Raw genomic sequence first — 72089 nt, 5'->3', positions numbered from 1 at the left:
TCGAAGCGATCAAGGAGGCCGATCCCCTCGAAGCGATCATTATCATCCTCATTTCTCTCCTTTCTTCCACGATAAGACTTTAGGGTCTTATCAATGACAAAGGAAGAGAAATATGACAAATTAATGACAACTTGATATTTTGAATATTTGAAATAATGTGTAAAATATATTGTATCGTAAATGCTTGAATGTTATGTGAATGCTTAAAATATGATTGGTATCATCAAATACAAATACTTCAAAAATATCAAATATTTGCTTGAAACGTACCGTAATGTGGCATGATTACTTGTAAATGTTTTATTCCTAGTATCATACTTGATTTCGTCTATCATTATGATAAGGTACCGAACTTATCATGCTTAATTTCCTATTTACAATTGATATCATGCCTCAAAATGATGAATTGTCATCTTTTATCAAGAATTGTCATTTTGTTAAATTTTATATTTGAAATTCATATCATACTTAAAAATGATGATTGTCTATTATCTCTATATTGTATTTGAAAATAGATGTTATGCTTTAACATCATTTTTATTGATAAATACGTGATATCATATTTTGAATTAGTAAATCATGATAAGTATCATGATATGCATGTTGATAAGTTTAAATGAATGTACCTTATCAGTTTGATGCTTGAATTCAAAGGCCTTGAATTCAAATATATTTTTCCTTAAGTATGATATATAGATAGGGGGAGTTAATATTTACTCCGTCAGAAATTGATTGTCATCATCAAAAAGGGGAAGATTATTGAATCTTGGATTTGTTGAATCTTGAATTTTGATGATGAAATCAATTGATAAATTATTTGATCTAATCTATATATTAAGATAAGTGTGTAGGATTAACTATGATATCGGTAAGGCATAAAGTAGATGTTGGGCCAGAGTCAAAGATCGGATGATACGTCGGAGATTCAGACGATGTAATTGAAGTTTGCCGGAAGCTCGCTAAGAGTTCATCGGGAGCTCGCCGAGAGTTCGTCGGAAGTTCACCGAGAGTTCGCTAAGAGTTCATTGGGAGTTCATAGGAAGTTCACCGAGATGTTCACCGGAGGTTCGCTGAGAGAACAATCGACATATCAAACAGATATTGCTTGCTTTAATCGTAGTTAGACCATAAGTTGAGTTAAGATTGGGAGGTAATCCCACTAACTTAGTTAGGGGCCGAATTGGGTCGGTTAAACAACCCATTCAACACCCGAAGTCACGGCCAGTGGTGACACTACCAGGACCAGCAGTGGCACCGCTTGAGACTTAGTATCCCAGGTGCTTTGGGCGGTGGTACCGTCGATAGTTAATTCTATCAAGTGGTGGTACTGCCAAAGCTCAGTTTCTGAAGCTCTATCAGGTAGTGGTACCACCTAGACTGAGTGATGGTACCGCCCAGTGTTAGTTTGCAGATGGTAGTACCGCCCAATAATGGTGGTGGTACCGTCAGTATCCCGAAATCCAGGGATGTGACACTTTTTGGCTTCAATTCTAAAGTCATTGGGGCCTATAAATATCCCATCCTTTTCTACATGGAAGAGTACGAAAGTGTAAATAATATCTTGAAATCTTGGGGTGTTAAAAGTGTTGTAAAAGTGCAAAGAGTCCTCCTCTTTCCTTTCTAGTATTGTGAACATTCAAAAGAGGTGTGAGGCTTATAAGGATTATTTCCTAAACCCGTGAAAGGAGAAAGAGCTGTAAAGAGGTGGTTGGTCTTCGCCTATTGAAGGAAGACCATTAGTGGACGCCGGTAACCTCGACGGAGGAGGAATCAAAAGTTGATGTAAGTTACTATGATCGAACCACTATAAATTCTGGTTTGCATTTCTATTATTGTCATTTACTTACTTTGCAATTGCCTCACTTCCTCCTTACTTGGCTTTCACTACCATACGAACAAACAAGCTTTCAAGTTATCTTCCGAGATCGATTTTCTAAAGTACAAAAAATTTTAAATCGACATTTTTTATCCACTGTACTAATTCACCCTCCCCCCCCTCTCAGTGCCGATTCGATCCTAATAGGATTTTGATGATGAAATCAATTGGTAAATTATTTGATCAAATCTATATGTTGAGAAAAGTGTGCAGGATTAACTATGATAGCAATTAAGGCATAAAGCAAAACGAAGTGCCGGAGTTAAGATCCAGATTTCGTTGGGAGTTCAAGAGTTCGTCGGAAGTTCTGCTGAAATTAACCAAGAAGTCCAGGAGCTTGCCAAAGAATCTCATCAGAACTCATCAAGAAGATCACCATGAAGTCCAGGAGCTTGCCGGAAGTCCACTAGAACATTGCCGAGAGATCGTCAAAAGTTTGCCGGAAGATCGCTGGAAGCTCGCTGGAAGAAACCTAGACTAACTAGACTTGATTTGCTTAGTGTATACCTTAAGAATCGTAGTTAACATGTAATTATCATTAGATTTGGGAGGTGATCCTACTAACTCTATTAGGAGCCAACTAGGCCCGTAATTAGATTAGTTTGGGTTAGATTCAAGGCCCAATCGGGTTGCTGGACCTTATTTGGCGGTAGCATCGCCAGACTGGGGAGGTGGCACCGCTTTAGACTCAATCTCTAGGAAACTCGAGATGAGACCTAGAAGATTGTCGTCAAAAGTCGTTAAGATATAGTTCGCCACCTCGCCTTTGTTGGTTTTTTCTTCATCTTTGGATGGACTTGATTTAAGAATTTTTTAAGCTTTATTACAAAGATTCAAGGTCATCATCATTATCACTTGAGTCATCACTCAAGTGGTATTATATTATTTGAAGTGTCAAATCCTTCCTGTTCTTTAGAAGGTTGTTCTTAAGTTCGTCAAGTGCCATATAAGTTATTTCATATGTCATCAAAGACCTGATAAGTTCTTCAAGTGAAAATTTATTTAAATCCTTGGTCTCTTGTATTGCCGTTACTTTCAATTCCCAATTTTTAGGAAGAGATCTTAGTATCTTGTTAACGAGTTCAAAATTAAAAAAACTTTTACCAATACTTTTTAAACCATTGACGATATCGGTAAAACATGTGTATATGTCTCCAATGGTTTCGTATGGTTTCATATGAAATAACTCAAAATCATGCATCAAAATATTAACTTTAGAATCTTTTACCTTACTTGTGCCTTCATGTGTGATTTCGTGAGTGTGCCAAATATCGAAAGTTATTTCGTAAATAGTAACTCAATCAAATTCGGTTTTATCTAAAGCGTAAAATAGAGCGTTCATAGCCCTAGCATTTAAAGAAAATATTTTTTTCTCCAAATCATTCCATTCGTTCATTGGAGTAGAAGACTTTCGAAAGCTGTTTTCAATAATATTCCATAAATTTAAATCTAGGAAAAGCAAAAAAACTCTCATCCGAGTTTTCCAATAAGTATAGTTCGTCCCATTGAACATGGGAGGACGAACGATAGAAAAGCCTTCTTGAAAGTCGAAAAGAGTCATTTCTCTTAAGTGTTAAACTAAGCAAGAAATAATGTGGCTCTGATACCAACTGTTAGGATCGAGTCGACACTAAGAGGGGGGGTGAATTAGTGCAACATATAAAATTACATCGGTTCAAAAATCTTTCGTTTAATTTTAAACCGATCTCGGAAAGATGTTAACTTGAAACACATTCGTAAAAGTGTGCAGCTAAAGTAATGAGGAAGTATGGTAGTTTGAAATAAATATAAATAGTCAAGCATAAATGCAAATCGGATTTTAAAGTGGTTCGGTCGTCGTGACCTACATCCACTCCACCGATCCCTCTTTCATCGAGGCTACTGACATTCACTAACGATCTTTCTTCAATGGGCGAAGATTAACTACCCTTACCACTCGATTCTCCTTTTGACAGGTTCAGGAGAGAATCTTTATAACCCCCACTTACTCCTCCCTAAACAGAATTCTAAACACTTAAGCTAGAGGAGGAGAACTCTCAAGATTACAATAGCATTTTTCATAATTTGTATACTCAGTTGTTGTATCTGTTAACAAGGGATAAGAGGGGTATTTATAGGCCTCAAGTGGATTCAAACTTGGAGCCTAAAAGAGTCTTAACCCTGGTTTTTAAGGTACTAGCAGTACCATTACTAGTACTTTCTGACACTGAGCGGTACCACCGCCTGATAGTCTCGGAGACTAGGCTTTGGTGGTACCACCGCCTAACAAGTGGTACCACCACTAACAGGTAATAACTGCCAATGGTACTACCGCCCAGACCACCTGGGAGGCTACTCCCTAGGTGGTTCCATCGCCCCAATCTGGTGGTGCCACCGCCATACAGGGTCCTGTAACCTGGTTGAGCCTTGAATCCGACCCAAAACAGTCCAATTATGGGCCTAGTTAGCCCCTAATAGAGTTAGTGGGATTACCTCTAAATCTAACCCTAATTATGTATTAACTATGATTCTTAAGGCATACACTAAATAAATCAAGTTTGGTTAGTCTAGGTTTCTTCCGACGAGCTTCCAACGATCTTCCGACGAACTTCCAATGATCTCTTGGCAATGTTCCAGCAGACTTCTGGCAAGCTCCTAGACTTCATAATAATCTATTTGGTGAGTTCCAATGAGCTTCTTTGGCAAGCTCCTAGACTTCTCGGTTAATTCTGGCAGAACTTCTAACGAACGTTCGGACTTCCGATGAACTCTCAAACTCCCAACGAAATCTCATTCTTGACTCCGGGACTTCATTTTGCTTTATTCCTTGATCGCTATCATAGTTAATCCTACACACTTAAAACCTACTTTGATCTAGACAATTATTACAAAGCTTGAATCAAATGTTGTTCGGCATGTCATTGGTTCAACGATGCTTCGTCTGATTCTTCAATGCATCATCCTCTCTTGCGGCCTATTACCCAATTGACTAGTTGACCTCCACAACTCTAATTTCTTTAGCATAATTTCTGCTCTTCTTGGCCTGATGCCTGATCCCATGGCCTGAAGCCTTTTACCGATACGTCGATCGATCCTCCGGCTCGACTTCCAATCTTCTATATGTTCCACTCTGGCCCAACATGATTCTTCCTGCTTTAATTGTCTCTCCCTAATCGAAGCTTCCTAAATGTAGATTAAATCATAAACACTATCAATTGGTTTCATAATCAAAATCTGATATTCAATAATTTTATGATCTCTTTCTAAAAATTAGGATTCGAAAGTAACGGCAAGAAAAGAATAAAAGAACTTAAACCATTTTCCGATTGAAGAATTTATTAGGTCTTTGATGACCTTGTGTCGAATCTCATATTTTGATGATGAAACCAATTGATAAGTATTTATGATTTGATCTATGTTTTGAGTGACGCAGGATGCTTCGATCAGGGAGAGATAATTAAAGCAGGAAGAATCATGTTGAGTCAAAGGAAAACATGTCAAAAGATTGAACGTCGGACCGGAGGATCGGTCGACTTATCGATAGAAGGCTTCGGGCCATGGATTCGGGCATCGGGCTAAGAAGAGCAGATATTGTGCCAAGGTTATCGGAGTTGTGGAAATTAACTGGCCGATTGGGCAATAGGTCGCAAGAGAGGACGATGCACCGAAGAATCAGAAGAAGCGTCGATGGACCAATGACATCCCGAACAACATGATTCATGCTTAGTAATAATTATCTAAATCGAAGTGTATTTTTATATGTGCAGGATTAACTTCGATAGCAAGGCATAAAGCAAAATGAAGTCCCGAAGTTAAGAATGTGATTTCGTTGGGAGTTTGAGAGTTCGTCGGAAGTCCAAACATTCATCAGAAGTTCTATCAGAATTGACCTAGAAGTCCTAGAGCTTGCCAAAAAAGCTTGTCAGAACTTGCTAAGAAGATCATCATGAAGTCCAGGAGCTTGTCGGGAGTCTGCTGGAACATTGCCAAGAGATCGTCGGAAGTTTGCCCGAAGATCACCAGAAGAAACCTAGACTTACGAACTTTGTTTATCATAGTAAATATCTTAAAATTCATAGTTAGCACATAATAGGGATTTGAATTGGGCCAACCTAATTAAGGGATAATTGGGCTAAGTTTAGGCTGTGTTGGGCTAAGAGAAAGGCTCAAACAGTGACCAAACATGTGAAATCATCATGGCACAATCTCCAAGACCGTGTTAGGCGTGGTACCGTCAGTCTAGGTAGTGGTACCACCTAGACTCAGTCTTCGAGACTATCTAGGCCGTGGTACCGCTAGTCTGGGTGGTGGTACAGCCCAATGTCAAGCTGCAGGCGGTGGTACCGCCCGTACCCTAACATTTCGGGGGTTTGAATTTTAGGCTCCAAATTTGAATCCATTTGGGGCCTATAAATACCTCAGCTATACCTACATGGATAAGTAAGAAATATTTAGTAAAACCTTTTAATTCTAAAATTGTAAATCTTAGAAAGTTGAGTTCTCTCCTCCCAAAGCTTAGAGAGAGTTCTAAGGGAGGTGTGAGAGGGATACCTTGTAAAAGAAGGTTTTAAAAGATTATCTCCAAAACCTGTGAAAAGGAGAAGAGGGGTGTAAAAGGATAGTTAGTCTCCGTCCATTAAAAGAAGACCGATAGTGGATGTCGGTGGCCTCGATTGAAGAGGAATCGGCGAAGTGGATGTAGGTCATGACGACCGAACCACTATAAAAATTTGGTTTACGTTTCTCTTGTGCAATTTACTTACTGCAAACCACTTTACTTGCTTTACATCTACTATGCTCTTCCGTACGCTTTCAAAGTTAATACCTTTACGAAATGATTTTTCGTCGGAAACAAATTTAATCGTAATGAATTTTGAACCGACATAATTTTTACCACTGTACTAATTCACCCCCCCCCCCCTCTTAGTGCCAACTCTTTTCCTAATAATTAGTATCAGAGCCTCATGATTTCTCATTTGGTTTAACACCCAAGAGAAATAGCTCTTTTCGGTTTTCAAGAGGGTCACTCTCTCATTCGTCCTCCCTTGTTCAATGGGACAGACTACACATATTGAAAAACTCAAATAAGAGTTTTCTTGCTTTCTTTGGATTTGAACTTATGAAGTATTATCGAAAGTGGTTTTCAAAGGTCTTCTCTTCCAATAAACCATTGGAATGATTTGGAGAAGAAGACTTTTTCCTTAAATGCTAGAGCTATGAACGCTCTATTTTGTGCTTTGAATAAAACTAAGTTTAATCGGGTTTTTACTTGCGAAACAACTTTCGATATATGGCACACTCTCAAAATCACACATGAAGGCACTAGCAAAGTTAAAGATTTGAAAATCAACCTTTTAATACATGATTTTAAACTTTTTCTAATGAAACCAAGTGAAATCGTTGTTGACATGTACACCCGTTTTACGGAGGTCGTCAATGGTTTAAAAGCACTTGGTAGAAGTTTTTTAGATTTTGAACTTATAAATAAGATTTTATGTTCTCTTAATAAGAGTTGGGATTCAAAAGTAACGACTATTCAAGAATAAAAAAACTTAAACCATTTACCAATTGAAGAACTTATAGGGTCTTTAATGACCTATAAAATGACATACAATGCACGTAAAGAACTTGAGAACCACTTTCCAAAGAACATGAAGGATTTCGGACTTAGAACAATTGAAGACCACTCGAGCATAAGCTCAAGTGATAGCGAACTTGAACTCCTCATGAAATTTTTAAAACAATAATCAAAAATCAAAAATGAACTTAAAAAGAAGAAGAAGGCGACTTTGGATGAATTGAGATCATCCGAAGACAAGAAGAAAATCAACAAAGGCGAGGTGGCAAACTACGCCTTAACGACTTTCTATAATGAGGTAACCAAAACCCCTTTGCCTTATTTTAAAATTATATAATTCTTTTTATGAGTTATTTTGTTTAGAAAAGTTATTTTTCTTGAAAATTACATGTTTAATAATATAATGAAAATACTAAAAAATTGGGATCATACTTATCTTTCTAGTAATTTAGAAAATGATCATGAAAATTACATATTTTATGATAAACAAACAAATATGTTAGACTTAAATCTATTGATAACCCTATGTATGTTTTTATGAAGCATTAATATGTATTATGTCGATTAATCATATTGTTTCTCAATTTTGATTGACGATGATCTACGATTCATGAAATCATGTTTGATTTAAAGTAATGATTTGATATCATGCTTAATGAATTTATTTTTGGGTGATTTATGGATTATCGATCTTTGCTGTTATGAAAGTTTTTTTTCAGCTTTAAATGTTGATACATATTTTTGTTTGGCATAAAAAGACAAAGGCATGCTTGTATGAAATCAAATCACTTAGTTTAAAACAAAAAGGGGAAAAGCATATTTTTCTTGAAAATACCTCTAAAGCTTTTTGTGTTTTCAACAAGTGATTCTTAGTGATGAATCCATCTTATATAATCTCTTAAAAATGATCTTGATTTGATGATTTGAATTTAAATAAGCTTTATCTTGATTTTTTAAAATTTATAACTTGAGATTTCTTATGCACAAATCAAGATCTCCTATGTTTCTTTTATCCACTTATAAAAGAAGAGATTTGTTGAAATAAATCATGTCTTATGACATTATGCATGAATCGAGTTCTCATGAGAATCTATTTACGTTGTCTTCATTAAACTTTCTTGAAAAGATTTTGATTATTTTGATTATTTGAATTTGAATGAGTTTTTACCTATATCATGATTTTGATTCCTTGGAATTACTTGAGATATTTTTTTAGTCAATATCTCTTCTTTGTACTCCTATGATTTTTCTTGGTATTTTACGAAAGAAGAGATTTTCTATATGAATCATAATATTTTATATGCATGAATTGAGGTCTTGTTCTCCTACAAGATTAAATAAATTTTATCTATATCATGATCTCCTAAGAGTTCTTTTTGTTAATTATTTAAGAGGAGATTTGTTAAAATGGATCATGGTTTCTCTTGATTTCTCGAATTTTAGACTTGATCTTTCATTTTTGATGATTGAAATAATGATAGAAACATTGATGATATGAATGCATGAAATACTCATGATATTATTTTGATGCTCTAAAATGATATAAATTTGCTAGCTTATGAGTATCATGTATGATATGATGATTGATTTATTTTTAGTATCATGCATAGAGTAAGGATGATATGTAAAGTTTTAAAATTATGCATGTTGTAAATTGAAACTATAATGATATACAAACATATTGAAATAATGATTGAAATATTGATATAATTATGAATAATGATTTGGAATCATATATTTTATATTTTGGAAATATACATGATGATTTGGTATTATGTATGCTATACTTCAACTTATGATAATGACGTATGCAATGATGAAATATTCATGATGAAAAATTCTTTTGACATTCATAACTTGATTTTTCATCTTTGTTATTTATCCTTTGTTATGATTTGAAAATTATTATAAAGGAAAAAAGAGATAAAATTGTATTCTTCCCTTCTTTTTGATAATGACATAGGGGGAGATAGCTAGCTTGCTAGCTAGCTTGCACAAATAAAAAAGATGCACAAATCTTGCCAACTTTCATATGTGTAAAATTTGCTAGCTCACAAATTGTAAGGTGAAAAACTTGCTTGCTTGCTAGCACATCTAAAGAGAAGATGCAAACGTACTTCATGTAGCTTGCTTAATGTAAAACATTGTATCTTGTTAGCTTGTTATCTTGCATTATTTTTCAAAAACTTGCTAGCCTTCATACTTTAAAGAGAAGTAACACTTGCCAAATTACTAGCTTGATTGTTGTAAAATAATGTAAAATTTTGATAGCTTGCACTTTGCAAAGGAAGCAAAAATGATACTTCTTAAAAGAGAAGAAAGAGCTTGCTATCTTGAACATCACTACCTTGCCAATCTCAAGAAGAAAAACTTGTAACTTGCACATTGCAATAGGAAGCAAGAATCGCTAGCTTACACACTTCAACAAGAAAGCTATCTTGCATTTGCTTTCGAAATGTTTACTAGCTTGTATAAACTTGCTATCTTACTATCTTGCATATCTAAAACTTGATAGCTTACATAATGTAGCACTTGCTAAATTTTCAAAGCTTACAAATTGCATGATGATAAATGCAATGTTTGACATTATATCTCAAACACTTGATAGTTGGAACTTCTCCTTTTTGTTGATGACAAAGGAGGAGAAGTATGATGATGTTATGCATAAGTTTATGATAACATGTTGCTTAGATTTTTGAATCTAAGAGTTCTATCAATATGGCATATTGATATGGGGAGTTTGTTTAAACTCCAAGAGTTAAGGTTAACTCCGTCATCAAAAAGTGAGAGATTGTTGAATATCATATTTTGATAATGAAACCAATTGATAAGTATTTATGATTTGATCTATATTTTGAGTGATGTAGGATGCTTCGATCAGGGAGAGACAATTAAAGCAGGAAGAATCATGTTGGGCCAGAGGAAAACGTGTCAGAAGATTGGACGTCGGGTCGAAGGATCGGTCAACGTATCGACAAAAGGATTCGGGCCATGGATTTGGACATCGGGCTAAGAAGAGTGGATATTATGCCAAGGATATCAGAGTTGCGGAGATCAACTAGCCGATTGAGCAATAGGCCGCAAGAGAGAACGTTGCACCAAAGAATCGGACAAAGCATCAATTGATTAATGATATGCCGGACAACATGATTCATGCTTAGTAATAATTATCTAGATCAAAGTATATTTTTACATATATAAGATTAACTACGATAGCAAGGAATAAAGCAAAACGAAGTCCTGAAGTCAAAAATGCGATTTCGTTGGGAGTTCGAGAGTTCATCGGAAGTCCAAACGTTCATCAGAAGTTCTGTCGGAATTGACCTAGAAGTCCCAAAGCTTACCAAAGAAGATCGTCAGAACTTGCCAAGAAGATCATCATGAAGTCCTGGAGCTTGTCGGGAGTCCGTTGGAACATTGCCGAGAGATCATCGGAAGTTTGCCCGAAGATCGCTAGAAGAAACCTAGACTTACGGACTTTGTTTAGCTTAGTAAATATCTTAAAATTCATAGTTAGCACATAATAGGGATTTGAATTGGGCCAACCCAATTAGGGGACAGTTGGGCCAAGTTTGGGTTGTGTTGGGCCAAGAGAAAAGCCAAAACTATGACTAAACATGTAAAACCATTGTGGCACAGTCTCCGAGACTATGTCAGGCAGTGATACTGCCCAGACTCAGTCTCCGAGACTATTTAGATAGTGGTACCACTAGTCTGGGCAGTGGTACTACTAGTTTTGGTGGTGGTACCGTCCAGTGTCAAGTTGCAGGTGGTGGTACTGCCCATACCCTAAAATTTTGGGGGTTTAAAATTTGGGCTCCAAAATTTAAATCCATTTGGGGCATATAAATACCCTAGCTATTCCTACATAGATAAGTAAGAAATATTGAGCAAAACTTTGTGATTCTAAAGTTATAAATCTTAGAAAATTTAGTTCCCTCATCCCAAGACTTAAAGAGAGTTCTAAGGGAGGTGTGAGAGGGATACATTATAAAAGAGGGTTATAAAATGTTGTCTTCTAAACCTGTGAAAAGGAGAAGATGGGTGTAAAAGGATAGTAAATCTTTGCCCATTAAAAGAAGACTGATAGTGGATGCCGGTGGCCTCAACGGAAGAGGAATTGACGAAGTGGATGTAGGTCATGACGATTGAACCACTATAAAAATTTGGTTTGCGTTTCTCTTGTGCAATTTACTTTACTGTAAACCACTTTACTTACTTTACATCCACTATGCTCTTCCGTATGCTTTCAAAGTTAATACATTTATGAAATAGTTTTTTATCGGAAATGAATTTAATCGCAATGAAGTTTTGAACCGACATAATTTTTACCGCTGCACTAATTCACCCCCCCCCCCCCCCCCCCCTTCTTAGTGCCGACTCTTCTCCTAACACTATGAAATGATGTGCAAGGCACATAATGAACTTGATAAACATGAGAACAATCTTCCAAAGAACATGAAGGATTTGACACTTAGAACTCAAGAAGACCACTCGAGTGAAAGCTTAAGTGATGATGACTTTAAACTCTTAACAATAAAACTTAAAAAGTACATAAAATAAGAATCAAAGAATAAAAATAAATTTAAAAAGAATACAACTACTTACTATGAATGTAAGAAGCTGAGATACTCCAAAGATGAGTATATAAAACTGAAGAATAAGTTATCAAAGAAGAAGGAAGCACTCAAGGACGAATCAAGCATATCCGAAGACGAGGAGCAAACCAACAAAGACGAGGTAGCCTTTCACAATGAGGTATGTAACTCACCCAAAATGTTTTTACTTTACTATGAAATTACTTAGTGCTTTCATGCTTTGATGAATTAGTTTTAAAAATATATATATCATGACAATTACATGTTTTATGATAAAGGAATAAAAATGTTAAAATTAAATGTAATTCTTATACACCAAATAAGATTAATTCTATATATGTTTTAAGAAGCAATAATATGTATCTTGATGATTTCCATATTACTTTTTTATTATAAGTGATGATGCATGGCTTTTGTAGGGAAGACTAAGTTTGAAGAGTTAGATTCACTTAATCATTTTGATTGAAAATGCATTACTACAAAAAAAAAAAATTTGATTAAAATTTTTTATGATTAATGAAATCATATTTGATGATTTAATTATGCTTGATGATTTGAAGTAATAATGATTTTTGTGATTTATGGTTTATTGATCTTGATGATTTCTATAATGAAATTTGCTCTTATGGTTTTAAATGATTATGCATGTTTTGATTTGGCATAAAAAACTTGGACATGCTTATGTGAAATCAAATCATTTAAATTAAAACAAAAAGGGAAGAATGCATGTTTCTTGTAAATATCTCTAAAGCTTTTCAATTTTTCAATAAGTAATTCTTAGTGATGAATATATTTTATGTTATCTCTTGAATTAAGAAAAGTGATTTTGATAATCAATTTGGAGTTGACAAATTGAATTTAAATGAAAATTTTCCAATCGAATCATAAACTTTATTTTGATTTCTCTACTTGAGCTATCTTTTATGAGAATCAAAATATTTTTGATCTTTGACAATTCCTTCTTACCATTTACTAAAGAAGAGACTTATGCAAGCAAACTACAACCTTGATAATGGTTTGTAATGGTTTGAAATTGTGTATGTTATATGTTGAAGACTTGAAACCATATTTTGATATCATGCATACCCAAGTAATGTTAATTTGAAAATTTATTGATTTGGTATCATGCCCAAAGTGATAACATTGATGACTTGGCATTTCTTACAAAAAAAATTTATCGATTGAGGTTTATTTTTTTATCCAAATCATGATCTTGATTTCTTGATATTTGACACTTGAGATCTTTCTATGAATCAAGATCTTATTTTCGAACTTCCATAGTTCTTTTTACTATTTACTAAAAAGGAGAATTATTTAAATGAATCATAATTTTTCTTGTGAATTCTTGGAATTATAACACGAGATTTTTTATGAATCAAGATCACTTACCATGGTTCTTTTCACTATTTGAGTTATCTAAAAAGAATCATAATTTTTCTCTTGATTTTTTGATATTCATAATTTAAAATTTGGTTCATGACTCCTTGTATTTATGATGTGTATATCTTTTGTTAAGAGCAGAACATTAATATAAAAGAAAGATTTTGTACTATTATATTCTTCCCTTCTTTTTGACAATGACAAAGGAGGGAAAAAGTATCGCTAGCTTGCACATTTCGAAGAGAAAAACTTGCTATGAAGCAAAATTGCTAGCTTGCACTTCTCAAAAGAGAAGAAAGAACTCGCTATCGTGAACATCATCAAGAATTGCTAGCTTGTAATATCTAGAGAAGCAAAAGTGCTATATTATGTATCTCAAGAAGCAAAACTTGTAAACTTGCATATCTAAAAAAAGAAGCTAAATTTATAAACTTGCACAACTTAAAATTATTGCTAGCTTATATATTGTAAAACTTGCATATCTCAAAAACTTGCTAGATACACTTCTCCTTTTTATTGATGACAAAGGGGGAGAAGTAACGATGATGATTTAAATCATGTGTAGTATGATATATTTTTATATTGTGAAACATTACATGATTTTCTGAATTTAAATGTTATATCAATATGGCATATTGATAGGGGGAGTTAACTCCGTCATCAATTGGTTGTCATCATAAAAAAGGGAACGATTATTAAATCTTGAATTTTGATGATGAAACCAATTTATAATGTTATGATCTAATATATGTTTTGAGTGATGCTGTACTAGCTTCGATCAGGAAAAAAAATTAAAGCATGAAGAATCAATGTTTGGCCGGAGTGAAACATGTCAGAAGATCGGACGTCGAGCTAGAGGATCGGTTGACGTGTCGGCAAAAGGCTTCATCCCATGAGTTCAGGCATCGAGCCTAGAAGAGCGAATATTGCACCAAGGAGATTGAAGTTGTGGAGGTTAACATGTCGATTGGGCAAAAGATCGCAAAAGAGGATGATGCGTCGAAGGATTGGATGAAGCGCTGATGAATCAATGACATGCTAAACAACATGCGATTAATACTTTATAATAATTATCTAGATCGAAGTAGTTTTAGTTGTAATTGAGTTAGTTTATAATATAATTAGACCAATTCAATTAGAGGCCAACTCGGCCTAAAGTGGGACTGTTTTGGGCAAAGAAAAAGGCCCATTCAGCAACCTAAAAGTTAGGTCAGGCAGTGGCACCGCTAGTGACTCAGTCTCCGAGACATAATCTCCAAGATTGTGACAAGCGATAGTACCACTAGACTGGGCAGTGGTACCGCCCAGTGTCAGTGCTGCAGGCGATGGTACCACTAGGACTTGGGAAACTTGGGATTAGACCTTTTTTTGCTCTATTTTTAAAGCTATTTGGGGTCTATAAATACTCCGGCTATTCTTGCATAGATAAGCATAAATTAGAGCAGAAATGGGTTATTATTATGGGTTGTAAAATTACTAAATGTCCTCTCCTTGCTTTCTAGTTTTGAGATCATTCAAAAGAGGTGTGAGGCTTGTAAGGGTTGTCCTCTAAACACATGAAAAGGAGAAAGAGTGTAAAAAAGTTCTTTTTGGCTAGAGGTTCTTTTTTGTTGTCTCCTCCTATTCTCCTCTCTCCCTCTCCTTCTCATACTACAACCCCTATTTAGGGCATATGGACAGCAAGAAAGGGTAGTCCCTTCTTGATTACATGGTGCATACGAGGAAGAGATTTGGACAATGATTTGAGGAGCATCTTCATAGCCCCTACCATGTGGATCACTGTTAGAGAGTAGGACAATTGACCTTCTTCATCCACTCCCACAAATCTATAGGTTTTCAGTGATATACGATCTCCCTAGGTAATTCTCTTATATGCAGTTTTTTCGGTTTCGCAAGTTTTTACACACTAACTTTTGTACGACAATAAAACCTTCTTTTCTACAAGAATTCTGAGATTTTATTTTTTTGTTCTTCCATTATGCATGTGATGTTACCCTAGATTTTCCAACAATGATATCGGAGCCAGGTTGCTCATGTAAAAGATTGGCTTTTATACTACGTGTGTTATGTTCAATCGTGTTGAAATTGTTTTGCACGATTGCTGCGATTATTTGTTATAGTTTTCAAATCTGTGTTATACGTTTTCTTGCTATTAAGAGGTGTTTTAGATAGGGCTTTTGATGTCAAATTTATTGATACAAAAGGGGAAGAAAGGGCAGCAATTGTTGCTGCCCCTTGGATTAGCCAAATGCTGCTTGCAGCCTTGGTCGGGAGCTCCAATTTACTACTCTCGGCCTGACCAAAAACAGCAGGAACGAGAATAGCATGGCTGCCCACAACCTGTTGCATAGTAGCCCTTGCAGCTAGGAGTTTTGGCCGCATGGGGCACCTACAGCCCATGACAGCCTTGCAACCATAGTTTCCTGGCTGCAAGGGACTCCTTGGTAACTAGGGTTTCTAAGCCATACACAGTAGTCCAGTGGTCTAGGATTCCTGGTTTTCGAAGAGTCTCTATATGGTAAGATTTTCGTGCTTAAGAAGGAACTACATGCCATGTGGGGAACCTACAATATGGGGCACCCTATGGTAGGGTTCCCAAAATACTGCATATAATTAACTAAAATAGTTTAATTAATTATTATTATCTAATAGTCCTACATGGTGATGTGTACATGTGATGTATGATGTGGATGGATGATCATGGACCGTGTGATGTATATGTATGTGTGATGTGATTATTATTATTATTGGAGTCTGCGAGCCTCCAATTTATTTCTCATTTATTGTCAGGCCTACATGCCTATGATTAAGTTATAATTACATCAGGAGGTGCAACGAGAGTGTAGAAGCGATAGTGGAACCCACAAAGCCGAGACAGACGATCGCAACATATGAAGATGCATCAAGATGTCGATGGAACCGACGATAATGAGATGGACAATCATAGGGCATGGAGATGCACTATTGCACACATAGATCTTGATGTGAGTGATCAAGCTCACTGGCTCGGGCTTGATCACATTAGGATATGGTCCATGATTATTTGATGTGATTGCTCATATGATGTGTGATTGATTATATACATACTAGATATGTATATATATTTACATGCAATGTACATATGTTTAAATATGTATGTGTGTGACACATTATATTAGGAGACCAAATAAAAATCCACTCTTTCGATAATATTAAGTCGGTAAATGTGAGGCAATTAGATTGACCTACATGACATTCCATCATTATAGGTAGGGACCAATTCCCGATGTAGGTTGAGTTGGTCGAGTCCCTCGAGGTTCACCTATTTCATGATTCGCTATCTTACCTACGACATAGATATGTCATCAGTGACCTGAGGACATGGTATGTTTCGTCGAGTCCCTCAAGGGTATATCATCGAATTAGACTCATCTTGTAACGAAGATGTTGACTTAACCGAATATCATGGTTGGTTGAGTCCCTCGAGGTCATGATGGTTCGGAGGCCAAACAGGACGGGAATCATAAGAAGTTATGATCGGCAAGAGTTGCCTACCTTTTGGGCTTAGTGTGATTGGTCGAGTCCCTCGAGGTTACACTAAGACGCTGATTGGATTCCGATCCCCATTAGAAGTCTGTCGGAGACTTCCGTTTCATGTGCTGAGAGTGTCACGTGACTCGCAAGAAAAATAATGGGAGTAGATTAAAAAGTCAATATCTTATTTGTTTATTTTTCTATAAAATTTACATGTTATTTATTTTTGCTACATCTTTATTTTTAAAAAAATATCATTTTCAAATCCCTTATGTGACATACTTGATGTCAATTGCCTCACTTGTCCAAATTATATGGATTGGCTCCGCAACTTGAGAACTATTCTCACGACGGAGAAAATCGTGTACGTCATTGATACAATGATGCCTATGCCCGAGGAAGGGGCAAGTGAGGATGAGATTGCTTACTACGTGAAGTATATAGATGACTCTACTTTAGCTTAGTGTTACATATTGGGCTCTATGACTCTTGAGTTATAGAGACAACATGAAAAGATGGATGTCAGATCCATTCTCCTACATGTCCATAAATTGTTTGAGAAACAATGAAGGATTCAGCGATATGAGATATCCAATAGTCTCTTCCATGCTAGGATGACTGAGGAGACACCGATTCAGAATCATGTCCTAAAAATGATTGAGTGGATAGAGAAACTCATAGGTCTAAGAATGATCCTATATGATAACTTATAGGTGGATCTTGTGCTTCAGTCCTTACCAGATTCCTTTTCATACTTCATAATGAATTTTAATATGAACAAGCTTGAGGTGACTCTCCCTAAGCTCCTCAATTTGTTGAGAGAGGTAAAGAGCACAATCAAGAAAGAGAAGCCAGTTCTCTATACTGGTGAGATCAGAAAGAAAAAGAAGACAGAAATATCCCTTAAGAAGGACAAGGGCAGACTAGGTAACACAAAGGTTGCTAATAAAGATATGACAAAGGATAAATGTTACTGCTTCCAGTGTTGTAAAGATGGGCACTAGAAGAGGAACTACAAAGAGTACCTTATAGAGAGGGCGAAATAGAAGCTTGGAGAAGCTTAAGGTACATTCATGATCAATCTCTAATTGTCAGACTCTTATGATAATACATGGATATTAGATACCGATAGTACTTATCATATTTGTAATTCATTGTATGTTCTTTTGTTCTTTATTAAGGTACAAAGACAAAATAAAATTTCAAAATCAAGAACGAGATTTCGTTAAGAGTTCGTCGAAAGTCCAAATGTTCGTCCATTATGTTATATGAAAAGTGATATGGCTTTAACACCGTGTTGTCGATACCTCGACATTGTGGACGACATGTTGGCACCGACAACAGATGGCTGGCACATCGGCTATTGGTGATCATCACATGACAAGCATGCGGACACTCCATGGCTCTTTCATGTCCCACCAATCAATCATCCTCCATCGTCCGTTCTACAGCACGTGTTACCACGTTACATCTTCGGTGCATGCAACCAAAATTGTCATACCACGTTTTAACGAGCGATGTTCCATCCAAATGTAACTGTTTTGGAAATCCACTACAAAATCAGTTCCACAAGGTATGTCAGAAGAGACAATTCGAATTCGGAATCCGTCCGACCTCTTCGATCAACTACTAACAAGGGTTTGAATTGGATTAACCAAGTTCGACTCGTGAGTGACTCGTAGCTTCTTCATACAATATATTAGGACTCTTCTGTAGCAAATGTTCCGACATGCATGACTCGGTTTGCACAATGTACCAAAATTTTCTTGCTGACATGCATTAGAAAAAGAAAAGAATAAACAACCTCCATTTGCTTCAGAATGTAGTACGACAGCATCGTACTCCGTGCAAAGCTTCCCGTCCAAGTTAGCTGCGTGATCTCCCTCGCCTTCCCTAAGCCATTGTTGCGCGCTCTTTCACCCTTTATCTCGATTTCCAATGCTGCCGCTGCCTCAGACGTGCACCTTCACCGTCTCCGCCACCGCCATTACCCCACGCTTGTCTTAGACTGGCCATCCATTTCTCGAGCCCCTTTCCCCTCATTTGAAGCTACTCAGAGCATCGGTTGCCTTCTCCGATGGCAAATAAGCGGAAACGGCAGCGGAAGCGCCTCCGCCGCGTCCCGGCGGCCCTCAGGAGGGTATACGGCGACCTCGTGCAAACCCTGGAAGCGGCGATCCTTTCCTTGTTGCCCCCTCCGCCGTCCTCTCCTACCGAGTGCCGCTGCCGCGGACGCCTCTGCCTCGGCTGCGGGACGCCCGCTTATCTTCTCCGCCAAGACGATCCTCCGGACTACCGGATCCTACTGACCCGCGGCTTGTGCGTCCTCTCCTGCGACGCACCGCCTCCACCCAGGGTGTTTCACGGTGACGACGCTCCTCAGCGCGTGGTGAGCTGTAACCCTTTTCCTAATGGTGATTCGTCCCGAACGTTAGAGTTGTATCTCGTCTTAGGAGTTCGTTTCGGCTGGCTTCATCAGATAGCTTACGTGAATTGTGATGCATGAGAGTTTAGAGGGTAGCGACACGAGGGAATCATGCTTTAGTTGATGAAGGGTGTTAGCCCTTTTGTTTAACCTGTTGTTCTCCACGTTATTTAAATATCTCAAACTGGATTGTATGGTCGTATTTCATTGTTGGGGACGGAGGAGAATTTCAAAACCAAAAGAAATCACGGATATTAATAATAAAACAATCAGAAAGTTGATGATTTAACAACTCTTGTCCACCTCCACTGAGAAAAATCAAAATTTTCATTATATGAGATCAATTATAAAACCCTTGATTTATCCATTTCTTTACTATCCTCTTAAATAAACACTTGGATTTACATTTTTTCTCTCCCCGTCTCTAGAAATCCTAGAGAGCACTTTCTATAGGCACCCTAAAGAGAAACTCCAGAGTACTATAAGTAGTCCTCATGTCTTGTTTTTTTTATAAAAATCTAGAGATACATGAGATTCTTAGATAGAAACTAAATCCTATTTGTCTGAGTTTTCTTTTTCCATCAGGATTTCTTCTCGTACTAGGATTCCTTGTTCTCATGGGACATTGGCTTTAGGAATCCCAAAATATTTGTTAATTCCAATCATTTTTCCTTACTGGATATGAATTTTAAGGTTTCTGGCCTTTTATGTACCATTTAATCTACTATTTTAATGCGTATCGGTACCTCTTGATGTATGTTCAGTTGTTGTTTGGTATCGCCATATAATTTCCTTTTTCAGTTTTGCAAGAAATTAGTGTTTGCAGGCATATCTTTTAATCATTATTGTCTTGGAATCTTGATTTGATTCTCACCTTGAATATTGTATTCTATGTTCTGACTATCACCTTAAGATGCTTTATATACTTTGTTTTTAATTTTTATGGATCAGATGTCTGCAACTAGACTTGAACACACTGCTTTAACCAAAGTGCTTGTTATTTCTGTTCTTCTGCCCATGGATGGGGCTCAGTGTGGTGGTCCAAGGTGGAAGCCCTCTCTCTTCCAGTTATGTGACATGTGACACTGTTGATGATCTCCAGTTATGTGATAAGACGTGCTGTACTCTGTGGACAAGAAACTGAAGGAAGAACGAGAGATGAGTATTTAAAAAAGAAATTGTTTGGTTTTATGCCTGAAAGATCAGCTATATGAGTTATTTATATATATATATAAAAAGCTAATGGAAAAATATAGAGAGAATGCTGATTTCTTTATGATGTACATTGTCTTAGAGAAGTCTATGACACAGTTCTTAGTATTTTTGGGGTGGGTTTTAGAGGTGAAAGTAGTATTTAATAATTGTGGTGTAGTCAAAGCTATGTATTCTGAAGTAGTTACTAGGATATAAAAGCTTGCCTAAATAGTTTCTTATTTACTTGGTAAAGATGAACTCAATAGCCATTTACAAGAAATGCCTCTATAATGTATGCAATTTTCAGTTATATTATTTTGATTGATGAGAGTTAAATTGCAATTAATTCTACAAACAATAGAAACTAAAGTATTTATGCTTGGTTAAACTAAGATAAAAAATATGAAATGAAATATTAGATATACTAAGATAAGAAATGTGGGTGTAGTTTAAATGGATGGACAAGAAGTTCATGCAAGTTTTAGTTTCCTTGGAGTTTGGATCTTTTATTCAAGACGAAAGAGATTGGTTTCACACCGTATTTATAGGAAAAGCTAGGTGATTAAAATGGATAGGGTTGTTGGTTTTTTTGTGTGATTATTTGTGCACCTTAGATAAAAGGAAGGATTTCTAAGATAGTGTAACCATGGATTATAGTTATAGCCTTTTAGGCAATTAAGGAGTTATGCGTTCAAAATATTAGTGTTCTTGGGTTGAGGATGCCTAGATGGATATATAGGGTTCCCAAAACAAGAATCAAAATTTTTTTATGAATAATTCAAAATTATTTAAGATGTCGTGAACATGCCTGAATGAGACTTATGAATTCCATGGTTAGAATGGGTGAATAGATTACGATTAGTACTCTAAGGAGATGTAAAGAGAGTTCTAATAAAACTTTACTAACGGCAATGAAAAGAGACTGGAACCCTTTCAGTACAAGTAGGATTAATGACCTATACAGAGGTCATCCATGTAGGCTACCCCAAATAGTTGATACATTACAACTTGTTGTCTTGGTCGTTTCCTTAGTGGTGACTTCTTCGAAGACTCCTTTCTCCTTCTAAAGCGAATCCTTTTCAATGGTTCAACATTATGATGCCATCATTTTAATAGGCTTTCCTCTATGAATGAAGTCCCTTTGTGAATGATAGGGATGCAACAAATCATTAGAGTTCTTGATCTTCCTCTCGAAGATCATTGGTAGTAAATGGATGAGCTTGGAGGTGGCTAGCCATTTGGTTGCTAGTGATGCTAACCTTGACATGGAGATGCCAATATGACAGGTTATAAATGGAAGGTTCTAGGAGCATGATCATTTAAATAGTTATCCGATGGTCAGAATTGTAACCTAGAATTGCAGGTAGGGTTATCAAAGGAAACAAGGGATAATTTTAGGATCACATTGGATTTCACATATAGTCTATGTAAGTTTTGCTAACTTATGTTGGTGTAAGCGTAAGGGGAGATCAAATCTTAGGGTGATGTCACTTGGCAATTTTGTCTTACTCATGGTAAATGGAGAGGTATTTTAATAAATTAGAGGGATGACTCTAGTATAATGGATTTCCTTTCCATGTCCTATCTGATGAAATAATATCTTTCCTTATACTTTTTATATTTTTATCAATTATTTCTTTAATAGAATGATGTCTCTTTGTTAAGCTATCTTTGATTACCTGTGGAAATTTGTAGGTGTGACAATTAAGATGTTTTATTGTAATCATTGATAAGTTCTCTCTTAACATAAATTAATTACTATAAATAATATATTATTTTATTTAGATAATTAATTTCTTTGTTTGTGTACTATGGTTCAGGAAATGATTAAAATTGATTTCCTTAATCATATGGATATGTCAGGAATTTTGCCAATCAATTAAATTATTAATTGATTTATTTCCTAACGAGTGATGTGATTTTTAGGAAGTAAATAGTTTATATTCCATTTTTGTGTGTGTGCCATAAGAAATAAATATGATATTTCTATCTTTATGTGTGAAAGCAAATTAAAAATAAATTAAAAATAAAAATTAAATTACTACTTACCTTTCGAGGATATTTTATCTTCTCTTATATAAAGGGGCTCCTTCTCCCTCAGTTCTCATCGAGCCTCACAATGGGAGGGTTGAGAAAATGATTTTTTGAGGAGATGATCTTGAGAAAAGGATAGCTGAGGAGAGGTAGGATCCTCTATTCTTTTTTAATCAACTTTAATTCATGTTTTAAAATCTTGATATTAAGATTTTATGATGCATAATAATATTTTAATTTTAAAATTTTATAATTAATAAATAATTATAATTGATTTGTGATGTTAGAATGATTATTTGATTTATATTGATATCTAAGCTTAAGTGAATTTTAATATTGATTTAATTATTAAAATTCTTATTTTTGGATTAACATAATAGTTCTAATTTATTTAATTAGATATATTTGTGTTTCAAGAATTATGTGTGAATTTTTATGATTTAATTAGTTTTAAATTTAAGATTATGAATTTAAATTATTTAATTTATGGATTTTAGTTACTCTTTAATAATTTAAAATATTGAAATCTAATTTGATAAGAGGAGTCTAATTGGGGTCTGACTTGAGTTAGGTTGATATGCTAGAACGAGTCGACCCAGCCTTTATGACTAGGTACGATCCAGCTTATGTGACCAAGTACGGCTCAGCCTTTGTGGTAAGGTACAATCCAACTTATGTGGCCAGACACGACCGAGCCCATGTGACCAGGTATTACCCAGCCCATGTGGTAAGGTACGACCCAACCTATGTGACTAGGCATGACCCAACCCATGTGGCAAGGTATGACCCAACCCATGTAGCCAGACATGGTCCAACTCATGTGGCCAAGTACAACTTAATCCATGTGGTCATATACGACCCAACATGCGAGCTAGGCGTGACCTAGTTCAGTGGTAAGGCTCAGCCCAACTTGTGAGTGAGGCTCAGCCCGGTCCGCGAAGTTAGACGCACCTAGCTATGCGATTGGCACTAGACACATTATCACTCCTCTATCTAGCCTGTTATACCTCAACCTAACCTATTACTTGGAACAAGCATGTATGGCGCAAGTGACTCGTCTAAGACTCGGGTGGGTTGGTTCAGTTTGGGCTAGCATTATACGTCATAGTCCAATTTTCTCATCCTTTATTGGTTTAAGCTCATTAATTGACTGAATCAGACATGTTTGATCAGTTCAAGTCGGTTTCGGGTGATTCCAGACCAACTTGACTAATTTAAACCTACTTGACCTAATTGAAATCAATCAAATCTAAATTAGACCAATCTAGGGTGATTCCAGACCGGTTCTATAAGGATATGAGGTTGGTTCCATTATGTCCTTATTGAATTGAGTTTGGTTTAAGTCAATTGGGCTATTCCAATTAGGGTTTGGTTGATTGAGGACTACTGAGAGATTGATATATCATAATTTTATGATTTGATGAACTTAAAAGCAAGGTATGTAATTTCGAATGGTATCGCCCGGTATGGACAGTACATACCGGTCCGATGGCATACCGGTACGCGGACCGCCCACTACCGGGCGGAACGTTTAAAAGCGTCCCGTATTGGATGATATGAGGTAATATCGGGCGGTAACGATCAAAATTTCAACCGTTACCGCCCGACACAACGGTTTAACGATCGATTTCAACCGTTACCGCATTGTAACAGTGCTACAGTGCTCCAACGATCAAATTGATCGTTGGAGCCCTTTCTCATGGTATTTAAACCCTCTTCTCCCCTATTTCACTCCATTACATTCTCATACTCTCTTAAACTATCTCAAACTCTTTTTTTCTCACATTTGTGCTCTTCTAAACTCTACAAAACAACGATTTATGACGAATATGATTCATGACGATCAGCCTACGATCAGCACCACATTGATGCATCAATGGCATACGGTGTATCAATACACTATGTCATGAGATCAATTCCCTGATTGGGTCCAACAAACATATCATATTGATATGCAGATGTATAGGATCGAGGACCCCGATCCACCACCCGTGGAGGCCCGTCGTTCGTTTTGGTGGTAAAATCAGCAATCAGGTATATCTACATATGTGATTATTTAATTAATTTGAATTTTAGCGTTTATATTGTAACAAAATAGTCGAACAATTTAAATGATTTTTCTGTAGATATTTTAATATTTACACAAGGACAATCTGAAATGGACTGAAATACGAATCTTGCACAAGATATTCTTCAAAGCCCGAAAAAGATATGTGATAGTATTCTTACCTAATTTACATTGATTTTTCTAAACTTATGTTATTACTATATTTATTTCTAACTTAAAAAACTCTATCCTAACTTTTTTTTTATTTTCAAGTATTTTCGGAGGGTTTTACACCTAAATTAGGTGTACCGCTTGGTATGCCCTAGCGTACCGCTCGGTACACGGTACCGTACCGAGCCAACCTCGAAACACCGGTACGGTACGGTATTGCATACCTTGCTTAAAAGTTTTATCTGAAGGTGTCGTTTAGAAATGATTATTGATTTCCTACTTTTTAAGTTTATGATATTGATACGATTGTTACCTTGTAGTATATGTGATTATGATAGTGGTCCACATTGGAAGTACAACCTATGAAAGGAGCTACGAGCCTATCACAGTGCGGATTCACCAATGGACATAGTCTAACATATCATACATCAAGTATGGTCCTTCATAATATTTTATAATATTATTTCTTGGATGCATGCGTGAATAAATGGATGAATATAAATGAACGATCATGGTTTTTTATATATCCCTATCGAGGGCAGGTAGAGCGATTCTCTTCAGGGATTAATGAGCCATCAGACGTGACGGTTAGACGGTTTCTCCATCAACTATTGGGAGGAATATGTCTCTATTTGGGCGAGTGAGAGATACCACTCCATCCGCTGTTAGGAGTGCGATATGGGTTCTCTTTATCTGCTGTTGGGAGGAATCTATCCCGTGGAATATGTTTCTCCATCTGCTATTGGGAGAGTGTACCATCGGGTGTGATGTACACCTTTGTTATCTGACTGTTATGTATGTGTTGCATGTGACTGATGCATGATTTTATTTATTGCATAATAATTATCATTGTCTTTTTGATGCATAAGTTTTATGATGAATCAATATATTATCATTTCATATTAAATTATTGATATTTGTATATGTTTCATAGATATTGAAGATTATTTTTATGATTTTTCAAAGATTCCTACCAGCATGTGTGGTTGTTGATATGTTTTTATCTTATATTTATTTTTAGAATAATTCACTATCTTATAATAGATCTGAGACTTGGGTGGAAGAAACTTATCATCACTTGTGGTTGTACCAAGAAGATGTGGTACTGTTTCTTGTTAATAAAATATTTACTATTGTAAAGATGAAGATTTGAATTCAAGGATGAAAAAAAAAAAGTGTCTTTTGTAAATTATGAACAATAAAATAGTGATTTATTATTTTTTTTAAATTTGAGATGTGACAATTATCACTTATATTGTTGTAGTTTTATGATTTAAGTATATGATGTACAATTTAAATAACATCTGATCATAACATGCACACTTCAAAACTCTATAAACGGTGTCGAGGAGATTATTATATCATGTCAAAGTCCAAAAGACTTGCATATTGCCGATACTACACATATCTAAGAGTTCTATTAGATATATAAGCATCCTACATGTATATCATAAGTACATGAGTGCATTCAATCCTCATGTCTTAAATCTTAATTTGTTTGGAACTACGATTAGTGTTGGAATTTGAATTCAATGTGATAAACATTGTAGAGTTTTGTGCTTCATATCTTACTACTGATGTTCTATCATATTTATGCCATCTTTTCAAGAATTGCTTGACACAAGAACATGACTACTCTGTATTTAGGAGTTTTGTATTTTGTTTATTCTTTCTTTCTTGAGTCTTACCCGTTGGTTTAATATTTCATTAAATAATTAATATATGTCCAGCTTGTTAGGAATGCAAGGGAATTGATACTAGATAACATGCTTGAAACCATGAACGTGTTATGCAATGGTCACGATAAGGTACACATTACTTTATGTCATGCTGCAAAATATATTTCTCATTTATTTGTTTAAAATTGTGTTATACTTGCACTATTAACTAGTTGGTTTAGTAATTGGCATTTTCAAACTCATGTGTAAGCAAAATTTTTGAGATGAGAAATGTTATATGCCAACACATATATTGGCTCACATTAGTTTGTGAAACATGCAATGGTCACAATAAGGTACACATTACTTTATGTCATGCTGCAAAATATACTTCTTATTTATTTGTTTAAAATTGTGTTATACTTGCACTATTACCTAGTTGGTTTAGTAATTGGCATTTTCAAACTCATGTGTGAGTAAATTTTTTGAGATGAGAAATGTTATATGCCAACACATATTGGCTCACAGTAGTTTGTGAAACATGCACTAATGACTTTTGTGCCACGTGATGCATGTAAAGACAGCAACCACACCATCATCTGGTGTTGGAAATTTAGTATGCCTTGATGTATTGGTGCATACTACTTGTTATGTAACCTTCCTAATTTTTGTTTTCTAAATAAGAATTCCATCTCATATAAAAATAGGTAAGTTGGTTAGAGTAGAATAATAATTTGATAGTTTCAACTTTCAATTTATTTGATAAACAATAAAGAAGTGCTATATTAGTATTTATACCAAATGCATCCAATATAGTTGAGACAAAGTAGCTGTGTTGTAAGAAGCATAAAATGTCTCTCTTTTCCATGTATGCAAATCCTAGCCTTAAGTGCTCTAAGCCTCAATGTTTGAGCAGTTTGGCATGCTAGAAATTTTGAGTTATTTGTTAAATTCAACAACAACCACAACAACAAGAAGCTGTAATGTCCCAACTATTTGGGGGTAAGTTGCATGAATCTTCTCACATAAACTAATTTTCATCATGTCTATGGTAAGTTAGTTTTGCTGCCTACTATCCTTGTGGTGAGCAGCATCTATAAATAGGAAGTGAAGGTTTGGCATATTCATAGTGAATATGGGATCTCATTCAAAGAACAAGTAGTACGAAGAACCAGAAGTGTTTTTTTTTTTGAAGTTGTATGGCTAATGCAATGAAATGTCATTGATAAGCAGTGTTGACGTTTTAAGAGGTTGGTGGGCAGGCTATAAATGAATAATCTTGAACTGTACAAGGGGCATTTGTGTCAGATCTGGTTACTGATTTAATTGGATCATATCCCATTGGATTTGTTCTAAGATAATCCATATTCCATTTGGTTAGTATTGGGATCCTTTATATGGTCTAGAGTCTCTAGACCAAGGTTTGTAAATTTGTACTGTATCAGAGTATTGAGCTCAGCTTGGTACGGTACGGTACGGTACGGTATACCGAGCGGTATGTTCTGGTGTATCGCTTGGCATATATATATATATATATATATATATATATATATATATATATATATATATATATATATATGTTTAAAATAAAAAGGTGATGTCGCCTCGTTTTTTTGCCTGCGTGAGGAGAAGAAACCGAGGTTTCCTTCTCCTCGCGCAAAAAAGGGCGATGAGGCGACGTCGCCTTGTTTCTTCTGCCCGCGTGGGGAGAAGAAACGTCGCCTCAACAACGCTCAGTTTCTTCTCCCCATGACGTCGTCGAGGTTTCTCCCCACGCGAATGAGAAGTCGCCGACAACGACACCGAGGCCTTGTCGTCTCAAACGAGGAGGAGGTGACATCTCATCTACAGCCGGCAAGGGAGGGTGGCGACGAATCGGGATCGTCGAGGGAGAGCGACGATAGATCTCCAAGTTCTCCCTTTTCTTCTCCCTCTTTTTTCTTCTCCCTTGGCTAATACCACCCGGTAGCGGGCGACGATGGTTGAAATCGATCGTCACCGACCGATTTAGGGTGGTAACGAGGCGGAAACAACCTCAATCGACGGTACCGCCTGATAGCGAACGGTCTGTTGGTGAACCGGTACATATCGCCCGGTACGAGCAATATTATTAGAAATTAAAATCCTTGCTCTAGACCATATACAAACCTTAGTTGAGAGGACGAGAGGAGAAAGAGAGAGAGGTAGGGTGAGAGATTGAGGACCAAGGGAGGGAGAGAGACGAGTTGCAAGATAGGTTATAGTTTTTGGATTGGTTAAGGACAAGAAGATCATTATCAACTTGAATTGTTGGATTAGATTGATGTGATTTGGATCGCTTGAATGTATAAAAATTAAAATGTTCTATGCTAAAAGTTTTCTTTACCTTCATATTTCATAAGTTATTTATCTGTTTTTCAAAAGCATATATGAAAGATCGTAAACTTATTTGCTTGTAGCTTCTAAGATAGTGATGGATTTTGCTCTGGCCTTAGTACTTCAGTGATTACATACAAATGCGATAGATGGTAATATAAAGATAAAAACAAAAAAGAAAAACTTCACTTGATGAGAGTGCCTATGGATTTGAGATGAATTCCAAAATCCCATGAGATCTCCCTGATTGAATGAAGAATGAAATCGTGAAGGCAAAGAAATCACACTTCAATTAGTGTCATATGGTGTCTATTTATACATGGTGAAAGAGAGGATTTTTCTCAACTGAGCAATGAGATTTCCTCGTCAATTGGGGAAGTCTCATCTGCTATGCAGTTAAGAAAATCTCTCTGTTATCATGCCCCCGCAAGATTGAGCTCCTGTCAAGGATGTCGATCTTGGACCGATGCAACAAAAATAGTTTGCGGGTTAGAGACTTCGTGAGTGAGTCTGCTAGTTGATCAGCCGTATGTACATGAGAGACACGAAGTTGATGTCTGACAACTTGATCTCGCACGAATTGAAGTCGATGACAATGTGTTTCATGCGTGAGTGGAACACTGGATTAACACATAAGCAGGTAGCTCCAACATTGTCACAATATATTGTAGGAGTAAGGGTAGAGCTAATGTTGAGTTCCTTGAGGAGATTTGTAACCCAATTGAGTTCAGCAGCAACGGTATCGATGACACGATATTCAGCTTCAATTGTAGGTCGGACGATTGTCTTTTGCTTTTTAGAACTCCAACTGATTGGATTAGACCCAAGAAAGACAACATACCCTGACGTGGAGGTTCTATCATCAAAGTTTCCTGCCCAATCAGCATCAGCAAAGGCATGAAGATGAAGTGGGGTGTGTTTGCGGAGAAAGAGGCCATGATTGAGGGTCCCTTTGAGATATCGCAAAATTCGTTTAACCGTAGACCAATGCATAGTAGAAGGCTGGTGCATGTATTGAGATAATTTATTGACTACAAATGAGATATCTGGATGGGTGAGAGCCAAGTATTGTAAGGAGCCAAGTACTTGTCGGTATTGAGTTGAGTCCGTAGTATGACTGCTATCACATAATTTGAGTGATTCACTAGTAGAGAGAGGAGTTGTAATCTCTTTTGCATCTTGTATATTTGTCTTTGATAATAAGCCTTGAATATACTTTCTTTGTGATAGGAGGAGACCTGAGGATGTAAATGTTGCTTCCACTCCCAAAAAGTAGCTCAAGAGTCCTAAATCTTTGAGGGAGAATCGATCAGTCAATTGCTTTAGAAATGCCTGAATCTCCAAAGGATCATTGCATATGCCAATAATATCATCTACATACACTAGAAGATATATTGTATTTCCATTTTGTTGTCGTAGGAATAAAAAGGTATCAGGCTTGGAGTTGATGAAGCTAGTTGATATCAGAAACGATCCAAGTTCAGTAAACCAAGCTCTTGGAGCTTGAAGGAGTCCATAAATGACTTTTTGTAGTTTGCAAACATGTCTCGGATACTGGTGATGAACGAAGCCAGAGGGTTGCTACATAAAGACATCTTCAGTTAGAGTCCCCTGTAAAAAGGCATTATTAATGTCCAGTTGTCGTAAGTGCCAGCTTTTAGAGATGGCCAAACTTAGAATAAGCCGAATTGTTGTAGGTTTAACTACGGGACTGAAAGTCTTTGTGAAGTCAACTCCAGGTCGTTGATGAAACCCTTTGGCTATTAAACGTGCTTTATATCTAGCAACGGACCCGTTTGGGTTTTGCTTAATTCGAAAGACCCATTTACACCCGATGATGTTTTATGAAGGATGAAAAGGTACAAGAGTCCATATAGAGTTATGGAGTAGAGTATCATATTCTTCACATATGACTTTACACCAGTGTGGAGATTTTTGGGCTTGAGTAATTGTGGTAGGTTTACTAGTCTCAGGAGAGGATTTTATGATAGCATGTAGGTCGAGAACCTGACGTGGTTTAAAGATACCACTTTTTGAGCGTGTTGTCATTGGATGTCTAGGAGCTGTAGGTTGTGTTATTGGTATGGGTGGTGGAGAGGCATTGACACGGGTCGGGGTAGGCTGAGATACATCAGTGGCACTAGGTAAAGAAGGTTGTTGTGTTTATAAGGATATTACTTCATTAGTAGGTGAGGCTTATGAAGAAGGAAGAGAAGTAATAGAGGGAGTGAGGAGCTGTTGAACCGGAAGAACAAAAGTGTGGATCGTTAAAAAAGGGACTGGAGGGTGTGGTAAGAGGTTCGTTTGAGGGGATCGATGGTATACTCCAGTGATGTATATTTGTTGGAGTAGCTTTTATGGTAGGAGACTTATGGGTTTGAAATGGAAAGGCAGATTCCACAAAAATAACATGACGTGAAATAAAGACTTTTTTAGTTTTGGGTTCATAGCATCGAAAGGCATCATGTTCAAGAGAATATCCTATGAAAATGCAAGGCTTAGATCTTGGTATTATCTTGTGTGAGGAATAAGGACGTAGCCATGGATAACATAAACAACCAAATATTTTGAGTTTTTGAAGGTTTGGGGATTTGGAAAATAGTTTTTCAAATGGTGACTGGTATTTGAGGACTAGAGTGAGCGTACGATTAATAAGGTAGACAACAGTTTGAAAGGCTGCAGACCAAAAGGTTGCCGGAATGCTTGATGTAGAAGTGTGAGACTAGTTTCTACGATATGTCGATGTTTGTGTTCAGCAGAGCCAATTTGTTGAGGAGTGTGGCGGAGTGACTTAAGGTGTTGGATGTCAAAGGTTGAGAGGTAGGATGTGAGGGCTTGATATTCACCTCCGTATCAGAGTAGACTGTTTTAATTGTAGACTGAAAGAAGTTTTCGACTAACTTTTTAAAGTTGGTGAAGATTGTTGAAACTTTTGATTTATGACGGAGAGGGTATATCCATGTGTACTTAGTAAAATAGTCTAAAAAAATGATAAAATCTAAACTTGTCAAAAGAAGTGACGGGAGCAGGGCCCCAAACATCAGTATAAATAATTTCAAATGGTTTAGAACATGATATGGAGGAAATGCCAAAAGGGAGTCTTATGACTTTTATTACTGAGACAAGCATCACAATGAGTAATAATGCTATTATTTTTAAGAGTAGGAAGAGAATAACGAGAAAGCAATTTATTTTGGATAGAGAGCGAGGGATAACCGAGACGACGATGCTACACATCAATTGGAGCTGCAATTGAGGAGTAAACAGTGGGATGTTTTATTTGTGGAATTGACGGTCATTCATAAACATTGTCCTTACTCTGGCCTCGGACCAAGGATGCCCCCGTGCTCAAATCCTTGATAAGAAAAGAGTTAGGAAAGAATTCAATGGAGGTATTATTTTGTTTGCAAAATTGAGAAACGGAAATGAAATTTCGTTTAATGTGAGATGCACACAAAATATCATCGAGTGTAAAAGTTGTGGTAGGTGAATTAAGCATTGTGGAACTAGTATGAGTTATAGGAATTCCTTTATCGTCACCGATGATGATGTCGTCATTTTCACTATAGTTGTTGTGGATGGACAAGTTCTGTAGATCAGAGGTGATGTGGTGGGATGCGCCTGAATCCACAATCCAATTATGATCACTAGTGTTTAGAGTAATCGTGAGATTTGCTTAAGGCCAATGTGATTGAGTAGGAAGTCTGGGTCGAGATCGACAGACCTTTACAGAGTGATCGACTTTATCACATAGTTGGCAAATAACTCTTTGTTGGTTTGTGTGGTGAGGGCGCTAGGACTGCTGATGATTGAAGTAGCCACCTTGGTTATTGTGATTGGAATATTGATGATGTGGAGGGATGGTTTGTTTGGAGCTAATAGGTTCAGGAGGTATATTGGTCAAACCTTTGTTGATAGTCTTGTTATACAGATTGCCCCTCCTCGTAGATTTTTGATTGACTTGAGCTGTGAGATGGTCCTGGCAATTTGTCCTCGCGCTTTAGATATATCTCAAAGTCAGTCAGCTTGTCATAGAGTTCTTCGAATGACACTGGTGAGTCACGTGCCCGTATTGCTGCTACCAATTCCTTGTACTCATCTCCTAGGCCGTTGAGGATATGGACAGTGACTTCTTCATCACTGAGGGAATGACCTATTAAGGCCAAGTTATCGATGATAATCTTTATGTTGTATAGATAATCAGCAACAGTACTTCCCTCTTGTTTTGTTTCCATGAGACTGGATCGGAGACTAAACATGCGAGTGCGTGAACGATTCGCCAGGGTGGTTTGCAACGTGCACCAGGCTTCGGCAGCAGTATCACATGAAGATATGGGTGGGGCGAGGGGTCCAGGGACCGAGGTTTGAATTGCTTGGAGGACGAGACGATCCTGGCATAACCATAGTTTATGGTCCAGATTTGGTACTAGACTGGGTGCTCCTGGGATGTTAAGCATCGCTGGTGGACAACGAAGAGAACCATCGACATAGCCTAGAAGATCATAGCCGAATAGGAGATTAGAGAATTGAGCATGCCAGGATGCATAGTTGCCACCTTTGGATAATTTGAAGGGGATGAGGGTTGTTGCATTGATGGAGATAAGGCTTGTATGTGGAAAAGTACTATGGTTCCCTGTGGGAACAGTAACTGGAGCATCAGAGGTAGATGATGAGGACATATGGAAGATATGTACCAATATATGGGAGCAAGTAGAAGTTTGCAACGACGACAATGATCAGGGAGGAAGAAGTGTTGGTGCAGATCAGTGTCACCCGAGGTGGGTTATTGGCAAATGAGGTCTTTGTTGAAGGAGGAGTTTAGCTCTGTGCAATATTATGTAAAGCTGCAGATCTCTGTGCAGCAGTTCTGCAATTGGGAATCTAGGGGGTGTGTGCTTCGTCGCCGAAGATCACTGTTGTACTTTGCGTAGCAGAGATGCAGTGATGCAGCAAGTGGCATGGAAATGGTTCCGGATGTTGCTCGTCGAGGTGAAGAAGGTGGAGGTGGCTGCCCCTGGTAGCATGGCAGTGATAGGAATCTGATCGCTGAGTGATCTGATCATTGATCAGAGGCAGCGAGAGGACATTGCAACGATTACCTCCGAGCAGATCATCGAAGCAGAGAAAGTCTAGTGAGGGAAAGGAAGAAGTTCGGGGAGGGAAGAGATGATAGTCCTGCACCCAGACGAGGTCCTCTCCAGGACCAAGACTTGACCCGACAGGAGCGTGTCCGTAGGAAGATCGAAGCTCTGCCACAGGATGCCGCCGGAAGTAGTGAGGACGACGTTGCTGGAGTCGAGGACAGCGGCGGCGGAGGCGTTGGCAGGGCCCGTGCTCCACACTTAATTTCCGCCCTCATCCTTGAGGGAGAGGCGGTCGTCGCTGGTCAACTATAGGGTGGAGCCTAATCGGATGGGAGCGTCGCGGTTGGCGGACCAGACGACGGCTTTGGGGGAGGTGGACCCGAACCAGATGGCGATGAGGAAGAGGGAGGTTTGGGCGTCGGTGGGGTAGAATCCGAAGGCGAAGTCGCCGGAGGGAGAGAGCCAAGAGCTGGTCGATGAGCCGGCCATGAGGGTGGTGCCCTGTGTGATGTTGGAGTAGCTCTGGGCGGAGGAGATGGTCTGGGTTAGTAGCAAGACGAGGTCCTCACCAGAGGTGAGGGTTTTGGCGACCATGTCCACAAAGAGGGTCGCCCGATGGTGCGGCCGAGGTGGTTGACACCGAGAGAGCCGTTGGGGAACAAACAACGGCGGGTGCACTGGTGAAGCCCATGGGCGCAACAGGCAAGGAAGTGGCGGGCCTGGTCCAGCGCGTGGAAGCCGAGCAGGTCGCAACAGAGAAGATAACGCAGGAGTTGAAGATAAAAGTGGAGGGGAACGGGATCCTGTGGGTGAGCGGCGAGTGATTGGAGCAGAGGATGCTGATGGTTCCGGGCTTGGGAATGTGGCTGTAGCGGCGGTGGTCGCTAGCCGGAAGCAGGGGCGAAGCCTCGCTCTTCTCACTGCTCTGATACCATGATTGAATGAAGAATGAAATCGTGAAGGCAAAGAAAGCACACTTCAATTAGTGTCATATGGTGTCTATTTATACATGGTGAAAGAGAGGATTTTTCTCAACTGAACATCGAGATTTCCTTGTGCAGTTGGGGAAATCTCATCTGCTATGCAGTTGAGGAAATCTCTCTGTTATCACTCCCTTCTATATGATGCCATCCATTTTTCCTTTAGAGACCAAGAACCACTTTCTAGTCTCTGCTTTCATCTTCCTGTATCTTTTCTGTCTGTCTTGCACGAGGGTGTTCTGTCATAGTCACAAGTGCACAATCTTTGAGATAGGCATCCTTAACCTGCAGTTGGGAGGAGAGGGAGGAAATTACTTTCAGCCCTTGGCACTGGAGTCAATGACAATGGTGGTAGCAGGAGCAAATGAGGATGGAGGGATAGGGGTGACCATTGCTGTCTCCTATGAGGAGCAATCTATGGATGGATATATTATGAGGGATGGTTTAAATTTAACTTAGGATATTGTAATGTAGATGAGTTATTGTATAAAATGTAATTTTGAAAATGTAAAATATACGTGGATTGTGCACTCGCTACATATGAATAGGCTTTTATCCATTGAACATTTGCTTTATATTAATTAGATGTTTGTGAATATTAATTCTAGTTATTTAGCATAATTCTTCTTCTAGATATCAAGGTGTATGCTCCATGTGCATTGCTATTTTTACTTTCTACTTATAATTTCTATTTAATGAGTTATGGCATCTCATTTTACCAGGAAAGTCATTTCAACATTGCTGGTGAATTTCTTTGTACTTCTACTTGGGATCTTCTGTTGCACAGAGTAAAATTTTGAAGCTATTAATTGCTATTGCATACTTTCTTTTGATGTAATTGCTGAAGTTCACTTGTTAGAACAAATCTTGTGGAATTTGCAGATAGGCTTTCAACTCATGGTGTTTCTTCTACGTTTCTCATCAATTTTTATTCCTGTTAGAAACAAGAGTTACTATCAGGTCACAGGGCATCCAATGGATAAAATATTTGAAGGATCTAAATTCTTGAAAACCACATCAACATCATCAAATCAGCAGCCATTCTTCGCGGAGGCCATGCAGAATATGGTAATAACATCTTTTGAAGAAATGCCATTCTTGGATACATTTGTAGCATGCTTGCTGCTGTAATTTCATGATAGAATGAACAAAAAAATATATTTGTTATTTGGTGAAACTAGTGTAATTACTATCGTATTATATTTCTCTAATTTTTCCAAAAAACAGATTTGATATTTGTTTCAGATCTTTAATTTGTTCATCGGAAGATCAATGATAATTGATAAATGTTGAATATTTTCATGATTTCATTACTGAATGCATCTAATCTAAATCTTAATGACTGAAATTATGAATGATGATAAGCCTAGTAAATTAGTACCTTGTAATTTCTACGTATGCGTTGTCTGACCATCCGATTATTCTCCTAGGAGAGAATATGTAAGCAAGAATGATCATTCATGCACTGATGATAAATTCTCTTTCAAATATTAGCTAATGCAAGTGTTCAGAGTTGTGTCGGATGCCCAGTCAGCATGATCACATGACACCTGCCATGAAATAATACTGAAGTTAAATAATACTGGATCTGCCATAATTTGTGCAAGGGTGAGTAGTCCTTTATGAGCAGTCATTTAATATGGTTTTTTGACTGAGGTTGGTTTAATGAATTTTTGAGCTGATCTTGATCATGGTAATGTAATGGTAAAAAGGTGGTGTATCTCTGTTGGTCTCGGGGCAAGGCTACATTCTGATGGCACCTTTATTCATTTTTATAATTACACTCTATTTAAAAGTTCAAAATGAATATTGAAGTATATCCTTAATATGTATCTTATCTTTTCAAATGTTGTGTACTGTTGCCCATCGTTTCCTCATGATTCTGATGTTGGCTGCATGTGCAAAATCATTTTTCCATAAGTATGTGGTCGTTTAAACATTCTTTCTTATCTTAATGTGGTCATATGCCTATGATTGTCCCAAGGCTTCAGTCGAAAATCCTGTAGTTTTTACTGTATTTTTCAAATAAACCAGGGTTGCTCAAGGAGCTTAAAGAGAAAGCAACGTGACATGTCAGGGAGATCAAATATGGGTGCTGCTGCTGTTTCTGTTTGCTCTAAATCTAAATATCTTGGTGACAAGAGAGACAATGGAAGCAAAGTGAGTTGTGGGAAATTTGAAAGAGTTGGGGGCAGAACTGAAGTTGTACAATTTGATGGAGGGGAACCCAACATCAAAATTCTATGGGATCATGATAGTTCTCAGAACACATTATCAAAATGTGGTGGACCAATATTGCATGATTCTGTTTTCCAGTCATACTTTGACAAGTTGCATTTGGAGAAGCTGAAATCTCCCCGCACAAAATGTCATAATAATGAAAAAGAGTCCATTTGTACTGACATGCCTGGACTTTGTTTAAGTAGGAAGTACAGAAAGCATGGAAGACTGTACAGCTGGCAACGTCGAAGAAAATATAAGGGACCTGAAGAAAATATACCTGGAAAAAATAATAAAATAAGATTGCAGATGAAATTTCTGGATTCTGATTGCAGTTTGTGTCATTGGCCTTCAGAACCATCAGTGCCTGCATCTACTGAAGAGGATATCATGAAGGATTTTGAACTAACTGCATCAAAAGATACTGAAGCAAGCAGGGAGAAATGTTCTCATCTGATGCTTTCTCAAGACATGTGTCAAGGACAAATAACATTCTCAACAAAGAAAACTCATCATAGGCCTAGATCTGAAACCAATGATGCATCTGAAGGGCAACATCATGCTAGTCTGAAGAACTTATCAATTCAACCTCTAGATTTTGCAGTGTCATCACTGTACAACAATCGTTTTACTCCAAATGAACTCTTCCCAGAAGAGTCTGATTGCTCTGCTTCAAAGAACCAGCTAAATCTTCATAGCCACTTTGAGAAGGTTGGTCTGAATATTTATTTTATAAAAAATGTTTTGATAATCTATAATTTTTGTGGGAGACTTGCGTTCCAGTTATACTTTGGGATAAACTGATTATAGACTATATACCATCAACAAGCCAATCAACCAGAACCATAATTACTATTTACTACTGTATTCGATTTTGGTTGGTCATGAAATTTTTTATTATTGTGTTAAAACTAAGCTATGAAGATGCATGGTGTAGTACATTGGTTTCTTGTTTATGTACAGTGAATAGACAAGGACTGTGATCTCAACAAAACCAAACAATCTGATCATTGGATGCTTTAATATAGTGCCTGCAATAATAAAGGGATTAATAATGTAAAATAGGACTTATTGCTGTGAGGCCATGAGCATAGGCAGGACTTGGATAAGGCTTGTGCTTGAATGTATAGTCACATCACATGGTCTTTAATTGGAATAGTGACAACTGAAGTTGATTTGTTTGTTCATTACTTAACACAATGAGGCCTTCAATATTAAACAATTTGGCCAATGTCTGTTACATTAGAGAACTTGTTTTTGTGGCAGCTTCATGCTTTTTGTATTACTTGTCTTGTCTCCCACCTGTAATGCTTGTGATCTTTCCTAATGTTGCAAGAAGTATAGTTAGATAATGTTATCAGTCAGTGTCTCCCTTTTGCTGGGGCTTCTTTCTTCATTTTATTGAATGTTTCTTCTCTCCTTTTTGTAAAATTGGATGACCTTTTGAATAGGTTTTTTTTTCCTATTTTATCCTTAAAAATGAAACTAAAAATAAGAAAAGGGTCTTGAAGCTACAGGAATATCTTTATCACTATCCTTTGGAAGTTGATAACAATCTTCTTTCTCAGTATAAAGATAAGTAATTTGGCAATCTTGTTCTTAAGTGTGTCTATGGTGTGGAAAAAATCTTTTACATGAGAAAGCACGATTCTCCCGGTTTTTTGTTATTTCAATCAAAACATTTGGATGTCATGTGAGTTAAGTTAGTTGGGATTGTTACATGGTAAATTCTGATTGTGATTTTAAAATTTAAAAGGTTCTCAACTGGCATTTGTCCTATATCAGTATAGCGTATTTGATTTAGTTGAGATGCCCTGTTATTTACGCCTAAGCCTACTTATCCTACATATATGACCACCTTCTCGGCACCTAGTCTAGTTTCTTATATGGCAGATTTTATAATTTTAGATTCTGATTCGGATTTTGAAATATAATAAGATCTCATTTGGCTTTCATCCTACATCAGTATACTGTATCTGATTTAGTTGAGATGCCCTGTTATTCAACGCCAAAACCTACTGTGATGGGGATATAAACAGGAATAACCTTTGTATATGAACAAATACTAGAAGACCATAATACATAGCGGAATTAAATGGAACCACAATCAAACAGAACACCAAGATATACGTGGAAAACCCCTTCAATATGAAGGGTAAAAACTACGAGGCAAACTAGAGATAATCCATTATGAGAATAATGAATATACAAATCTCAATCTCTTGCCATAAACCCTAGTAACAATCACAAAAGAATAATTGGGATACAAGGATCACGTCACTGCCTACAATATCTAAAACCTCCCCAAGTAATCACAGCAAGAGTCTACTGTAGATTTGATCTAACATGAGATAGAACACTGCTAGATGATTGAGAACAGCCTCTCTGCGTTGTCCTTGTCTTCTTCCCTTTCTTTCTCTTCCTTTTCTGCCTTGTTTTCCTCCTTTTCTTTGGAATCCCGTGGCTGTTTTTTTCTCCCACGTTGCTGCCCTATTTATGCCTTTTTCTGCCTCCAAAACGCAGCCACCACACCCCCATAATGTTAATTATGTTAGGATCGAGAGAACTAAGAGGGGGGGGGGGGGGGGGGGGGGGTGAATTAGTGCAGCGGAAATTTTTCAGCGATTAAAACGAAAGCTGCGTTCGTTCGATAAAAAATGATTTACGTCTAAGTGCAGATTTAGAAAGTTCTGAACTTAGAAACTTGTTCGTAAGATCGCAGAAGGCAGTAAGCAGTTATGATTGAAATCAAAACGTAAACGTAAACTGAAATATGATGATCGTACGAGAAAAGTCGATTTACGTCTAAAAGCAAATTCGGAAAATTCTGAACTTAGAAACTTATTCGTAAGATCGCAGAAGGCAGTAAACAGTTATGATTGAAATCAAAACGTAAACGTAAACTGAGATATGATGATTGTACGAGGAAAGCCGATTTACGTCTAAACGCAGTTTTACGTCTAAATGCAGATTTACGTCTAAACCTTGAAACTCGTTCGTAAAATCGCAGAGGACAGTAAGCTATTGAGAAGTTTGCAGTGAAGGTAAAATACTTAAAGGAAATGCAAACCGAGATTTAGAGTGGTTCGGTCAATCTTGAGCTACTCCACTTTTGGCTTCCTCCACCGACGAGGTCACCGACATCAACTAGAGGCCTTCCTTCAATAGGCGAAGGCCAACCACCCTTTTACAGATTCACTCCTTTTGACGGGCTTAGGAGACAACCCTTACAGAAGTTTTCTCTCCTCTCTTTACAACTCAAACTTGAAGAATAGAAAGAGGAGAACTAGCAGTTTTGAGCTCTAAGAAACACATAAAGACAGCAAGATTTCGAGTGTGTGTTCTGTGCTTTCAGTGCTGAATGGGTGGGGTATTTATAGGCCCCAACCCAGTTCAAATTTGGAGCTCAAATCTGTCAATTCCCTGAATTCCGGGATCAGGAGGTTGCACCTCCTGACTGGGGCGGTTGCACCGCCTGGCAGAGCTCGAAGACTGAGCCTCTGGGCGGTGCCACCTCTGTCAGGGGCGGTTGCACCTCTCTGCCAGAGCTCGAAGACCGAGCTCAGGCGGTTGCACCGCCTGACTGGAGAGGTTGCACCGCCTGGTAGAGCTCGAAACTTGAGCTCTGGCAGTGCTACCTCTTGACAGAAGAGGTTGCACCGCCCAGTCTCGCTCGGAGACTGAGCCCGGGGCGGTGCCACCTCTTGGCTGGAGCGGTTGCACCTCCCAGTCTCGCTGGGAGACATAGCCTGGGCGGTGCTACCTCCCTGCCTGGGCGGTTGCACCTCCCACAGCAACCTGGGTCCGAATTGGTTGATCCATTCGGCCCAATTTGAGTTCTTCAGGGGCCCAATTGCCCCAAGATTAAGCTAATGGGATCACCTCCCATTTCTAACTTAATCAATGTGCTAACTACGATTATTTCCTAAGACAAATTCTGCAGCTTGCTCCGGTGCGTCAATCGCTTCTTCCGGCGAGTTTCCGGCGAACTTCCGTCGATCATCCGACGAACCCTCGGTGATACTCCTGCGGACTTCCGGCAAACTCCTGGACTTGCGACGATCCACTTGGCAAGTTCCGATGAGCTCCTTTGGCAAGCTTCTGGACTTCTCGGATTTGTTCCCGCAGAACCTCCGACGACTGTTCGAACTTCCGTCGAGCTCTCGAACTCCCAACGTGATCATTGTCATGACTCCGGCGCAACTCCTGCTGCATGTCTTACTTTCGTCGTAGTCAATCCTGCACATGTAAACAAAACTTCGATCGAGACAATTAATCCTAAGCAATTAACCAAGTTGTTCGGCATGTCATTGGTCCCTCGACGCTTCGTCCGATTCTTCGGCGCATCGTCCTTTCCTGCAGCCTATTGCCCAATCGGCCAGTTGACTCCGCAACTCCGATATCCTTGGCACAATACCCGCTCTTCTTGGCCCGATGCCCGAGTCCATGGCCCGAAGCCTTCTGTCGATACGTCGACCGATCCACCGGCCCGACGTCCAATCTTCTGACATGTTCCTCCGGCACAACATGATTTTCCTGCTTTAATTGTCTCATCCTGATCGAGGCATCCTGCGTCACTAAAAACGCAGATTAAATCATAAACATATATCAAGTAGTTTCATCATCAAAATACGAGATTCAACAATCTCCCCCTTTTTGATGATGACAACCACTTGATGACGGAGTTAAACTTAACTCCCGGAGTTTAAACAAACTCCCCCTATCAATATGCCATATTGATAGAATCTTGAATTCAAACTGAATTCAAGTCATTGCAATATTCATCATGAATACTTGCAACACGTCATTATGAACTTATGCATAAACTTATGCATAACATGTCATGTCATCAACAAACTTCTCCCCCTTTGTCATCAACAAAAAGGAGAAGTACCACAATCAAGTGTTTGTGATTTTGGTTCAACTCATTGCATGAAAAACATAATATCAAGTTTTATCATCATGCAAGTTTTCTATCATCAAATGGTAAGATATCAACATGTAAAATTGCGATTCAAGTTCTTGATATCTTAACATGATATGACATTCATAGCACCTATTCATATGAATGCTGCTTTTGATATCTCATCATAATATGACATTCATAACATCTATTCAAATATGGCACTCATAGTATCAATTTATATATTTCTCCTCCTTTGTCATCAACACCAAGGAGAACGATATAAGCAAATTTTAAATATAAGTGCGATGCCATAAGTTGGTTCATGTCATTTTCCAACAGTGAGTGATAGGATACCAATTATGCAAACATCTCGAGAAAAACGTGACATGGAGATAGCTTTTATTGCTTCTTCCCTTTTTTTTTTTTTGTTATCTTTTTACATGAAGGAGAAAAGCCATATGTGAAGTTCAAATCGATAAGATATTAAAGCACACTTCATTTTTGCAAGGATTAAAATATGTAAGTGAGTCAAATCCTTGTATGTAAAAATATCTTCCTTTTATAAGAGGGAATCATCAAATATGTTTCTCGAAAAATATTTTTCACATGATAAGTGCATTTGCTAGATGATTCCATATGTCAAAAATCAATGATGTGAATTAAACTTGATATGACATATGCTTGTTAAGTTCGGAAGAGGATAATGTATCAAGAAAGTCCAAAAATGAAATTTGACACTTTCATACATTCGGACAGGGTTTTACTAAAGATATTCAATTACAATCATGAAGGTAAAACATGCTTATTATCATGGAAATTTTTGTATTCAAGCACATAATTTCCAACATGTAATCGTGGCAAGTAATTGTGTAAAATCATTATGGCAATCAAGTGATTTGATCATTCAATCAAAAAAGTCCGAAAAATAATTTTAACACGTTTAATCATTCGGACATATTTTTGCCATAGTTTTTCAAATATAATCATGAAGATAAGGCATGCTCATCATCATGGTAGTATGAAAGCAAGTTTACCATATACAAGCTAGCAAAAAATTTCTACATTTTAAGGCCCGCAAGCTAGCAATTTTGAGATGTTCAAAAAAGCAACTCTTGCTTCTTGAAATATAAGTTTTGCTAGATGTGCAAGTTAACTTTTTGCTTCTTGAGATAGGCAAGATAGCATTCCTTGGTGATGTTCAATATAGCTAAGTTCTACATCATGCAAGCTAGTGAATTTTATAACATTTTAGAACATGCATAATCACCAAAGGATCATAAATTTTAATGATGCGCAAAATTACAAATTTTGCATGATTGCATTTGTGTGTCTTGAGATTTGCAAGATAGCACTTCTTGGTGATGTTCAAGATAGCAATTTCTTCTTTTTGAGAAGTGCAATTTTTGCTTTCTTCTTGAATTGTGCAAGCTAGCTATCTCCCCTTTTGTCATTGTCAAAAAGAAGGGAAAAACCCTTTACATCAATTTTTAAATCATGACAAAGGTTAGTATCAATCTCATTTGTGCATCATTATATTTTCAAATTAAAACATGCACATTTTCAAAACATATAAACTCATTATTATATGCATGATTCCAAATCATCATTCATATTATTTCAATCATTGTTTCACTCATCACTATAGCTTATCATGCATAATATGTAAAACCATCTAAAATGATATAAACATTTATTTATTTAAGTTTTTAAGCATTCATGATACATCATACATTATCATAATAAAAAGCATATGCATCATTCCAAATCATAAATATTTCAAATCATTATGGTATTAATTTGTCACATTGCATCCTACCATGCATGATCGAAATTTCTCATTTGCATACATCAAAATAAATTCATGAATATCTCATGCATTCATATTATCACTTGAGGAATATTGAAAAGAAATAATTGGGTGATGAGATAAATATTTCATGAATACAAAGAGTTGTATAAAAATCATATCATGAATACAAGGAATACAAGTCACAATCATTCAAGAGAAAAATCATCATTCATTTTCAATTCATTCAATTTGATAAATCAAGATCATGATTTTGATAAAACTCATTTCAAATTTAAATCATCAAAATAATTTTTATGGCTCACAAAATTTATAACATAAACAGATTCATGATTTCATTGATAATATATTTTTCCCCTTTTTAAGTGTTTCATTTTAAGTGGTCGATTTCATGTTAGCATGCCTTTTCATTTATGAAAACATGCATCAAATTTTTTTTTTTTTTTTTTTAAAGCCACTGTTATTATCATGAAAATCGATAATCCATAAATATCAAGAATCATCATACATAATTTCAAAAATATATACTCATTAATCATAACTTCAAATTAAACATGATTTCATATACTCAAAATCGAGAAATAACAATGGAAATCAACATGATACACATTATTACTTCTCAACCACATATAGCATGATTTCATAAGGTATTTTTAATCAAAATCATTTTGTTTATCATAAACATGTAATTTTCATGATTATTTTCAAAATTACTAGAATGATAAGCATGATTCCTAATTGTTTGTATTTTCATTATAAAATTATTAAACATGTAATTTTCAAGAAAATTAAATAAAAAAGAAAAATGCTTTATGAAAAGCATCATGTAATTTCAAAGTAAATTAAAGACATTTTGATTACCTCAGCGTCGAAAGGCGTGAAGGCGTAGTTTGCCACCTCGCCTTTGTTGATTTTCTCCTCGTCTTCGGAGGAGCTCGATTCATCCCAATTTTTGTTCTTCTTCTTGCGTTCAAAGCAAGTAGTTCCGTTCTTTTTGCTTTTTAATTTTTGTTTCATTTGTAGTTTAAGTTCACCATCACTTGAGCTTATGCTTGAGTAGTCTTCAAATGTTCTATGTCCCAAATCCTTCCTGTTCTTTGGAAGGTGGTTCTCAAGTTCTTCACGTGCATTGCACGTCATTTCATATGTGATCAATGAACCAATTAGTTCTTCAAGTGGAAAAATATTTAAATCTTTTGTTTCTTGTAAAGCCGTTACTTTTGAATCCCACTTCTTAGAAAGAGAACGCAAAATCTTGTTCACAAGTTCAGAATTCGAAAAACATTTGCCAAGAGCTCTTAAACCATTGACGACATTCGTAAAACGGATGTACATGTCACCAATGGTTTCGCTTGGCTTCATTTGAAAAAGCTCGAAATCATGCAGTAAAATATTAACTTTCGAGTCTTTGACTCTACTAGTTCCCTCGTGCGTGATTTCAAGAGTGCGCCAAATATCGAAAGCCGTTTCGCACAAAGAAACCCGATTGAACTCATTTTTGTCCAAAGCGCAAAATAAGGCATTCATAGCCTTTGCGTTTAAAGAAAAATGCTTCTTCTCTAAATCCGATCATTCGATCATTGGAAGAGAAGACTTCGAAAAACCGTTTTCGACAAGATTCCAAAGTTCAACATCCATAGAAATAAGAAAGATCCTCATTTGGGTCTTCCAATAGGTGTAGTCCAATCCGTTAAACAACGGTGGACGAAAAACCGAAAAGCCCTCTTGAAAGCCACGAAGAGCCATTTCTCTCTGGTGTAAGTCCGAAATGAGAAATACCGGGCTCTGATACCAATTGTTAGGATCGAGAGCACTAAGAGGGGGGGGGGTGAATTAGTGCAGCGGAAATTTTTCAGTGATTAAAACGAAAGCTGCATTCGTTCGATAAAAAATGATTTACGTTTAAGTGCAGATTTAGAAAGTTCTGAACTTAGAAACTTGTTCGTAAGATTGCAGAAGGCAGTAAGCAGTTATGATTGAAATCAAAACGTAAACGTAAACTGAAATATGATGATCGTACGAGAAAAGCCGATTTACGTCTAAAAGCAGATTCGGAAAATTCTGAACTTAGAAACTTATTCGTAAGATCGCAGAAGGCAGTAAACAGTTATGATTGAAATCAAAACGTAAACGTAAACTGAGATATGATGATTGTACGAGGAAAGCCGATTTACGTCTAAACGCAGTTTTACGTCTAAATGCAGATTTACGTCTAAACCTTGAAACTCGTTCGTAAAATCGCAGAGGGCAGTAAGCTATTGAGAAGTTTGCAGTGAAGGTAAAATACTCAAAGGAAATGCAAACCGAGATTTAGAGTGGTTCGGTCAATCTTGACCTACTCCACTTTTGGCTTCCTCCACCGACGAGGTCACCGACGTCAACTAGAGGCCTTCCTTCAATAGGCGAAGGCCAACCACCCTCTTACAGATTCACTCCTTTTGACGGGCTTAGGAGACAACCCTTACAGAAGTTTTCTCTCCTCTCTTTACAACTCAAACTTGAAGAATAGAAAGAGGAGAACTAGCAGTTTTGAGCTCTAAGAAACACAGAAAGACAGCAAGATTTCGAGTGTGTGTTCTGTGCTTTCAGTGCTGAATGGGTGGGGTATTTATAGGCCCCAACCCAGTTCAAATTTGGAGCTCAAATCTGTCAATTCCCTGAATTCCGGGATTAGGCGGTTGCACCTCCTGACTGGGGCGGTTGCACCGCCTAGCAGAGCTCGAAGACTGAGCCTCTGGGCGGTGCCACCTCTGTCAGGGGCGGTTGCACCTCTCTGCCAGAGCTCGAAGACCGAGCTCAGGTGGTTGCACCGCCTGACTGGAGAGGTTGCACCGCTTGGCAGAGCTCGAAACTTGAGCTCTGGCGGTGCTACCTCTTGACAGAAGAGGTTGCACCGCCCAGTCTCGCTCGGAGACTGAGCCCGGGGCGGTGCCACCTCTTGGCTGGAGCGGTTGCACCTCCCAGTCTCGCTGGGAGACATAGCCTGGGCGGTGCTACCTCCCTGCCTGGGCGGTTGCACCTCCCACAGCAACCTGGGTCCGAATGGGTTGATCCATTCGGCCCAATTTGAGTTCTTCAGGGGCCCAATTGCCCTAAGATTAAGCTAATGGGATCACCTCCCATTTCTAACTTAATCAATGTGTTAACTACGATTATTTCCTAAGACAAATTCTGCAGCTTGCTCCGGTGCGTCAATCGCTTCTTCCGGCGAGTTTCCGGCGAACTTCCGTCGATCATCCGACGAACCCTCGGTGATACTCCTGTGGACTTCCGGCAAACTCCTGGACTTGCGACGATCCACTTGGCAAGTTCCGATGAGCTCCTTTGGCAAGCTTCTGGACTTCTCGGATTTGTTCCCGCAGAACCTCCGACGACTGTCCGAACTTCCGTCGAGCTCTCGAACTCCCAACGTGATCATTGTCATGACTCCGGCGCAACTCCTGCTGCATGTCTTCCTTTCATCGTAGTCAATCCTACACATGTAAATAAAACTTCGATCGAGACAATTAATCCTAAGCAATTAACCAAGTTGTCCGGCATGTCATTGGTCCCTCGACGCTTCGTCCGATTCTTCGGCGCATCGTCCTTTCCTGCAGCCTATTGCCCAATCGGCCAGTTGACTCCGCAACTCCGATATCCTTGGCACAATACCCGCTCTTCTTGGCCCGATGCCCGAGTCCATGGCCCGAAGCCTTCTGTCGATACGTCGACCGATCCACCGGCCCGACGTCCAATCTTCTGACATGTTCCTCCGGCACAACATGATTTTCCTGCTTTAATTGTCTCATCCTGATCGAGGCATCCTGCGTCACTCAAAACGTAGATTAAATCATAAACATATATCAAGTAGTTTCATCATCAAAATACGAGATTCAACAAATTAGGGTTAGGTTAAGAGGGGGTGTGGGTTGCCCAAGCCCACCATGGGCTGAATCTGTGGGCTGCCAGCCCAACAACCTCCCCCTTCAGCCCATAAAGGAGGCTGTCCCATGACTCCTCAATGTGACGCCATGTCGACCAGCTGTCGGCATATCTCCTGTCTTTCTTTTGGTAAAGTTTTTGTCGACATGTCTGCTCCGTTGTCATCTGTGTGAATTTTCTGAAGCTGCAACTGCTTCTCTTCAAATACATTTCGAATCCAGTGGTATCTGACATCTATATGCTTTGACTTGGAATGAAACATTGGGTTCTTACACAAATGGATGGCACTCTGGCTGTCACAATGCACCACATAATTTTCCTGTTTTAGCCTAAATTCTTGTAAGAATTCTTTCATCCATAACATTTCTTTGCATACCTCTGTAGCAGCAATATATTCTGCTTCTGTGGTGGAGAAAGCAATACACTTTTGCAACCTGGATTGCCACGACACAGCTCCCCCTACAAAAGTAAGTACATAACCTGAAGTAGACTTTCTCGTATCTATATCTCTTGCCATATCTGCATCTGTGTAACCTGTCAACACATGTGGTCCACCTCCAAAGCTTAAACAAACCTTAGAACTCCCTCTGAGATATCTAAAAATCCACTTCACTGCTGCCCAGTGCTCTTTGCTTGGATTTGCAAGAAATCTGCTAGTAACATCAACTGCATATGCGATGTCTGGCCTCGTACATACCATTGCATACATTAAACTTCCAACTGCTGAAGCATAAGGAACCTTTTGCATTTTCTCCTTCTCATCACTTGACGGACTCTGTTTTGAGCACAACTTGAAGTGACCTGCAAGAGGAGAACCAACTGGTTTTGCATTGCTCATACTGAATCTTTCCAATATCTTCTCGATGTATTTCTCTTGTGACAACCAAATCTTCTTATTTTTCCTGTCACGGGAAATCTGCATACCTAGTATTTGCTTTGCTGGCCCCATGTCCTTCATTGCAAAAGACTCACTCAGTTCCTTCTTCAACCTATCAATTTTAGACATCTTTCCTAAGAATAAGCATGTCATCAACATAAAGTAAGAGAATAATAAAATCCTCACCAAACTATTTGATGTACACACAATGATCTGAAGCCGTTCTTTTATATCCATTTTCTATCATAAAGGAATCAAACTTTCTGTACCACTGTCTTGGAGCTTACTTTAGCCCATACAAGCTCTTCTTCAATTTGTAGACAAAGTTCTCTTTACCTTTAACTTTGAAGCCTTCTGGTTGCTCCTTATAAATTTCCTCCTCCAAATCCCCATGAAGGAAAGCTGTCTTCACATCTAACTGCTCAACCTCCAAGTCCTGGCTAGCAGCAATACCAAGAGCAACATGAATAGAAGATATTTTAACAACAGGAGAAAAAATCTTTTCAAAGTCAATATCTTTCTTTTGACCAAAGCCTTTCACAACCAATCTGGCTTTGTACTTTGGTTGAGAACAATATTCTTGAGTCTTCAACCTAAAAACCCACTTGTTCTTCAAGGTCTTCATTTCATTTGGTAGTAGCACCAAATCATAAGTGTGGTTCTTCTGAAGAGCATCCATCTCTTCCTACATAGCAAGTAACCACTTCTCTTTCTGCTCACTTTCAACTGCTTCCTGGTAACTCTCTGATTCACCTGCATCAGTAAGCATCACATACTCATATGTAGAGTATCTTCTGGAAGGTTGACGTTGTCTAGAAGATCTTCTCAACTGAGGTTCTGTTGGAACTTGCTCTCCAACTTCTTCTTGCTCAACATGTTCTGCAGGTAGATCAACGTCAGGCTCTACACCATCTTCCTGCACCTCTCCCCCATCACCCTGATATACTGGAGGAATAACTGAGTCACAATCTGCTAATCCTTCTACAGAAGTCTTGGCTGGTGCCTTCTTCTTCAAATCCTCAAAGGTTTGATCCTCAAAGAAGACTACATCTCTGTTTCTGAACACCTTCTGCTTTTCTGGATCCCAAAGCCTGTAACCAAAATGATCATGTGAGTAACCAAGAAAAATACATTCTTTAGTCTTACCATCCAGCTTGGACCTCTCATTATTTGGAACATATGCAAATGCACGACAACCAAACATTCTCAAATACTTGTAGGAAACATCTTTCCCTGACCATACATGCTCTGCAACATCACCATCTAGGGTTGTACATGGTGATAAGTTGATCACATCAACTGCAGTCCTCAAAGCCTCATCCGAAAACCTTTTGGGTAGCTTGGCCTATGAAAGCATACATCTGATCTTTTCCATGATGGTGCGGTTCATCCTCTCTGTAATTGCATTATGTTGAGGTGTACCAGGAACTGTCATCTTATGTTGGATCCCATGTGACCTGCAATAGTCATTAAACAATCCTGTATACTCACCACCATTATATGATCTTATACATTTCAATTTCCTTTCTGTCTCCCTTTCAACCCTGGCATGAAACTCTTTGAAGACATTAATCACCTGATCTTTAGTCTTCAAAGCATAGGCCCAAACTTTCCTAGAAAAATCATCTATAAAAGTGACAAAATAAAGTGCACCACTTATACCAAGAACATCAACAGATCCACCAGGAGTTTTTGTTCTCAAAGGACCACATACATCTGTATAAACACGGTCTAAGACATGCATTTTTCTAGACAAAGCAGCACTAGCAAATGAAACTCTATGTTGTTTACCAGTCAAACAATCAATACAAGGATTCAGATGTATACCTCTGAGGTCTGGTAATACCTCTCTCTTGGAAAGAGCTTGCAGCCCCTTCTCACTCATGTGTCCCAGTCGCCTATGCCACAACTTAATGCTGAAGTCTTTTTCTGTAGCATTTAACTGCTCACCATAAGCTTTAGCCTGCAGCCTGTACAAAGTATGACATTTCTTTCCATTAGCTATAACAAGAGAACCCTTACTGAGCTTTCATTGCCTTTTGTGAAATCTGCTATCATAGTCTTCATCATCTAGCCTTCCAACTGAAATTAGATTGAGCCTCAAGTCAACCACATGCCTCACATCCTTAAGCACCAACTTGTAGCCTAGGTTGGTCTTTAAATGGATATCACCCATGCCAATGATGTCTGCTGTGCCATAGTTGCCCATCTTGATAACACCAAAATTTCCAGACCTGTATATAGCAAAAAACTCCCTCCGTGGTGTAGCATGATAAGAAGCACCTGTGTCAATCACCCACTCAAGATCCTAACACACGTAAGAAAAAATATCATCAGAAGGAGACAAAATCAAATAATCACCATCTTGCATTGTAGCTGTAGTATTATCCTTTGACTCTGTAGACTCCACTTCTTTTCCCTTTTTTTTGTTCTTCTTAGGTTGCTTACATCGGTTCTTATAATGTCCTTTCTCACCACAATTATAGCAAACAATATCTTTTCTTGATCTTGACTTGCTTCTACCCCATGCGTGAACTGCTTCTAGACTTTGACCTTCCTCTGTTCTCTGAGATAAGTGCCCGTGAATCATTCTGAGATGTTACCGAACTCTTTCTTCTCAACTCATTCAATAAACTGCTTGTTACTTGACTCATAGTGGCAACACCATATGGCGCAGAATTACTGAGGGAAACCACTAGTGTCTCCCAACTTTCTGGTAATGAACTGAGAAGTAACAATGCCTGCAACTCATCATCAAGAGACATTTTCATAGAGGATAACTGGTTAGTAATACTTTGTATTTCATTTAAATGTTCAGCAATAGAAGCACCCTCTCTATATTTTAGGTTCACAAGTTTTCTGATAAAAAAAGCTTTGTTGCCGGCTGTTTTTCTTTCATAGAGACTTTCCAACTTTTTCCAAAGAGAATATACAGAAATTTCAGTAGAAACATGGTGAAAGACACTATCATCAAGCCACTGTCGAATAAACCTAATTGTTTTTCGATCTAACCTCTTCCACTCATCATCTGTCATAGTTGTAGATTTTGTACTATCCCCTGCAAAGGTCCATACAAATCTTTGCAATACAAGAGATCTTCCATTCTTAGTTTTCATATCATCCAATTGTTTCCATTCAAACTAATCATGTGAGAAACATTACTGGCCTCCATGTTCAAATACAAAAATTAAATCACCAAAACCTCGGGCTCTGATACTAGTTGATGGGGATATAAACAGGAATAACCTTTGTATATGAATAAATACTAGAAGACCATAATACGCAGCGGAATTAAATAAAACCACAATCAAACAGAACACCAAGATATACGTGGAAAACCCCTTCAATGTGAAGGGTAAAAACCACGGGGCAAACTAGAGATAATCCATTATGAGAATAATGAATATACAAATCTCAATCTCTTGCCCTAAACCCTAGTAACAATCACTAGAGAATAACTGGGATACAAGGATCACGTCACTGCCCATAATATCTAAAACCTCCCCAAGTAATCCCAGCAAGAGTTTACTGTAGATTTGATCTAACCTGAGATAGAACACTGCTAGATGATTGAGAACAACCTCTTTGCGTTATCCTTGTCTCTTCCCTTTCTTTCTCTTCCTTTTCTGCCTTGTTTTCCTCCTTTTCTTTGGAATCTCGTGGCTGGTTTTTTCTCCCACGTTGCTGTCCTATTTATGCCTTTTTCTGCCTCCAAAACGCAGCCACCACACCTCCCTAATGTTAATTAGGGTTAGGTTAAGAGGGGGTGTGGGCTGTGGGCTGCCCAAGCCCACTATGGGCTGAATCTGTGGGCTGCCAGCCCAACATACTGGTCCTGTATAGATGACTACCTTTTGGACCAGATATGATGATGATTATGATCTTTATGACTTTCATGATCAGATAACTGCTTTAACTAATAAATTTGGGTGCAAAATTTCTAAACTCATATGAATGGTCTATATACTGATCTTCATTAAAGTTAAAGGATGAAGTTTTAGGTGGTTTTGGAAAATTCGAGCTCGATTTATTAGGGTACAGTTTATACGAATGTGTAGTAGATGTTCTCAATTACATATCCGGCCTTCCTTGCTATGTGGAGAAGTATACAATTATGCAAGGACAACAACAAAGATAACTATGCAAGCTCCAAATGTTTGAGATCAGAATTAAGTAGAGTTGAATATGAGAAAGAGAAAGAAAACGGTGGTTAAACCTACTGTAACAATGGTGGCTGATTGTGATGGAGGATTGTGAAGAAATTGGAGTTTTGTTTTCATATACTGCAAAAATTTTGGGAAATGAGAATGGAATAATAGTGATAATGAAAATTTAAAGCTATTTAAATTTAAAAAGTTGAATTTATGAAATAATAACTAGTAATTTAAAGATTATCAAAAGTGGTATGATAACTATTTTAAGTTACTTTTTCTTGCATTCTGATTTCAGATATATGTTGGTAATCATGAGTTGTTCTTTTTACCAAGACAATTACATCCATTCATATGTATTCAGCAGTTGGCATACATTTTTAAGACTACGAATTGTTTTGATTTGCAAATTCATAGCATTTATGCTAATTTGGCTCATAAATTTGCTAGCAGGTTGGTTCCATGTGTTTTTATTGCTTGATTATGCAATCTTCACAAAAGGTTGAAATCAGGGATCAAATTGACAGAAGCTTCATCTTCTATAATAGATCGTCAGCATATACAGTTTTCCCAAAAAATCGTATCCTTTATCTGATATATTCACTTCAAGGCTTTGTATTCATGTGATAATCATTTTCCTAGACCATTTTGTTTGTACTTTATACCATGCTTAGATAGGAAATTTTTTATTAGTGACTTGGATTCATTTCTTGTATATAGTTTTACATATTTGTCTATTTATAGTTGTATACATGTCAACAAGTATATGCATATGAATATATAAAATTATACGTAGAAAATTTGATATTGCAATGTATTTATGAATGATGTTTAACAAGGTTTGGAATTTTACATTTGTCTTATGTTTTCTATTGTTTTTATCATTGGGCGAGGGAGAGGGCTAGGACACATCAGGTATTGAAGAAAGTTTTTGACCCATTGACCAGAATTCTAGAACAGCAGAATATTTCCATATTTTTTCATCGAAGCATGACATCACCATCTCCCATCCCTTTCCTTGTCTCTTTGTTAACAGGCATATGCCCATCTCTTGCTCTGCACTGTATCTCTACTTATAGTCATGTCTTTATTCCTGTTAGGCATTTACCTTCATAACTGCTGAAATGACTCTCTCTCTGTCTCTCTCTCCCTCTGTCTATCATGCTCCATATTAGTCATTGTCTCAAACTTGACTAGATCCTCTTTAATCATTATCCTTATTCTCTCTTTTCTAATTTTTCCCTCATTCTCTCTGTGCCACACTCTCTCTGTGTACCCACTCTCTCTATTCATTTAAAGTGGACAAGCAGGTGCTTGGACTCGAGAGAGGGAGTAGCTATTGGAGCACACGTCGCCCCTCCTTTCTAATTTACTGAACCATAGGCTTAAACATGAAATTAAGTGTTTGATTGGCTTCTGATATAAATGTGTGAGGTCACAATTGTTTTGGATTTTAAATGGTCCAGTAAAGTTATTTTAACCCTGTCATCGTTAAATTAATTGAATGAACTCCTTTAGGCTTGGTTCTAGCTGGGTTATTTGGGTTAACAAGAATGAAGAGATGGTTATTGTAATGCACCTCTTTTGCTGGACTGTCATGGTTAAATGACTGAATTTGGTTAAATAGTTATCTTAGTCAATAATGTTTGGCAAGTTACAACTGTAACCAAAATCACACATCCTGAACCCAAACTACACACTGTTTATGCTCATTAATGGCATTTAATTAAAGTAACTCAACAGGTTTTAAGTGTGCTAAACGTGCTACAAAGATTAGTACTTGACTATGGTATAATAGAACCAAATAATTAACTGTTTTAAATAGGACTACCTTGGGCTAAGTTAACTTTGATGAACTAGACTTGGATATAAACAGGAATACTCGAGAACCAGGTAAAATGAATCACATGAAACTGCCATGTGCAAGTCCAGTAACTTGAACTTGCTGGTCCTAATACTATAGCTTTATGGTTGTTTAGAAGAGATGTAGCAAAATTATTATTTCATTTGTACAAGTAATATATATTTCTTTTTCTAACTATATTTTATGGACTTAATTTTATTCTATGTTATTAATCATTTCAAGCCAATTCTGAAATTTTGAGTTACTATTTCAATGTGCAAGATAACAGCCGTATCATGGAGTTATCGAGGATATATATCTTTCACTTTTGGTCATTAATTCAGTATACAGATGCAAAATAGACCAGGTCTGATGAATGGCTAGAGCAATTAGTTGATCTCTCTACTCCTAAATTGTTTTCCCCAAAACTTAACTAATTCAGTGGAATGTGTGCTTATATTTGCCAAGGACCAAACCTCAAAATGCAAAAGAATTTGAAATTTTGTCAACTTATGTGATAATTGTTTTGCAATGCTGATAACAATGATGAAAATGATGCTGTTGTCTTTAGTATTGCGTCTTTATCCAATTGTTCTGTAGTTGAAACTTGACCTTTTCGGTGATATTCAGGCATACTTAACATATTAAAGCCAAACAACTGCAGTGCAATTCGTCTTATGAAGCATATATTTGGATTTCCCGATAGAAGCAAAAACTTCATGACATGTACTGATTGTAGTATTGGTTGTGCCATTGAGTCCCAGTGTTTGTAAGTAGCAAGATCAACAAACTTATTTAATGTCTGTTGCTATCATATATACATTTGCAATGTTACCTCCTGTTTACCTATTCATTTAGATGAAGCTTCTAAACCAGTGATTTAAAAAGCGTTGGGTGCCAAGGTCTCAAAACGCCCAAGGCGATATGCGCTTGCCTGAGCAAAGCCAGACATTCTAAAATATTAAAATATTAAAATATTTTTTAAAATTTTAAAATATTAAAATATTTTTTAATATTTTAAAATATTAAAATATATTTTAATATTTTAAAATAGTCTCTACTGTTAACAGTAGAGTGTGAGAAGGAGACCAAAGTGAGATGCTAAGTCACGGTGAGAACTCAGTCGCAGATAAGATGTTGTTGTCTAAGAGCAGCGGTAGCAATAGCGAAGAGCAGCAGTAACAACAGCAGAGAGTAGCAACAGCGGCAACGACAACAGTAGCGGGCGGTGGCGGAGAGCAGTAGCAGCGGAGAGTAGCAGCAGTTGCAGCGGAGAGTAGCAGCGCCAGTGGCAGCGAAGAGCAGCGACAGCAACAACAGAGAGAGGTAGCGCCAGTGGTAGCAGAGAGAGGCAATGACAACAGCAGCAAAGAGGAAATGTTGGTGGCGGAATCGCGAGTAGGGTTGGGGGAAGTCGTGAGGGGGAGGCTGCGAACCAACTAACGTAAATGCGACCGAACCAGACGTAAAAAGTTGGTTCGGTCGCCTAGTTTAAACCGGGCGCTCGCCCAAAGCGCCCAACGCTTGGGCTCAGGTAGCACCTCTTTGAAGCGCGTCTCTTGGACGTTAAACGAGGCGCTCGGGCCTCGCCTCGCCTCGCCCAAGCGCTTAGGCAAACGCCCAAGTACCTTTTGAAATCACTGTTCTGAACTATCGTGGAGTGTTGATTCTCATGTTTTATTTATGTCTTTTCAATCGTATGGATTGTTATCTTTTAGCTTGACATTGGACAAATTTGAAAATTTTCATAACCATTACAAAATTTTTCAAAAATACTAATAAAATTAATCTTCAGTGTTGCCATTGATTCGTCCAATTCCTTTTTTACTCACTTGATAGTTGTTTGGTGATCACTTTAAGAGTATTGCACCTTCCTAAGTCTTTGTGGGTATATTTCTAATGCCACTTGTTGCCAACTTTCAGAACTTCATGCATTGAAGTGTTTAATTAGTCATGATCTCATGCCTCAAGGTTTATATTGAGCATATTTTTTGTTAACGCAGAGAATAAAGATTTGGAAAAGAGGAAAGGGAGAAGAGACACGAAGGCAATGAGAGTAGGGCAAATAAAAGAGGAGATGTCAATCTTTCCTTCCCGATTGTTTCTTCTACTTCTGACAGTCTTTTTCAATGATAATTTCATGAAGACGATACAAATGACTTGTTCTACTGAGATTTTACATCAAATTTACAGGTTTAATAGAAAATCTAAGTTGGATATAGAGTAGGAAGGATAAGTTCCATCTGGAACTTGTCTGATTTAAGGACGATAGGGTTTTGGGTTGAAGCCAACAAGCAGAAACCTGACAGGCCATGCTAAGCCAAGCTGCATATATCCCCACGAGCACAATATGGTTTAAAATCTGAAGAAAATCTTTCTGCGTATGCCAGTGATTTTGATGTCAGTGCAAAAATTCACTCAAGTGGAACTAGAAATAGAAAGAATTTTCAATTTTGGCAGTGCTTCATCGGAAAATTAATTGACTTCAAATTAATATTTATATGTGGTTAGGCAATATTTTAATCATAATTAAATGACCTTTGAAATCTTCGACTTATATCTAAATCTTATTTATGGTTTGTTGACGTGAATGGACCCGCATCCCTCTCATTCTCTCTCAGCACCTTCTGAATTCTTGATAAGTGTTTGATTATCAACAGTATGTTCTCTTTTGTGTCTACTTTATGACATCATGGAATGTATTTTAATATGCTGTGGCATATTTATGTTTATGTTCATTTATATGAATCCATTCATACAAACATCTGGGACCATTTAGGTGTCCTTTATGCATCACTGTTTTGCTTAGCAGTTAAGATTATATTCAAGTAAAGATCCAAACTTCTGTTGACTAATCTTGATTATGCATTAAAGATTTAACTGTTCTGTTTTATTCTCTCTCTCTCTCTCTCTCGATCTTCTAATTGTTTATGGTCTTTTAGGTATCATTTTTTATTAGGTTTGCTCAAGTCTCTTATACGGAATGCTCAGCGTTGTCAGTGTAAGAAGTTGCTGTTTAAACATTGCATTCAGACTTCCAAATTACATAGCATGGATGAAAACAGATCAAAGTCTGAGGTTTGCTTTTCAAGAACAGTGCTGCTAGATTTTAATTATTATTGACAAAATCAATGTACAATTAAGAGAATCTATGATTAGTTTCTAATTTGTTTCTTGAAAGAGTAGTTATTACTTGTCAAAGAAGGCACACTTTTGAACTGTCGGAACATAATTTTGGCATTCTTATTCGCTGTTACTTGGAAACTGAATTTGGCTAGGATAAATTATGATTCCTCTTTGGCATTTTTATGTGTAACTGACACAACTGATCAACATTTATCTTGGGAATGGTTCATAAGATGCAAGGAGTATTACTAGAAACTAGAAAGTGTTTCTTCTACCAACTAAGTTGTGTTTCGATCACTAGGTAACATGATTCAGTTTGAAGCTTAGTTTTTCCCTGGATAGGATTCTTGTTCCTTTTATTACTATGAAATTCAAAATATTATATACTTAATAACATGGACTGATGTACCGCCTGAGATGATACGATATGAGCGGTATGTATCGGTCTGCTTGCTGATTGAAACACGGACCACCTCATATCGAATAGTATTTTAAAGGTGGGGTTGTATCGGGCGATACAGGGTTCGGGCGAAACAATCAAAATTTGATCAACCGGTGACCCCTACCGGTTGGATTTTGATCTAAACTGATCAAGGGCCATGATTAATCCAGTTCCAATGGTCAATTTGACCGTTGGACCACTTTTTAACCTGATTTAACACATATCACCCCTCCCTCCCCTCTTTAACTCTCTCTCTCTCTCTCACAACTTCCAAACTCTTTCTCACTCTCTTTCTCAATTAAGAGTGGTCTCGCTTCATTTGGGAGGATTTACTCATTCTAACAATTCATTTGGTGTAAGGTCTCTTCAATTAATAGTTATGTATTCTCTTTCTATTTTTAGTTAACTTTGGACATGATTAGCTCCTTATTTGCTCCATATTAGCGTAATTGTATCAAGTTACTGATGATTAGTGTCATTTCATATATGAATCAGACACTACTAGGGCCAATCTCTTACTTTGAATTCACACCTTAAGTTAATAATGTTCTGTTCAAAGTTAATTCCACATGCATTTTTTACTTAATTGCAGGAAATGTGATAGTTATGCTTAAATGCACTTCCAAACTACTTAATGAATAAAATAATTAAAAATAGAGGAAGAGAAATATTAGTGTGCGTTTTTTAGCAGGGAACTTTGATCAAATGTGTCTCCTCTCTTAAAATACTATCCTACCATGAAAGAAGATGTTAAATGTCAAGAAAATTTTTTGGGAGAGAGAGATAGGAATAAGAAAGTTTTATTATCAATGACATAAGTTAAATTATCAAACAAAATATTTACAATGTATCATTAATTTGTACACATATAATAGATATTAAAATTTTAATGACTTCTTACAAATCCTCCTACAAAAAATGACATCTCACAAATTTTGTAAGACAAAGATGACATCCTTGGTACAATTTAGTTCATTCATTAAATGGTATTATAGAAAATTCATATTTAATCTTTAATTAAAAGTGATGCATGCTTGAGAGAACTGCATTGGATGTTGAAAATGTAAATGATTGAAAATTTTAATTACAAAAATTACACAATCATTTTGATATAAAGAGAAATCATACCTATTAATTGAACAGACCTTACACCAAATGAAGAGACACATTAATTGAACGATGCATGGTTTTCGATTAGATATTATACAAATTATTTTTCAAGATGACATATTTAGAGGAAAAAATTGAACGTAGGAACTTACTTGTAATTGAGATGTCATTTTTGTTTAACAAAATCTTAGGATGTCATTTTTTTTAGAATATTTGTGCAAAACTTATTAATATTTTGATATCTATTATATGTGTACAAGTTATCAATATTTTGATTGATAGTTATACTTGTGTTATAGGTTTTTATTTAATGTGTTATACTATACTGATTTCATCAATTATGGGCTTGATTTAACCCAGTTATAGTAAATTTCAACGGGGTTGCCACAATTTTTGACTGTCCAAAATTAGTATAACCCTATTATAAAATAGTGCAGATGAGGTCATACAAAACCTAAAACACATGAATTCAACAAAATATAATGGACATTAGTTGAGTAAAACGTTTTGGAGGTTTTGGTTTTTTTTAAGACTTCAAATATCAATTTACATAGATTTCAAGATTTTTAGCTGAAATCTCAGGCCAATCATATTTGGGTTGGGCAAAGGACACATCATATCAAACACTATTTATGCCACTTCGCTAAAGTCCACTTCTAAAAACTGTAGAAAGAGGAAGTTAGCTCCATAATTTTTGCTTGTCTGCAGTCTTTGAGTTTTCTAAATTATTTTAAGGATCCCATTTAAACTCTTTTTAATGTATAAAATGACTATTTTACTTGTATATCAATTGTTTGCAAGTATGATTAGCATATGTTATGGTTGCAGGAGCCTTTTTACATCTGAAGTAATGGGCATGAGTTCAAGACATCATTTTTCATTTTTTTATGTTGTCTTATTTTATTTTATTTTCATTTTTCTTGGGGAAGATGATTCTTCTTCTCTTTTAATTTTCTGGTTGAGGGACATGGGTGGTGTAGTACCAATATATAAATAATATATTTTCTATGTCCTTTCCTTAGAATATAAACAGAGACAGCCTGGATGCTTTGTTTTTTATGTCAGATAAAATCAATCTATGCATTATAACTTTCTTTCCTTTATAAGAGTCCTGCTGAGGATGTGAATCTTAAAAGATGATGTATTCAATGTGGTTATTCTCCCTTTTAAAACTTGGGTATCACCTATCTTTTTTTTGTTTTCTTAATGTATTAAATGTGTCTTTTCTCCCTTTTCCATTACTTCTGTGTTCAGGCAAGTAAATTACAACCAAGGTCTGCTATACCGAATCGTACCGCTCGGTACGGGTGGTACGTACCGGTCCGACAGGCTACCGGTACGCAGACCGCTCGGTATCGGGCGGCACGCCCAAAAAAACCCTGTATCGAACGATACGGGGTAATATCAGGCAGTAACGGTCGAAATTTCGACCGTTACCGCCCGGTACCACTCGGTAACGGTCGAAATCGACCGTTACTGCTACAGTGCTCCAACGTTCAATTTGACCGTTGGAGCCCTTTCTCCTCCTATTTAAATCAGTCTTCTCTCCCCTATTTCATTATACTCTCTTAAACTCTCTCTCAAACTTTTATTTTTTCTCCTAAACTCTATAAAACAACGATTTGTGAATTCAATCGAGGTTAATTTGGGAAGATTAAGAGGAAGAACTTTCTAATCAAGAGGTATGTATTCGTTTTCTTTAATTAGAGAGTAATTAAGATATTTAAGATTATGATTAGTGTGTTTCATGCATAGTAAATATTGAATAATATTTATGATAGTAAAATAAGTTTAATTAAGTTTTATTAAAGTTATTTAATGCTGCGATTAGTCATTTTAATGATGATTTAATCGAAATTTATTCGATTTTATATCAATTCAATGTCTTTAATACATATTAGGGTATTTGTCATGTTTATAGGGGTGAAAGAGAAGTAATTAGTGAAAAATTAGCTATATTAATCATATAATTAGTGTAGATAAATGATGATTTTATCATAATTTGAATCATATTGGATTAAAATTACATATTTAATGTTTCTTTTATGTGTTTAACATATATATGATGGTAAAATAAGTTTAATTATGTTTTATTAAAGTTATTTAATACTACGATTAGTCATTTTAATGATGATTTAATCGAAATTTGTTCGATTTTATGTCAATCCAATATCTTTAATACCTATTAGGTTGTTTGCCATGTTTATAGTGTTGAAAGAGAAGTAATTAATGAAAAATTAACTATGTTAATCACGTAATTAGTGTATCTAATGATTTTAATATTTCTTTTATGCATGTAACATATTTATGATGATAAAATATGATTAGTTATGTTTTAATAAAATTACTTAATGTTGCGATTAGTGATTTATGATCGATATTTGGTCAATTTAATATGTTTATACTTTATAGTTTATTTGATTTAAATTTGGTAGGATCATGGTACCAAAGGAACAATCATATGATGATGCATGGGTTCATGCCCGAAAGCTAGATGGAAACCGTCATCATTGGTAATGTATTTATTGTGACTACATTGGCAATGGTAGAGGAATAACTCGAGTGAAAATGCATTTGGCTGGTGGGTATCCTGATGTTGCAAAATGCAAGAATGTTCCAACGGAGATCCGTAAATTATTTCAAAACAAGCTTAAACAAACAAAAGAAGATACATTAAAAAAGAAGGCAAGAGTTGAGAAAGAATATCATAGGGCTACACAGGAACCAACTTATGATCAGTATGAGGGTTGCGGCGATGAAGTCGACCCGGATCTCACAGTTGGGATTCGTGCATCGTTGGAGCATCAGTATACGATTGATGAAGTAATGAGGCATTGACGACCTTACTCACAATTGGAGCATAGCAGTGGTAGTGGAATCCAGAGATCAACCAGCATGAGGCAACCAACTGCTCTTTCTTACTTAGGCCAAACTAGTAGCATGAGGTATGGTGGACTCCGTGGTTTTATGAGAGGTCTTGGCAGGAGGTCCGCACCAGATATTGTTGATATTGATCCGCAAGCCTATCCCCCACAAACAGCGAAACAGACACGGATTGACGATGCATACACAAAAGAAAAAAAAACGGGATATTGGGAAGGCAATATCAAAATGGTTCAACTTTCATAGGATTCCAGCCAACATAGCCCAAGGTCCATATTATTAGAGCATGGTCTCTTCTATTCAAAAGTCTGGAATGGGGATCCAACCTCCAACACCGAAGGAGATTTACGACATGTACTTAGATGTGGAGGTGGCAGAACTAAAGGCTTGGATCAAATCCTTCAAGAGGCAATGAGACGAATATGGGGTGACATTGATGTGTGACAGTTGGACAGGACCAACAAGAATGAGTATCATCAACTTTCTTGTTTATTGCAATAGAAGAGTGGTGTTTCATAAGTCCGTTAATGCTTCTAAAAAGATCCAAGATACAAACTACATTGAGAGCTTGATAGACATTATGGTAGAGGAGATTGGACCACAGTATGTTGTCCAAATAATAACCGACAATGGAGCGAATTTCAAAAAGGTCGGTTTGCAGTTGATGGAAAAAAGAAAAACTTTGTTTTAGAGTCCATATACAGCTCATTGCATAGATCTAATGCTGAAGGATATTGGTGAGTTCGATGCGATCAAGAAATGTATAGCTCGAGCACAATCAATTACAAAGTTTATATATAATCATCATTAGGTCCATGCATTAATGCAAAAGTATGTAATCAGTGAGATACTTCGACTTGAAATTACTCGGTTTGCTACCAATTTTATTGCATTAAAGTCATTACAGCAAAAAAGGCATGGCTTGAAGGCAATGGCTACCTCACAAGAGTGGTCTGAATCTAGATATTCGAAATTGAGCGATGAAAAGAAGATAGAAAAGGCCATTCTTTCCTCTAGATTTCGAGAGACTATAACAGAAATCATAAAAGGTGTGGAACCACTTTATATTGTCCTCCGTAAGGTCGATATGGACAAGCATCCATAGATGTCATATCTTAAATATATGCTGATTTCCGCAAGAGAGGAGGTCAAGAAAGCATTTAAAGATGATTTTAAGGTCGACCAATACGTACGAATCATTGATCGTCGGACTGAAGTTCATATGGATCAACATATCCATAATGCAGGTAAATTCATATTCAGAATAATTTAATTTATTATTATTTAGATAATAAAAAATCATACTAACAAAATTATGTTTTGCAGCGTATTATCTAAACCCTGCAATTCAATATCGATATGCTCTCAGAACGCAAAATAATTTCCGAATGACACTACGAAATGTTATATATTGGCTCTTGCCAGACACTACTGAGGCAGCCGATACTCTTATGGAGGGTTGATTATTTCGAGAAATAGTTGGTTCATTCTCCGACATTGTAGTTGTATCGTGTCGTTATACTATGGATCCTGGTGAGGAAAAGTTATGCATATTGATTATCAATTATATTTAATATTAATTATTTATTATGCTAATAAAATCTTATTTATATCTTTTTGCAGTCGAGTGGTGGCTACAATTTGGAGGCGATGCACCATATTTAAGGAAGGTTGTCGTTCGTGTACCTTCACAGACAACATCTAGTGGTTGCGAACGTAATTGGTCAATGTTTGCATTGATTCATACGAAGGTCCGCAACAGACTCTCCTATAGACGGCTAGAAAAACTAGTATATGTCCATTATAACATGCGGCTAAAATTACGATGTGCTGAGTTGGATAAGGAGCCAGAGGAATCAGATATTGATCACATTGATCTTTAATTCTACAACGAAGATTCAGAGCCAATGTTAGATTGGGTTGAAGCAGTAGAGAACCAAGAGGATCCTCTACTTGATGAGGCGGGAGATCCTCAGCGTCCTTCACGTTTTATCACCGAGGCTATAGAAAAAGAAGAAGCACAACCCCAACAGGTAGAAAATCCCCCTCGATTACAACATGGTAGGAGTTAAACTGCTCGAAGAACTACTGACACCCAATGGTCACACTCGTCCGCCCAACGTGCAAAGGCAAAGGGGAAGGCAGTAGCATCAGTTGCATCGTTGGAAAGAATCGAGTCGGGCGACGAGACACCTTCACAATCACATTCTCTTTCTCGCTCGGTCTAGAGACATGACAGCAACACGGACAGCAGTGCCTCGACAGATGATGGCGGTGATGCCAGGCAGTCGTTGGTCTTGTCTACACAACTTGAAGGTGGTGAATAAACCGAGGAGCAATATTTTATACATGCCACTCAAGATTCAGATCATGGAATTCGACAAGGTACTGATCAAGTTTATGCGCAGAAGGGGAAGGGGAAGGGGATGGCAGTGGATGAATATGAACAAATGCGACAGAAGAGCATACATGATATAGACACAGAAAGAGGCTCATCGTATTTACAGCCATTGTATTATGGAAAATCATACGAGCAACAACAGTATGGTGATAGTTGGTCATCCTTATCTGGGCAATAGCATAATATAGAACAACACCAATATATACCTCAAGAGCTGCCTCAGACAAATATGATTCATGACGATCAATCTACGATCAGCACCACATTGATGCATCATTCGTATACGGTGTATCAATACACTATGTCATGTGATCAATTTCATGATTGGGTCCAACAAACGTATCATATTGATATGTATTGGATCGAGGACCCCGATCCACCACCCGTAGAGGCCCGTCGTTCGTTTTGGTAGTAGAATCAACAATCAGGTATATCTAAATATGTGATTATTTAATTCATTTGAATTTTAGAGTTTATATTGTAATAAAATAGTCTAACAATTCAACTGATTTTTCTGTAGATATTTCAATCTATAACGGGCTAAAATACGAACCTTGAACAAGACTACCTCAAAGCCCGAAAAAGATATGTGATACTATTCTTACCTAATTTACATTGATTTTGTTAAACTTATATTATTACTATATTTATTCGTAACTTGAAAACCCTATCTTAACTTTTTTTTAATTTTCAGGTGTTTTCGGAGGGTTAAATTAGTGAAATCAGGTGTACCGCTCAGTACACCTCGATGTACCGCTCGGTACACCGTACCATACCGTACCGAGCCCGGATCGAAACACAGCGTACGGTACGGCGAACCTTGATTACAACAATAGAAAATCTTCGTTCTATTCTATTCCATGTTCTACACTGGAAATTCAAAGACAACTAGAAAGCTCACTCCCCTCTTTGTCAGAGGTGTTGGGCACCAAACGACTGTTGCTTTGCAACGCCGCCTCATCGTCAACTATGACAACCCACGTTACACAAATAGTGCATTGAGAGGATATCAACTGGCAAGTGCCATGCCAGCACATTATCATCACTGGAGAATGCCACAAAATTCAGACCTGTCTGATAGTTCATTGTCTCAAATTGTGGTTGAAAAGTGTGATATCACTGAACATTATCATCACTGGAGAATGCCACTGACCTGGTTGCACTGACCTTGTTTTAATTGTCATATTTGTCATATACAATAGGCAAGCTGGTTGCTACAAGTAACTAATCTTATATAGTGCTTCTTGTTTGTTTGATAAGTAGGTGGTTGTACAAAATTCTTCAATGAGGATGAAAAATGAAGGTCAGCCCAGTGCCCAAGGAGCATTGAGTGTATTTAACAGTGCCACTGCATGTACTGAGGCTATTTGTTTTCTTACCATGGTCCCAAGGCTGGCACACAAAGTTCTTTAATGAACATACCAAATGAAAATGCTGAATCACAGTATGCATCTTGCCATATGCTTTCTGACAAATTATCTCAGGCTAAGCTGCATCATGATGACAGGCCCTCAGATGTTGCACTAATTGAATCTTATTCTAAGCACCACCAAGTGGTTTCCTTTATATGGGCTGTTTGTAGGAGCATAGTTCCAGTATCCTTGCTTGGGAATTCTTCTTGTTGGAAATCCTTACAGAGGAACATTTCAAAGTTTGTTAAATTGCACAGATTTGAGAAATTCTATGTAAAACAATGCATTCATGGAGTCAAAATGTCATGTTTTCATTTTTTATCAAAAGTTAGATCTTCTAAGTGCTCTTGTAATGGAAACAGTAGATCTGAATTTGGTGGAAGCATCAGAAAAGATTCCAGGAAACCATGCAATTCTAAAATGATTCTTGTTGGCAATCTTTTCAGTCGTTGGATGCGTTGGTTCTTTTTTGACATGATAGTACCCATGATTAGTGCCAACTTTTATGTTACTGAGAGAGAATCCAGAAAACATGAATTGTTCTATTATCCAAAGCCAGTATGGAGGACATTAGTTCAACGAACCATTGCTTCCCTGGAAGGTGATAAATTCAAGCTACTGGATCAAGTATTTGTCAGGCATATTATAAGTAAAAGATCATTTGGTTTTTCAAAAGTTAAATTTCTTCCAAAAAATAAATGTCTAAGATTTTTAACAAATCTTAGAGCATCATCTACAGTACGATTATCAAATCCAGAATTTGGCTCGAGATATTGCTCTATTGGTGCTAAAGAAAAGGCAACAATGCATCGGAAATATAAGAGTGCTCAAGACAGAGGATTTGTTCGATGCCGATCTGTGAATTCTGCTCTCAGAGAAGTATATGCTATTTTGAGGAGAGTAAAGGTTGAGAAGCCTGAAATACTAGGATCATCTGTGTTTGATTACAATGATGTACACCAGAGACTCCATCAATTTATTTCCAAGATAAAAAATAGAACATCAAAAATGCCTGAAATATATATTGTTGTTGCTGATGTACTGAAGGCATTTGATTCGATTGATCAGGATATGTTAATCGGCATATTGAAAGATATTCTTCAGAACGATGAGTATGTTATGAGAAAACATGTCAAAATATCTTGTAGGAAGAAGTCTCTAAGGATCCTTCATGATCATGTTTATTGTGATTATAGCAGCAGCAATTGTTGTGATTCTGTCTCAGAGCCTTCTGTTTCAGCGGGCAGTATCCTCATTGATCAGGTTTAGGTTCGATGTTATCATTATTTTTTGTTGTCCATTTAGCAGAACCTGTTAAGAGAATCAAGATGATTTCTTGCATTGCTGACAGTATTTGGCTGGATCTCTATATTATTTCTTGTTATGTATCTGTCTTGTCTAACATTAATTTACTGCATCACCTTATATTATCTTCTAGATAGTGGCATTTTTCTTAATTTTTTGTTTCATTAGTTGCAAGCAGTATTTAATCATTTAAGCTATTTGACCTATGTCCTTTGTATTGATATGGTTTGCTGATCCTTCCTGTTCATGATTTATAACTTGTATTGCTTAGTTGACTTCTAAAGAGTTGCTTGTCTTTGTCTTATCCCCCTCGACTATGCTCTCTGATTTTATTGTTCCTGGATTTCCATGCTGGCTACATCTCATCATTGAGGTTGATTTTACTATCATTTTCAGTTGTGAATTTTTTTTATTGTAGGCAGTTATCTTTTTTGTATTTTCTAGCCTCTGCAATTAATTGCGGATACTTATGCTTATGCTAATGGAGGATATTTATGCTTACATCCAAATCCAAGAAGCAGTATACTTATGCTTTTACAATGAAGCTAATGGAGGATATTTATTGCAGTAATTGAGGTTATCCTGTACTAATCTCAAAAATATTATTGCAGTATACTAATCTCATATACTTATATAATCTCAATGAAGGTAGTCCACCACGGTGTAATCTCAATGAATAAAAGCCCTTACATCATTAGTATGAGGTTTGAATAAAAGCCCTTACACCATGGCTTGTTAAGTAGAAGGTAGTCCACCACGGTGTAACAGGCCTTGAAGTAAGTTTCAATTAACAGGATTATTCAATATCCAATTGTTGTATATGAGATTATACAACAAGCCATGGTGTAAGGGCTTTGCCAGGCAGGAGGTACTCCACAACGGAAATACAAGGAAGAGACTGGATGATCAGGCCTACGCAGGTCTCGATCCCCATGCAACCTGCTGAGCTCAGAAGTCGGAACCTGATCGATGGGAGAATCTCGATCAGTTTTGAAAATTACAAAGCTGCATCAGCATCTAGCAGGATCCAGTACAACAACGCTGATGATGAAACGTTCAGCGATGAGGAGGAAATACGAAGCCACACAATAGCTGTCAATATCCAAGTAGAAGATAGTGAAAATGAGGCCGAAGGATTACAAGAAAACCTCAATTTTTATTTCCGGGATGATCACAGCACAGAAGAAGATGTGAAGCTGCCATACCCCCGGAAGCATCAGAAGGAATTAATTGCAGCAGGACTAGAAGAAGAACTGATAATGGAGTATCCGCAACTTGCGCGATTATCCCAACAGGTATACTCATCATCTGCTGTTTCAAATTACAGGCCACCAACAGACTCAACTATGGGGCCAGTAAATTATCCCCCTGCTGTGAATATGGAGTCTACAAGCCAAAGGCCGGAATATGAGGGATACTCAAGACGACCTAGGTTCAAGACAAAGAACTTTTTAGAAGCCTGGAACCTCCCCTCGGCCTTCCAGCAGCAAGGAGCTATGTTCATAATCCCATCCCAATTAGGGATGTTTGATGAAGTCTTCATGAGGTGGGAATCAGTAACGAAAAACTTGGTATCTTTACAAGGATTTACTGACCCCTTAGCAAAAATGGAGTTCATCGAAAACCTGCTCGGGGAAGCAGAAAAATTAGCATGGATCCAATGGAGAATGGCCTACCCAGAAGAGTACCAACTACTGATGGCGAATGCGGATGGAACGGGAGGAACGCAAAACATCCTCTCACAGTTAAGGACAATATTCATACTGGAAGACCCATTCCAAGGATCCACCACGGCACAAGAAGAAGCCTACAGAGACCTTGAAAGGTTATCCTGTACTAATCTCAAAAATATTATTCAATTCTTAAATGATTATATGAGATTAGCATCAAAAACAGGAAGGCTATTCCTAGGACCAGAGTTATCTGAAAAATTATGGTCCAAGATGCCAGGAGAATTGGGAAAAAGGATCAAAGAAGCTTTTGAAGCAAAATACAGAGGAAACACCATAGGAGTAATCCCAAGAGTACTTTTCTCCTATAAATACCTGGAAGCAGAATGCAAAGATGCTGCCTTCAGAAGAGCGCTAAAGGACTTATCTTTCTGTAACGAAATCCCTATTCCAGGATACTACAACAAGCCTGAGAGAAAATTCGGGGTAAGAAGATCAACTACTTACAAAGGAAAACCCCACTCATCTCATGCCAGGATTGAAAAAAGGAAGCACTTAATCAGAAATAAGAAATGTAAGTGCTATCTTTGTGGAGAGGAAGGACATTTTGCAAGGGAATGTCCTAATGATAAAAAAAATATCAAGAGAGTTGCAGTGTTTGAGCAACTAGATATCCCAGAGGATTATGAGATATTATCAGTACAGGAAGGAGAGAATCAAAGTGATGCGATCTACTCAATCTCTGAAGGAGAGGACATTGAAGACCTACAGCATGGTATTCACTCCTTTACTTATAAAATATTTGCCTTAATCGAAAACAACAGGACTTGGTGGATAGGCCCTGAGACAGGCTATCGTGCTAAGATCCGGGTCTCACAAGCTCAAGCAGAACCACAGTAACTAAGATTGATATAGTCTCTAACCGAATTGCTATGATATTTATGCTAAGATTGCTTTGTGAAACGTCGCTTACGGTTTAAAACTTGTGAGGAGCCCGAGGAAGGCAACCAGGTCAGGGAACCACAGTAAGACCTTTGACGCAAGCCCTCAAAGTTAAGAACGTAAGTAGATCTAAAACAATGCATATTTAGCATATGTCTAAGCTTTGGGAAGAAGCTATTCAAAAATGGTATACAGACTCCCATACCTCCCATCTGGACTACCTAAATCTAGCGGAGACTTCAAAACCCACTAAGAAAGAACTAGCTCATAACATTTCAGTCATTTATGACCGGACTTGTCTCTCAAGCAGGGTAAATCTAAGAAACTTTAAGCTCCTGCTTGAAGAAAACCAAAACCTCGAGCACAGGATTAAAAGGCTCGAATCCTCAGTAAAAACATTAACTTCCTTATTCGCTGAGGATAAGCCTCTCACCCAAGCTGAAGTTCAAAAGCTATTGCTTGAAATAACTAAGCAGCCTAAGCTTATTGAGGAAGAAGCCTTACGGCTTTCACGAAACCTTGATCAAAAACTCCAAAGAATTGAAATCTTACTATCCAAAATAGAAAAACAAATTTTTGGATGAGCCACATATCCTCAAGGAGTACTGAATCCTACAAAGAAGCTCTTAAGGCCACTGAACCTATTGATCCTCCATCACTTGGTTTTCTTAAAACCAGTGATTGTCCAGGAACTCTCAGCCACCAGACAGCTGTAATTAAACAGCACAATGTGCAAATACAGCTTTTAGTACAAATAGCTGAGGACATAAAAGGAATACGAACAGAACTACAGACAATACGGGAGTTACAACAATCAAAAACTATACAATCCCAAATAGTACCGGACGAACTCATCTCCAAACTAGCAAATCTCAACTTAGGTCCTTCAGAAAGACCTAAAGAAGCAAAAGGAAAAATTCTGGTTTTCAAAGACCCCATAAAAATCTTCCGAGAAGCAAGAAGATGACTACCAGAACTCAAGAAGTATCTACATCAACTCCTCTCGTGGAAGACCAAATCAGGAATTACAGGAGAAACCAGAGGAGAATATTCAACGCCAGAAGACGACTCGGGCAGCTTATCTCCAGAAACACGAACTCAAATATACAAATTCTGGAACAACAGATAGACCCTCAAGCACAACTACAATTATCTATGAGGGAAAGGGCTGCAATAGCACCTGCTGAGGTGCTATATCATTCAAGAAGAGATGATGTACATCATAGGGTCTACACACACCGGTCTGAAGAAGCCATGTTGATCACAAATAACCAGGAAGACAGGGCTTTTATACAAGAACAAAGTTTTGACCAACTGATCCGAAGTGGAATGAGGTACATTCATCTCGGGATCCTTCAAACAAGGATTCAAACACTCCACCGACAAGAAGAAGGAACACTAGCACTATTGGTGTTCCGCGACAACAGATGGGCTGATGACAGGTCCATCATTGCAACTATGGAAGTAGACCTGACTAGAGGGAGTCAATTGGTCTACGTTGTACCAGACACCATGATGACGATAGGAGATTTTTACCGTAATATACAACTTTCTATACTAACCCGTGGATATGACACATGGCAGAATGGAGAAGCAAATCTGCTAATCACCAGGGGAATGGTGGGGCGACTTTCAAATACCCCGAATGTCGCCTTTGCATATGAAATTTCAGGGGTGGTGGACTACCTAACAAGCCATGGTGTAAGGGCTTTGCCAGGCAGGAGGTACTCCACAACGGAAATACAAGGAAGAGACTGGATGATCAGGCCTACGCAGGTCTCGATCCCCATGCAACCTGCTGAGCTCAGAAGTCGGAACCTGATCGATGGGAGAATCTCGATCAGTTTTGAAAATTACAAAGCTGCATCAGCATCTAGCAGGATCCAGTACAACAACGCTGATGATGAAACGTTCAGCGATGAGGAGGAAATACGAAGCCACACAATAGCTGTCAATATCCAAGTAGAAGATAGTGAAAATGAGGCCGAAGGATTACAAGAAAACCTCAATTTTTATTTCCGGGATGATCACAGCACAGAAGAAGATGTGAAGCTGCCATACCCCCGGAAGCATCAGAAGGAATTAATTGCAGCAGGACTAGAAGAAGAACTGATAATGGAGTATCCGCAACTTGCGCGATTATCCCAACAGGTATACTCATCATCTGCTGTTTCAAATTACAGGCCACCAACAGACTCAAC

At 37.6% G+C, this 72089-nt stretch overlaps 1 protein-coding gene across 1 annotated transcript; it reads left to right on the top strand.

Moving 5' to 3' along the window:
• The first annotated feature begins 18758 nt into the window (after window positions 1-18758).
• LOC135630858 (telomerase reverse transcriptase-like) lies at window positions 18759-66123 on the top strand. The gene is made up of 9 exons (XM_065138106.1): window positions 18759-19313; window positions 26526-26603; window positions 35595-35660; window positions 35755-35940; window positions 36907-37803; window positions 53208-53334; window positions 55228-55366; window positions 57540-57675; window positions 65823-66123. Exons 1-9 carry the CDS (start codon window positions 19002-19004, stop codon window positions 65970-65972), a joined length of 2091 nt encoding a protein of 696 aa, XP_064994178.1. The 5' UTR covers window positions 18759-19001; the 3' UTR covers window positions 65973-66123.
• Window positions 66124-72089: the final 5966 nt, after the last annotated feature.

This window comes from Musa acuminata, chromosome BXJ3-2 (genome assembly GCF_036884655.1).
Source record: "Musa acuminata AAA Group cultivar baxijiao chromosome BXJ3-2, Cavendish_Baxijiao_AAA, whole genome shotgun sequence".
NCBI classification, from domain to species: Eukaryota; Viridiplantae; Streptophyta; class Magnoliopsida; order Zingiberales; family Musaceae; genus Musa; species Musa acuminata.
The sequence above is the reverse complement of the archived record's forward strand: the minus strand, read 5'-3'. Positions and strand labels throughout refer to the sequence as shown.

What these genes read in the sequence shown, in the direction of transcription:
- LOC135630858 (XM_065138106.1), top strand. Translation starts at nt 19,002, where the DNA reads ATGGCAAATAAGCGGAAACGGCAGCGGAAGCGCCTCCGCCGCGTCCCG. An exon ending in TATGCAATGGTCACGATAAG is followed by an intron (nt 26,604 to 35,594) that starts GTACACATTACT and finishes TCATTTTACCAG; the next exon opens with GAAAGTCATTTCAACATTGC. An exon ending in GCCATTGAGTCCCAGTGTTT is followed by an intron (nt 55,367 to 57,539) that starts GTAAGTAGCAAG and finishes ATGGTCTTTTAG; the next exon opens with GTATCATTTTTTATTAGGTT.